At 39.7% G+C, this 72,089-nt stretch overlaps 2 protein-coding genes and 2 pseudogenes across 4 annotated transcripts in view; all 4 read left to right on the top strand.

Annotated features, from left to right (window-relative positions):
- The window catches only part of LOC117212510 (retinol dehydrogenase 12-like), a 29,563-nt gene extending 12,630 nt beyond the window's left edge, over window positions 1-16,933 (top strand). For 2 of the 3 annotated variants that reach the window (XM_033457401.1, XM_033457403.1), the window contains exons 4-7: window positions 1,624-1,743; window positions 3,931-4,144; window positions 16,345-16,538; window positions 16,610-16,933. In XM_033457401.1, the coding sequence (XP_033313292.1) occupies window positions 1,624-1,743; window positions 3,931-4,144; window positions 16,345-16,498 (488 nt within the window). In that variant the 3' untranslated portion in view covers window positions 16,499-16,538; window positions 16,610-16,933. The remainder of the gene's footprint in view (window positions 1-1,623; window positions 1,744-3,930; window positions 4,145-16,344; window positions 16,539-16,609) is intronic. The other variant, XM_033457402.1, reaches the window with a different exon arrangement.
- Window positions 16,934-36,616: 19,683 nt separating this feature from the next.
- LOC117212516 lies at window positions 36,617-37,582 on the top strand (annotated as a pseudogene).
- A 6,257-nt stretch (window positions 37,583-43,839) lies between these two features.
- Window positions 43,840-60,651, top strand: LOC117212515 (fatty acyl-CoA reductase 1-like). Its single transcript, XM_033457404.1, has 8 exons — window positions 43,840-43,979; window positions 45,196-45,474; window positions 49,872-50,188; window positions 50,799-51,046; window positions 52,440-52,623; window positions 59,811-59,996; window positions 60,053-60,313; window positions 60,370-60,651. The coding sequence occupies exons 2-8, from the start codon at window positions 45,217-45,219 to the stop codon at window positions 60,482-60,484; spliced, it is 1,569 nt and encodes a 522-aa protein (XP_033313295.1). The 5' UTR covers window positions 43,840-43,979; window positions 45,196-45,216; the 3' UTR covers window positions 60,485-60,651.
- Window positions 60,652-69,538: 8,887 nt separating this feature from the next.
- LOC117212514 lies at window positions 69,539-71,463 on the top strand (annotated as a pseudogene).
- Window positions 71,464-72,089: the final 626 nt, after the last annotated feature.

Raw genomic sequence — 72,089 nt, 5'->3', positions numbered from 1 at the left:
ATTAAACCAAGTGCTGGCACGTATTCACGAGTCATAGTTAAATAAATTAAATAAAACATTTATTTGCCATCAATTAGTTTAATATGTTACGTTTATTCAGTCATTTAAAGTGGGTTCGTCGTTAGTGATTTTAGCCACGTGTCTCAAGCATGAAGTTCAGGTTCAGGTATTTACCCATTGCTGTTAGCTCGGTACGTAGTTGTATATCACTGATTAAACAGTGCTGATAATATCTCTAATTGATTCATGGTAAGTCATCACTTGTAAATTTGTTGAAATTACTAAGATTTCTCTTCGATTTCCTCGTCAGTATCGTGAAAATAATAGACTTATTGTTACATGTTGGCAACCTAAACTAACCGAGTGGACTTCTTCTGTATCAAACTTCGTCGGTCTGCGCATGCTTTTGGAGTTTATATAAACATTTCCTAAAGTAAAGTTGTGCTTGATAATAAAATTGTTAAAATGAATCGTTTGTAGCATCATCTAGATCGATTCGTCATGTGAGGATATTCTGTCACGTGTTTGTCAGAGGTTATTGGTGGAGATGATTCAAACGTCTGACCATCACATGCTGGCTCTGTAGCCAGCCGATGGTGTAGATAATAATTATCTCTATGCAATTGTGATTATATCACGTGTCTCTTTTAGCGTTCGTATGATAATAAGTATCATAGTCCATGCCGCATGTATTACACATGGTTATCTATTCGATAGTCTCCTATAACATAATTAAATGGTACGGAACTCACTGTGTACGGAACACTCTTTTCGCAATAATGTTAATAGTTGGATATATTGTTGCATGTTGGGATGATGCTAGGATCTCATTGGTTGATCCAAGTAACGTTTCAAATTCAGGAAGACCGATTAAAGCATCATTTTTTCGATTGTTAAAGTCAGGAAATAGGATAAAGCACCGATTCTCAGAAAAATTGAAAAGCAAAGAATTAGCTGTTTTTTAGTTGTTTTATGCTATGGCTGTCAATTCCTGCGTTATCATTTAGGGGTTGACTCTATTACCTGTGCTTCGACATAGATAGGAGTTGATTTAGCAGCTTTAGTTGTTGCTGGGATTTGTGGTTCCATAGTCATTTCTTCTGAGAGCGAACTAATGGAATTGTTGAAATGAGTTTTGTATCGCAAAGAAGCGTATGAAATTTCGAAATGCGAAAATAATATAAAAACGCAGGTATAATATAATATTATCGAATTTTTATGCAGGAAAACCATTTATTATTTAATATAATTCACTCGACTTAACTCCATCATTCAAACTAATTCAATAAATTAATATAAAATATGTAAATTATTTATTTATTGCTGTATACCATTATATTAAAAGTAAATTCATTGTGGTTCTTCCCATATTTTATATTTTTATTACGATTGATGAAATATTTGCAATTGTATGTTCATATGATATTTTCGTTTCATTTTTAGCTATAAAACACATAGAAAAGGTTTGTACAAAGACTTGCACAGTTATCTATATTGAAGGAGTGAGGTATTATATTAAAGTCTGTCTTGTTGTTACTTCTAATAGTATTTAACTTAAAATATGAAACTTATTAATTTATATAAGTTATTCCTATACATACTACATCATATATCATGTTACAGGTGGTAATATACATTTTGAGGATTTAAATTTGGAACGTTCTTACTCACCTGTTAGAGCTTATTGTCAAAGTAAGCTGGCCAATATCTTATTTACTAAAGAATTGAATAAACAGTTAATCAGTAAGTAGCAGAATTATACTTTCAAAAAATTATACGGTGTAGTAATTTTAATTATTTCCGCTCTAAACGAACTGGTTCAATTGTTTTTAAAATAAATATTTCATGTGTAATTGAGAAGCGAAGAAGGAGAACATTTGTATATACGTTACTATGTTTGTAAAGGCATAGAGATAATAATAATTAGTAAAGGTATATGTAGAATGTACAGAATGTAAAATGTTACATATTTGTTATGCTTTTGGCAGATGATTCAACACCTTCGGATCGGTGGAAAGTTACAAAGTAAAGTGTAGCCGCAAAATTGACCTAGACCTTCAATTCCAAGGTCAACATTTTTTCATTGTAATTACGATAGTGGTCACACCTCAAATTAATTTAAATGTTCGACTTTCGCTAAATTATGTACTTGCATTCCCGATTCTTTCCCTGCCAAGTTTGCCCTATTATCATTTTACAGCCACATCGCTCGCGGTTGCGTTGCGTTACGTGAGTGACACAGCGTAGGTTGTAGGTCGCAGTTTGAAGATTAATCATAGTCTGTAACTCAGTCATACGTATGCTCGAATGTATTTCAGTGGTAAGATTTGCACGACACTTTCTTTTAACGAAATAAATAATAAATCATTTGATATAAATTAAATTCTTTCAACAAAATTATTTAAAAAATTAATAAAATGAATTTGAATAAAAGCACAAAACTATTAGTTAGGAGAGATATCTGTTCATATAATTATTGTGTGTATTGTAAATAATTTGATTTATTCATAAGCTATTAATGTAGGTAATTGCACAAATATTTTAAACGTTCCTAAAATTTTATAGATGTAAAATATAGAATGCAAATAAAAAAATACAGAATACGAAAAAGATACAAAATGCGAATGAAATGTAGAATATTGATAAAGTATAGAAAATGAATAAAATGCAAAATACAAATAAAATATAAAGGCACTTTAACAGTCGATATTATCACTATCATCCGTTTCTTGGAGTTTAAGGATATGAACGAGTTCCTATGGGTTTCTTTCTTTTTTGTACATACTATTCTTGAAAAGTTGTAGCATTTCGTTAGTTTTTGAGTTAGTTGTAATAACAACGTGCTTTGAGATTTCTAAAATCTAATCGAATTCTGTTTAATGCAATAACCATTCTTGGCTTCAATTCGTTCTGACCTCTCGTTTGTATTTCTTTCACTGAAAAAGAAAAAGATCTTCCTATATTTGCACCAGAGTCGGGCAAAGACAAACACAAAATTGCAAATTTGGAAAAGGTTTCGTATTTGTATTTCCGACTGGAACCTTTTAGTTTGTTAATTTTATTTCAAAATTGTGAAACATTAAGTTTCAGATCATTTTGTTCTTCAGTTTGTGAAAATTGGAACGCTTAAACAGTACCACTCATGCAAACACTCTTGTTTATTATCTTTTGTTCGCAATTTATTAAAAATGTAGTTTAATTGAGTTTTATGTCGTGAAATGTCCAAACTAATAGATGGCCTTAAAAATTATGAAGAATTTAAAAAATTGTATTGACATTTTTTTAATTTCGAATGACAATCTTTTAATGATACCGTGGAAGATGCTTTGGTAGAGTGGATACGATTTGTAAATTAAAAATGTGAAATAAAAAAATTCAATTTTAGCCAGATTTTTTTGAATGTGAACCGTTATGCGATTGGTGGGGTTTGGTATAAGGTGGTGGTACAAGATGCCGTGCGCGAATTAAGCTTTTTTGCGGCTCTTCAAATCCTTTTAGATACGACTAACGCACTTATACGCAAAATGTGCAAGTGTTGTACCACATTTGATAAATTTCAGGCCTTCTATACTGTAACCTTTTGACGCTCCGTAACGCTCGCAAAAATTCTCTTTTGGAATGCTCACTCCATTCGCATGATACACAAAGGATTATTGTGTGCGAGTGTTGAACTGCCGGACGAAATAATTTTAGTTATCGAAACCTAGCTGACTCCTGATGTCCAGTGTCCTATTTCTACTTCTCTCTCCATCCGACAGAATCTTTTCGCACCTAGTGAGATTGTCGCTATCTTTGTTCGGAGTCGTTTAAGCTTTAGTGTTATTCCTAAACATCTGAGCATTCCATTTGATGCATGCTTTGTTGAGTTTTGAATGTCCGCATATAATTACTGTGTTGTGTTTATATCTGTATCTTTTTACGCATTTTCAGCAGCTGAAATTCAAGGCATACACGTATATTCTTTACATCCTGGAGTAGTGAAAACAGAATTGTGTCGATACATGGATGCATCGTTTTTCCGAGGTATGACATCAATTGTAAGGTTGATCCAGCCTTTCATGAAAACTGCTGAGCAGGGTGCTCAAACGACTTTATATTGTGCTGTAGACGAAAATGCAGGGAAAGAAAGTGGTCTATATTATGAGTAAGTTAATTAGATATATGGAGGACATTTGCCCTTATAATGTGGTTTCGTATATCTTCACACTCATATTGTCACATATACATATTTTATTTTTTTCATTATTTATTCAATCCTTGCTTTTCGGCTGTAAATGGCTTTCAGCTATTAGCCCAACAATCCTACATAATCTTTACCCAATACGACAATAATATTTTTCTTTAACGCTTTACTACTTACTTCTCTAGTTCTCATTATAACTAACTTAACCTATTTTATCTTACTGTTTTCTTTGGCGCTGTTCCCTGCTCTTACCAGGTGGTAAGAAGAAGGTTCTTCTTTCTTCCCTTTCTCTCAAAATCCTCTTGATTTCCCCCCGCCCGCTGCCGCTTTATCCACAAAGTCTCCTCTACGTACCACCTCACATTTCTGCCTCCGCAGCTCTCCGCCAGATATTCTATCGCCTCTTTCTACTTCCATGCATATTCCACATTCTTATTCTCATTTCCACATCTGAATCTTGCTGTCACGAATAATGAATCTGTCCTTCCTCTTTGTCCTCTCTCTCTCAGATAATGCGACGTGCTTTCTGTCCTTATCTTCTTATATATGGAGTTATACCTTCACCCCTCTGTCTTTTCCTCTTTTTCCATCTCACCCCTTCCCCTCATCTTCTCCCCATTCTGTCCAATTCCCAAAAACATTTCTCCACTAGATCTGATACCTGATATCTGACTGCCCTCTTTAGTACCTTGTCCATGATCTTCTCAATCTTGGTCTCCTCCACTAGGATGTAGTTTGGCGTTCCTCTATCCCAGCATACCCTTAATATATCTTTCCTTTATCCTTCCAATCCCGTTTTTTCGTACTGTATCCAAATTGCGAATCCGCACACTAGCACACTCTCCATTAGATGATTCGAACATCCTCAATCCCCTATCGAATGATTCTTTAAATAGCCTGTCTCTCCAGTATTACGTCTTTTTTATTGCTATCGTCGCCCTGTTATCTCTGTCCGTTTGTGTCTTTACATCTTGCAACTCCTCTTCAATATGACTCTCAAATTCTTACTTCTTTAGCCTCCTTCAACCTTTCTCCTGTTCAGTTTCATTCCTTCTCATATTTTTCCTTTTCCTTCCTCTTCTCTCGAACAACATAGCATCATCTTCGTTTTCCTTGTGCTCATTGCGAGTCCTTTCTTCTCCAGGTACTTTCTCAGTCTTCTGAACACACTTGTCACTCCTTCTAGCCATCGTCGGTATATCATTCACGTAGGTTAATGGCCACATCTTTTCCCTTCTTATATGTACCCCTTTCTCCCCTTTCTTTCTCAAAGCCTCCTCCATGTTCAACAGATATACATTGAATAGCATGGGACTCTACCGCACGCCCCTTGTTGTCTCAAATTTCGGCATTTTTCCCTTTCCTGTCTTCATCATATCGTCGTTTCCTGGTAGATTGCCGTTACTTTTCGCCTCAAATTCCTTTGCACCTTTGCATCCCAACGTCCCCTCCAATCTGCTTCTACCAATCCAATTAAAAGCCACCCTCAAATCTATAAAGTATGCATACAGCCCCCTTCTCGTCCTGCTCTCTTCTCTGTTAATTACACGATGTATCACGTATATCGCGTCCATCGTCTTCGGACGATGTTCCCTCTCCTCTAAGCTTTCTCTCTATCTCTCTCTTCAGCTTTTCATTAAGGATGTTTGCGTATATTTCGTACGCTGTATGAAACATGTACGAGTGTATGTACGCTACTCTGCTTCTTCCGTTCTTTCCTTTTTGTATGAGGGGTAAATTATGTTGGTCCATTCCTTCGGTAACCCTCCCCCTTTCCAGATCCTGTTCAACTTTCTGCAGAATTCTTCTCAAATCTCTCTCGGCATGAGTCTTCAGGCTTCGTTCTCAATTTTGTCTATGGAGTTCGCTGTTGAGTGCCGTAGCGTGCAGACGTGTGTCTAGTGCTCCGTGAAGTTCATAAAACAACACGTGTCGCCCATCCGTCGAAAGTGAACACAGCCAAGTGTTTCCTATCTTTTAGAGAAAAATTCCTACGCTCCTAACCTCTACCCGAATCCTAGCCTCATAGCCTCTCGACTAGTTATTCAACTTGAATTAACTAGCTCGATGATGGCCCAGGAATCACGACCAGCCTCTCCTGAGCAAATCCACAATTGCTCCGCGCTACCTCCTCCGTGGCAAAAGTGTAACAGATCCCCCCGTACTAATGACGCCAAAAACTCTAAAAAGCGAAAAATAGAAGCATCAAAAATAAACACAAACGTCACCCAGAACGAACAGTCAACAAACCAAGTAACCACATACAACAGATACGCCATATTGGAGTCCACAAACGACTCCATGGAAATTGCAGACCCACCAGCAAACCAACACACCCAAAGAAATTCCCCTCCCCCACCAATATTTGTTGATGATGTCATCGACATACAAACGATGATTCAGTCCACAGAGAGAGATATCTCCAAAGAGGATTACAACCTAAAAACCAACAATAACAAAGTAAAAATCCTGCCGACAAACCCTGATGCATGTAGAAGACTCACCAAACTACTTAAGACCTTGAACGCCAACTTTCATACATACCAGCTCAAACACGAAAGACCTTTTCGAGTGGTTCTACGCAACATCCACCACTCAGCAGACATTGACGAGCTAAAATTCGAACTCTTAAAACACGGCCACGAAGTTATCAACGTTAGTAACATAAGGCATAGAGTCTCGAAAGACCCGTTATCCTTATTTTTTATCGACATAAAACAAAAGCCTAACAATAAGGAAATATACAACATCAGTCGTCTAATGAACTCAATAGTAAAATTCGAACCACCGCTTGTTAAAAAAGAGATAGTGCAATGTAAAAGATGCCAAAGGTACGGTCACACGCAGAAATACTGCAACCATACCTTCCGCTGCCTTAAATGTGCAGGTACACACTCCGCCGACCAGTGCACTAAGTCACTGGAAATCCCAGCGAAGTGCATCCACTATCAAGGTGACCATCCTGCCAACTATAAAGGCTGCTCAGCCTACAAAACCCTGTACACAAACAGGTACCCTAAACTCAGAGCAAAAGAGGTAACCAATCAAACACCCAGCCCGCCGAAATTCACGACTACCCCAATCCCCTCAACCAACCAAACACCCAGTCCTACTAAATTCATCACTACCTCTACCTCCTATGCCCAAGCAGTACAAGGCATCCAAAATAACCCGAATAGCCAAAGGGATCTTTCCCAAAATAGTGTCCCCAATTCACCTAACACAGACAATGTCTCTAGGCTTGAAAAACTAATAGAGAAACAATCGGAGCAAATAAATAATTTGCTATCGCTACTAACACTCATCATGGATAAATTAGTACGCCCCGACGCAAAATAAAACCAAGACGCATAGCTCTTTTGAACGCCAACGGTCTAGCGCAACACAAATTTGAACTAGAACTCTTCCTAAAACACCAGCAAATGGACGTAATGCTTGTATCGGAAACCCACTTCATCGACAAAAACTATTTGGAAATAAATGGTTACAAATTCTACCATACCCAACATCCCAGCGGAAGGACCCACGGTGGAACCGGAATCATAATCAAAATAAGTATTAAGCACAACGAACGTCCATAATTCCAGAAAGACTATCTCCAAGCAACAAACGTAGCAATAGAAGACTGCCATGGTACAATCACAACTTCAGCAGTATACTGCCCTCCCAGACACTCCTCCGCCGAAGAAGACTTCGCTAACTTCCTGAACACCCTGGGCAATAGATTCATAGCTGGAGGAGACTATAACGCCAAACATACCCAATGGGGCAGCAGACTGGTCACAGTAAGAGGCAAGAATCTCTTAAACAGCATAATAACCAACAATTTCAACTACTTCGCCACATACGAACCTACACTGGCCCACTGACACTAACAAAATACCTGACCTACTTGACTTTTTCATAACTAAAAATATTTCGCCAAGATACGTCCAAATCAACTCTTCGGCTGATCTCTCTTCTGATCATTCCCCCTTGATAGCAACAGTCAGTTCAACAATTATCGAGAACACACCTAATGGCTTTATTCATAACCAACTCATCAACTGGCAGCTCTTTAGAGAAGTCTTTAATCACTCAACTTCAGCCTTAACTTCACTACAAACTAATGAAGATATCGAAGCAGACACGGAATACTTAAATATGAGCATAATAAACGCTATCCGCTCCTCCACACCTACTAAGACTTCTATCAGCAAACGTGAATATCCCCATTACATATTAAAAAAATAGCAGAAAAACGTAGACTAACAAGAGTATGGCAGACCCATAGAACACCGGATGACAAACGCAAACTAAACAACGCAACTAGAAAGCTATCCAAAACCATAAAAAATTACAAAAATGACTGTTTTCATAAATATCTCGCCAGTTTATCCCCCACAGCTGACACCAACTACTCACTATGGAAGGCCTCCGGGAAACTCACGCCCCCCCAACCTAACCCTACAAATAATCCCTCAAATCCGCCATCCGCAAGGTGGATGGGCGCGTAGCTCTATAGAAAAAGCCAACTTATTTGCTAAATACTTGTCTAAAGTATTCAAACCCCATTCCTCCAAAGCTGCCGCGGACGTTACTGAATACCTGCACTCTCCCTTCCAAATGTCTCCTCCTATTGAACCCTTCACTTCTGCAGAGATTATAGAATCAATCAGTCGCCTAAATTCCAAGAAAGCAACAGTGCACGACCTAATAGGCAATAAAGCAATCAAGGAACTTCCCGTAAAAGGGATTGCACTCATCACATCGATTTTTAACGCTATTCTTCGCCTTGAATACTTTCCCAAGGCCTGGTAAATCTCACTGATTACCCTCATCCCTAAACCCGGAAAACCGATATATGAAACTAGCTCCTATCGCCCAATCAGTCTTTTACCTACCCTGTCGAGAAGATACTCACGAATCGACTCCTTCCACTCCTAGAGGACCTGAAAACACTCCCAGATCACCAATTCGGCTTCCGAAAACAACATTCAACAGTAGAGCAAATCCATCGCATAACCCATACGATCAGCCAAACCCTCGAATTGAAAAAATTTTGCTCAGCGGTTTTCCTAGACATCCAACAGGTATTTGACAAAGTATGGCATGAAGGATTACCTTACAAGCTTAAAAAGATCGAACCACACACCTACTACTCCATCCTAAGGTCCTACCTAACCAATAGACAATTCATGGTTAAATGCCTAGACGCCACTTCCACAACATCCCCAATAGAATCTGGCATACCCCAAGTTAGTGTCCTCGGACCACTGCTGTCCTCCATCTACACTGCCGATTTACCTATATCAACAGAGGTAACAATAGCGACATTTGCAGACGACACAGCGCTATTAGCTACTCATGCAGATCGGGTAATAGCCTCATCCACTCTACAGCGAAGTCTCGACTCCATGGAAAAGTGGTTTCATAAATGTGGCTTCAAAATTAGTGAAAAAAATCCTCATATGTAACCTTCGCGCTCCGAAGACAAACTTGCCCCCAGGTCACCATCAACAATACAACAATTCCTTGCATGGACTCAGTCAGATACCTGGGCATAACCCTGGACAGGAGACTAACTTGGAAAAAACGCATCTTAGATAAAACGAAGCAACTAAAGGACAAACTATAAAAATTCTATTGGCTATAAACACACAGAATAAAATTACCCTCTATAAGATCGTAATAAAACCTGTCTGGACCTACGGAATCCAACTATGGGGAACAGCAAGTAATTCCAACATTGAAATACTTCAACGCTTCCAATCGAAAACGCTAAGATCCATTATAAATGCACCCTGGTATGTCTCCAACGAACTAATACATCGCAACCTCAAGATACCAACAGTCAAAGAGGAAATAGCAAAATATAGCAGCAGATATTGCAAAAGAGTCAACAAACACCGAAACCCCCTAATTACTGGACTACTTGATACGTCGGACCAGATCCGCAGGCTGAAGAGGCACTACCTGCTAGACCTAAACGCTAGATTCAATTAGTTATTTAAATTAAGGAATATTTTCTTATTTATAACACTTACTTATAAATTATACTTATCTATAATAAGTATTAACTTATTATAAATAATTAGCCATGTCACTGCACCACACCAGAAAAAATTACTGAAAATTCTCAATGCGAGAATTGATTGTAAATTTTAATAAACAAATAAATAAATAAAATAAATTTTGTCTATGCCTCTGCTCTCTTGGACTCTCCGAGTGTCCTGATCACTTCTTTCGTTATACTTTTCATTTCCTACTTTGTCCTCTCCCATACTCCCAGCAGCGAAATATGCCTTTGACTCTTTCAGCCTTCTGTTCTTGTCCGCTAACTCCCTTCTTTTTTCTTTCCACTTTCCTATATTTCCAGTTTCTATATTCGTTTCTCTTGCTTGTAAACTCTTCTGTTAATCTTTCCGCTTCGAAACTTTCCCAGTTCCTTTCTTAACTCTCTCTTTCTTTACTTCCATGTTGCTTTCCTTATTGACTCCCTGATTCTGTCTCTTTTCTCTTCCCTCTGTGGTAAAACTCTACCCCTTCCTCCGACTAGTCACTCCTTTTGATTTCCCTCCTTTATCTCTCCAGCTCCTCTGTTCCTTTTATTGCTCCCCCTAACTGTACGTGATTCGAGTCCATCCGTACTCCTTTGTTCGCTTGCTTTCTCATCTGCTATCACGTAGTCTACTATTCAGGCTTTTTGTTGAGACTTGTCCTTTGCTTTTCTTTCATCCTATTTGCATTTCTTTCTTTCCCACTCTCGCATTGAAGTCTCTTCCTATTAGCAGCGATTCTTCCTCTTTCTCCTCTATGCCTTCCTCCATCGTTTTCATTGTTTCTTCCGTTTTCCGGCTGTACACCGTCACCACTCTTCAGATTTTCTTGCTGAACCTTCATATTCCTAAATATTCCATATTTTCTGTTTCTTTCAAGTGCTATCGCGTCGTCAGGACTATGTCCTTCCCTCCTGTTCTCCCTTACAGTCGAAATACACTACTTGGATCTTGCTGGTAGTTTATTATTTATGTTGGCCAGTCTTGCTCCTCTACTTGTGTCTCCATGAGCCGTACCAGTTCGAAATCCTTCATCTCCGTCTCCATACTTCTTCTCATTTACTCTCTTGGCCCGCCATATTCCATATCACATCATCATTCTTCTCTTTCTTCTCTATCCGCCCCCGCTTCCCTCGCCACATGCCTCTTCTATCATGCCTTTGTTATTAAATATAGGTTTGAGGTTGATATTTAATAGATTCACACGGACTGAGTTTTACTTTCTATATTTCACCACCTCGTACAAAACGCCTGAACACACCGGATACATTTAGATAATTCACACGTGGTCGACTCCTAAGACAATAGAGCGTCGTTAGAAGTCGTAACAACTTAGCTTGTAGGAATTAACTATCATACCAACTTAACGTTTCTCAATAGTCTTTCAGTTTGTCTTCCCTTTCATTCCAAATTATTCGTCGGAAATACCGAGTTTATTACACGTCCTTGAGTTGAGGTTGAGTGCGGAACAAATTAAAATTCCAAATTCTAATTTGTATATTACCTTCTTAATGATTTAATATTCCAACTCAGAAATATCTTTCTTCACGATCGTCGTATTACCGACAAAGAGTCCACGTAGTTCTTTCCAGTTCTGCCTGAGCAGTCGAGCTATGCGGACGTAAAACATAGTTCCTCCGACATTGTGCGACAAGAGTAGAGCAACAGAACCAATCAAGGATGGAAAAAGTACCATCAATAAGAATACTAAACAAAGGAGAAACATACATTATAAACAGGGCAGTAGACCAACAGAGCCCAATTAAAACAACAAGAGAAGTACAGGACTGCTCAAATACAAACGAAATAGAGATTGAAATCATACAAAAGGACGACGAAAAGAGCAACACCAACAAGGATCTACCACAACATAACGAAAGCTGGAAGACTGTAACTCCCAGCAAAAAAAGAAAAATAAACACAAACACAAATGATAGGAGGCCCACAGAAACAGAAAGACAACAATGGCTACAGGAAATTCCCACACAAAACTCCTTCAGCTCACTGATAGAAGAGATGGACACAGACCCTACAGAAAAACCAAGAGCGCACACTCCCAAGCCACCACCAATCTACATAGACGCAAAATAATAGACCCCCTCATTGATCTGCTAAACAGCACGGCAGGAAAAGAAAACTACACTATCAAACAGCTCAAACTGGACCAGGTAAAAGTACAAACTAATACCCCAGAAACCTACAGAAAAGTAACTAAAGCGCCAAAGGAAAAAACGCTGGGTATCACACTTACCAACCCAAATCCGACAAGAGCTACAAAGCAGTAATCAGAGGTCTACACCCTAAAACAAATACAAAGAAAATATGCGAGGAACTGGCCAAGATCGGACACCAGGTAAGAACGATCAACAATATAACCAGATTTGACACTAAGCAACCACTACCGCTACTCCTAATAGAGCTAGAACCGAAAAGCAACAGCAAAGAAATATTTGAAATTAAAAAAATCTCAAACACAATAATCGCAGTCGAGCCACCCAGACATAAAAAAGACATACCACAATGCATGCGGTGTCAACAATACGGACACACAAAAAACTACTGCAACAGAAACCCGGCGTGTGTCAAATGCGCAGGAAAGCACCTAACAGTGAACTGCCCACACACGGGAAAAATAAATGACGTAAAATGTCACAATTGCGGTGGAAATCACCCAGCCAGCTACAAAGGCTGCGTAGCCAGAAAACAACTACAAAGAAAACTTTTCCCGCCGATTCGAAACAGGACACACAACAATTTCCACACGCAACAGGACAACACAGAATCTATGTCAACACCAAATACACAGCATGTAATAAACAATAACCACACTAACACCAACACCATTAGAAACCGAAGCTACGCGCAAGTAGTCAACCGGTCGTCACCCTTAGATAATCAAGAACAGGACAACCACAGCAACGACGCTACAGAAATCAAAGAGTTAATAAAACATCCCATAAAAAACACCGAAATGCTCACAAAAATGATAAGCGAACAAAACGAACTCCTCAGACAGCAAACACAGCAGATAACAGTCATGTTACAATTACTTACTAACATGATGAGCAAAAAATAAAAATAGACACGCTTAAAATAGCAGCCTGGAACTCTAACGGCCTACGACAAAGGGCCCTAGAAACTAAAACATTCCTGTATAGCAATAACATCGATATACTACTCGTTTCAGAAACACACCTCACAATAAAAAGCTATATAAAAATACCGCACTACACCATATACGACAGGAAGCATCCCTCAGGGAAAGCACACGGAGAGACGGCAGTAGTAATAAAAAACGACATTAAACATCACCTACACAGCCAGGTCAGTAAGGAACATATACAAGCAACCACCGTTACCGTACAGACTAACAGCAACCAACTGCAGTTGTCAGCAGTATACGTACCGCCGCGACACAAAATCACAACGCAAATGTGGGAAGACTACTTCCGACACTTAGGTGACAAGTATATTGCAGCGGGAGACTATAACTCAAAGCACACACTATGGGGATCAAGAATCACCACATCTCGAGGCAGAACCTTGGAGAAATACATTAGAAATAATAACCTCAATATATTATCCACAGGAAGACCGACATACTGGCCGACAGACCTGAGCAAAATACCTGACCTGCTAGACTTTGCAGTTACAAAGGGACTAAACGCAAATAAACTAAACACAGCACCCAGCCTCGAGCTTACCTCCGACCATACGCCTATAATAATTACATACAGAAACAAACCAATACTTTACAGCAGCACAGAGAAGCTGTGGAATAAAACCACCAAATGGCAAATATTCAAAGAAATAATAGAGAGCAAAATCAGCTGCAACATGCCACTGAAAACACCTGAACACATCGATCAAGCAGTAACAACATTCACAGAAACTATCCAAGAAGCAGCAAGGGCAACCACTATACCGGAAACAACCAACAGACAAACAAAAACAGTTCCACTAGACATCCTCGAAAAAATTAGAGAAAAAAGAAAAGCGAAAGCAAAATGGCAAAAACACAGAACAAAAGAAAACAAAAAACTCGCCAAAAAACACCTAAACAAACTCGCAAAAGGAATAAAAAACAAAATAAAAGAACACAACAACAACGAGTTCACAAAGTTCATCGAGTCACTATCTGCTCACGAGAACTACAATTACTCCCTATGGAAAGCTACAAAAAAAAAAAAAAAAAAAAGAAAAAAAAATAAAGAAGACAATAAAAATGGTACCAGCAATCAGAAGAGCAGATAACACATGGGCAAGAAGCAACGAAGAGCAAGCTGAACAATTTTCCAACGATCTATGCAACACATTCACCCCACATAACATCAACAACAGCAACCACAATAGTCATACGGACGAGGATGCGCTAACTACTAGTACACCAACTGACAATCACTACACCATACCTAAAGCAACAGCACAAGAAATCAGAAACATAATTGAGAGAACAAAAAATAATAAAGCACCAGGAATCGACCTAATTAACGGCAAAATCTTGAAAAACCTTCCGCCAAAAGCGATAGGACAAATCACAATAATAGTTAACGCAATACTAAGAATACAATACTTTCCAAAAACTTGAAAACTGGCACAAATCATAATGATACCCAAACCAGGCAAGGACCCAAACGAAACCAAATCCTACCGACCAATCTCACTACTTCCGGTGTTCTTTAAGATACTAGAGAAAATAATTTACGATTGGATGAAACCCATAATAGAGAAGAATCAACTAATACCGGATCACCAATTCAGATTCAGAAACAAACACTCCACAATAGAACAAACGCACAGACTCGTCAACGAAATCTTACAGGCGCTGGAAACAAAACAATACTGCACGGCACTCTTTATGGACATTGAAAAAGCATTCGATAAAATAAACCACACTAGCCTACTTCAGTCAATCAGGAAACAGTTCCCGGGGCAGATATACCAATTAATCAAATCATACTTAAGCAGCAGAAGCTTCATAGTAAAAATCAAAGACACATACTTTGAAGTTAAAGAAATCAAGGCAGGAGTTCCGCAATGAAGCGTCCTAGGACCAATTTTATACACATTATACACGGCCAACATACCAACAACTAACAATAGCAAAATACTGACATTCGCGGATGACACAGCTGTTCTAGTCAGGCATACTAACCCTGCAACAGCAGTTACATTACTACAAGAACATATCACAAAAATAGAAAAGTGGCTTCAAGCAAAACAAATTAAAGCAAACCCCGATAAATGCAAACACATTACATTCACACTGCGAAAACAGAAACCACCAAACATTGTACTAAACGGCACACGCATAATACAAACAAGGCAAGTCAAATACCTAGGACTCCACTTAGATTCACGACTCACATGGAAACAGCATATTAAAGCAACAATAGACAAAATACAGATGGCAAGGAGACAAATGTACTGGCTAACAAGCCGAAAATCCAAACTAAGCATAGAAAACAAACTAAAAATATATAAAATGGTCATAAAACCAATCTGGACCTACGGAATAGCACTATGGGGAACAGCAGTAATGAGTCATATAACCAAAATAGAGGCAACGCAATCGAAAATACTCAGAACAATAGTAAACGCGCCATGGTACGTCAGGAACGAGGACATTCGTTAAGACCTGGGAATACCAACGGTCAAAGAGGAGATTAACAAAAGTGCAAGAAGGCACGGAGAAAGAATAGCAACGCACCCAAACCGACTGGCAGCGGAAACGGTCGACACATCAAGCATAAAAAGAAGATTAAAAAGGAAATACCCAACAGATCTCACAAGGACATAACCTAACAAACACGATGATGGTACCCCACTGGGGGTAGCCACCCACATGTTATATTAGCACACCGCTATAATATTTTACCAAATGTCCTACTGGACAAATTGTAAAATTTAAATAAATAAGTAATAAAAAAAACGTAGTTCTTTTATGTGTTCCAGACGGAACCCATGCCAAAATTGTATAATAGCGTAAAAATAGGCTTATAAGAAGTTTCTAATTACAGAATTCTTATTTAGTTCTCTATTATGGTAATTTGAATCTCTGAGAGGACATTGCCTTCCTTTGAAAATTTTGATTTAATTCTACAATATATGTTTATCTTTTAGCAACTGCAGAACAGCAAGACCCTCGTCAAAGGCTTGTAACGCTGAATTAGCAACCCGATTGTGGAAACGTAGTTGTGAATTGCTCGGTTTGCCATCGGAAGTAGGGTTTCAAGAACTAGTAAAAACAATCAGTGGTGAAGAAGTTGAACAATAAGAATATGTTTATATAAAGAACATTCATACAAAAAACGAAGGTAATTTACAGAAATTATTTAACTATTTCATGAACATTAACATTGATTCGATTTATGTAAAATAATTTCAGATATTTGAAGACCAGATTCTGAAGATCAAGTCGGAATATCAATAGTATCATATGATTGGAATGTTTTCGATTACAACATTCATATCGTGAGGTCGCTTAATTCATGGCTGAAATGTGTTACATGTAGTGTAAAAGACAAGAAGTAAGGAACGAAGTACGTTTATAAATATGTTTCAAGTTATAATTGACATTACGATTTACTCTTTCTTTTGAGTATTTTAATCGCACGTCTATCGTTAGTTACGGGTATACATTGACTGTTACGAATGGTGTAAGATGTTACATTTTATGTTTCTTAAAATAACAATTATATTGACACTAAAATAGTTTCGCTTTAATTACTAATTTTCTTTAGTACGCATTGAGATATGTTATTTTCTCACCTCTAATAAGTTTGTACAAAATTCAAGAACAAGGACTAATATTCAAAATTGATTAAATGCAATAATTTTTTAAATTTAAGTATATCTTATTCTCTCCTTTTCTGAAGGTCATATTCTCTGATATTTTACTCACAGTAACGTTTTTTTTTTAACGGAATGACCTTTTTTTGTTTATCATTAAAAAGGTGAAATTAAAACGCATCCAAACATGTCCCATAACATGATCATAAAATGATCTTTGGGATAGATACTGTTGCGTCGGGCAACACTCTACCTAAACCAGGCCACACATCGCGGGCAAGATGGCAGCCAGATGTCTTCGGATCCTTACCGCGTACCCTCAATAGTCTCAAGTACCCTCCATAAATCTCAGGAATTTCCTAGTCGGGGTCCTTCAAACCAAACAGATATTCTTTCGCTGAATTGTTTCCTAAAGTTTATTGTCCACCACGGGTTGACACGGGAAAGTTGCCTTTTCTCACGTATAAAGCCTCCCACTAGCAACTTTATCTCGAGGGCGGTTAGCATCCTTCTCCAACCACGACCATAGCAAATAACAAATTAACAACGAAGCCTATTTCCCTCACTCTCTTAGCCAAAATTGTCACCAACAAATCCGATGGTCCCGTGCGCTAGACACACCCATCCTTAGCTTTCCTCCGCCATAGCATCGTCACCGAACTTCACTGATTTTCCATCTTTCAAACAGTCAACATCTTTTAACAGGGTTTACACCCGTAGATCAATCACTCACTTATCTTATACATACGCACCAGCGTAACTATCTTCTTTACAAAGTTGTTGGAATAAACTGTGATTTATAACTTGTTATATCAGTGTCATATTCAATTAAACCACCTCTATTATCCTAAATGAAATAGGGGATCGATCATTTCGTGGCGTCGATTATCTAATTGTAACGGGAATTTACGACTCCCGTTGGCGTGCTTCCTCGCGATCGTGTCTCTCCGCGAATGGTCGAAACAGATACGTTTATGATGAATAGATCATGAGAACCACTGACAAAGATACAATTTATATGACTGAAAGAAGCAAACGTGCATCATGAATGGTGGTGACATTCTTCAGATCTTTTTTGTTGCCTTTTTCCGTGGCCACTCGGAATACAGAAATCTGTTCCTTCTTTTGAATGTTGCGAAGAGAGAAGGTACCCCGATTAAATAAATAAGTAGTAAATATCAATCAATTTATATCTATTATACAGTAAATATACGTCGGGTTTACATTAGACTTAGGGTTAGGGGCGTGAAACGAATCTTCGTTTGGGTTACACGTTGTCGTTATGCAATAGAGAAGATATTGACTAGTGCAAATACGATTATTATAGAACCGGACAAGTAACCGTGGTAGTTAGGTACTCGAGAAACTAATGACAATGATCCTAGGTTCAATAACGAATCCGCGGTCGACGGGATGATAGATGAACGTACTCACAAAATCTAAGTCGGACGCGTAATATTCACTGGTCGTAAAGGGTTACTCCTTTCATCAATGAGATCGCGAGCGAGAATGTCTTTCCCGTCCCGATGATGCCACGGAGGAAAACTATAATGGGGTGTGTCTAAGGACACGAGATCATCGGATTCCTCGGGGATAGTCTTCGTTCGGAAAGTAAGGGAAATTGACATTGCTGCTAATTGGTCAATCTCCATATCGGTGGTTAGAAAAAGATGCTAGCCGCCCTCGAGGGAAAGTTGCTAGTGGGAGACGCCGCTCATTGAAAAATAGGTCTCCCCTATCTTCCCGTAGTTGGGACAAAGACCGTTTGTCTGTTTGAAGGACTTTAGTTGACTAAATCTTAAGATCTATAACGGGCCCTCGAGCTAGCTGAACATGTACTGCGGAGACGCATCGACATCTGGCAATCATCTTACTCGAAGAATAGGGTCTGCGTGTGGCGAGCCACGGGACAGAAACCGTTGGAATGTTTACTGTCGCGTGTTGCCACGAATATTTCTTTTAAGGAGAGCTATAGAATTACTCCATACCTTTGTTAGACAAAGCGTTCATCCCGTGACCGCGGCTACGTTCGGCGACTGACTGTCGCCTCGAGCCCAAGTTCATTATCACAACTCTCGAACAATTACAATCGGATTGAATAACTACAATTGTTCAATTACAGCTATAGTAGACTCTAGGTTACAATGTTGCGGGATTATCCAAAATTCCAAAGCCTCCGATGTTCTTTCATCTCCGACATATAAATAAAGTAAATATAATAGTACTTGGGCGCTTGATATTTTCCAGCTCACTCGAGTATTAGGCTCCTCAATAACGGTTCGCTACAATCCTATTCAATAAAATTATTAATAATTCTCCGAGCACAAAATGCTAGATACTTTGCACTGCATTCTTCTCCTGAAATCGCACACATTATGTCTTAAACATTTTACGTAACGCAAGAGGAAACATTAATTCTCTCTACTCGGAAATTTCATAGGGCGGTTTTTGATGTGCTTTTATAGATTTCCATGAGTAAGAAGGTTTATTGCTCAACCTACCATTTCTTTTGCAAAATGTCGCGCGGGCTTGTTTACGTGTCTGAATACTATGGTCTTCTTCACGAGCTAAGCTTTTTTCTTTTAAACGTGGAGAAATTCTCATAGATATCCCGCCGCTTCTCAGAAGAGTAGCGGGGTAATATCAGACTTACCGATTAAAACTCCACGGTGGCCTATCTAACGCTTAACAGGAGTGCCCCGGGACCTCTTCCCAATTGCTGCCGGAGCACTCCCACGTTTTCTCCCATTCTGAGAGAGCCATTCTTCTGGTCTAGTTTGAACATTGAGAGGGACCACACCTCTCAACGCTATCCGCTGGGCCGTCGTGCAAGTGAGAGGAGATTCCATAACCTCCTCGGCGTGACGAACGCCATGACCATTTAGGGCGACGCAACGCCCTTCGGAACACTGTAAGAGCGAGAAGTTCTCACCTTCTCCTACTTTTCCCGCTCCTTTGCGAGCATTACTTCCTCGCAATAGGAACTCCTGTTACCCGCCCAAAATCGCTTCCACGGCTGACGAGGAGTTCAAACTCTCGCCAATCGCTAGTCGCAGGACACTGCCGGGAGCCTCCCACGCCGGACAAAGGTCCTCTCCGTAATGGTGACAAGTGTTCGTCTCCTTTTTTCCAATTTTCTGCAGGTACTCACCGAATATTCCTAGCTTCCCCTGAACGTCTCGGACCGCCTGCCAGGCGGGGGAGGAGACACCGCCCGAGTCCAAGCCCCTAAGATTTCCCCCCTTCCCCTTCCCTTCCCTTTTCCGCCCCTGATGATCCTGATGGCGGTCGTCCTACGCAGCATCCTCAGCAAAAGCAGACTGTGACGACGCGTTATCAGATGTCCTGTTCACACCAGAGCCCCGTACAGGATTCGGCAACGGACGACCCCCTCATATAGTCAGCACACTCTGACACCAGTCCCACCGATATTAGGCAGCAAGTCACATAATATGTTGGCTACTGCCGTCACTTTGGGGATCAAGAGTCTGAAGTGCAGCCTGAACGTCCATCAACTGTCGATGATGAAGCCAAAATATTTCATCTGAAGCCCCACCTCGACATTCTACCCGTTTATATCCAAACACAGGCCGAGCGAAAGAGCCACCGTACGCCGCCGGTCGTAAAACCAAGTAGGCTCCGACTTGGCTGGCGACACCCTCAGGCCCAGCCTGCGTATGGCACGCACCGCGCAAGCAAGAGCGAGCTCGCCGAGACGCAGTGTCTCGTACCATCAATGTCCTCCGGACAGGACCAACGTGTCGTAGGCGAAACATATCATCCGCGTGTCCGGGGGAATATCAAACAAGCTGCAACTCATGTATCGTATGGATTGAGCATTACTGTGCGACCCGCTGCTTAGGATGACACTCATTTGTTCGTGTAAGGAGGTTTGCTCGTGTGCAGGGATATATTGGGCGATTTTTTATTGTCAGTAACTAAAAAACATAATCGAAAAGGCAATTTTTCTATTCTTGAATCTCGTTTTATTTCGGCGAAAAGAATTACCCCTTAAATAACATCAAAACTTATTTGTACAAAATAGTTACCATTCAATTTTCCATAGTTACCATTCAAAAATCAGAAGAAATACTAAAATTATTAAAACTAACATCTAACAAAGACAACTTTTTCCAATTAACAAAAATATGTCTAGGCCCGTATGACGAAACCGTATGGTTACAGAAAATATCAAACATACTTAAAACAAATAGATAGATAGGAATAGGAGACAACAACGCACAAAACAAAGCACACATAAAAGACTTCTTTTATTTTTCAATGACCAACGCGACGACATAGAGTTTGCTTACGAACCAATACAGAGTTTAAGTGAAGAAGAGATAGAACAAATACTAAAAGAAAATCATGACTTGATAGGACATCCCGGAATACAAAAGACGTACGACAGAATCAGAGACAAATATAAAATTCCACAGTTAGTGGACAGAATAAAAACTAGAATAGAAACTTGCGCGACATGTCAAACATCAAAGACTACTCGGATAAGAGGGAAGGAAGAACCACAAATAACTGACACTCCATTAGAATCTAATAACAAAATCGCTATGGATTTGATAGGTCCGTTGAAAAAGACCAAGATAGGAAATCAATACATTCTCTCTATACACGATGAACCAACCAAATATTTAATACTTGTACCCTTAAAAACACAACAGACCCAATCAATCTGGAATGCTTTACTGAATCATTACATTTATATGTCGGAGCCTTTGGAATTGTGGATAATCCCGCAACATTGTAATCTAGAGTCTACTATAGCTGTAATTAAACAATTGTAGTTATTCAATCCGATTGTAATTGTTCGCGAGTTGTGATAATGAGCTTGGGCTCGAGGCGACAGCCAGTCGCCGAACGTAGCCGCGGTCACGGGATGAACGCTTTGTCTAGCAAAGGTATGGAGTAATTCTATAGCTCTCCTTAAAAGAAATATTCGTGGCGGCACGCGACAGTAAACATTCCAACGGTTTCTGTCCCGTGGCTCGCCACGCGCAGACCCTATTCTTCGAGCAAGATGATTGCCAGATGTCGATGCGTCTCCGCAGTACATGTTCAGCTAGCTCGAGGACCCGTTATAGATCTTAAGATTTAGTCAACTAAAGCCCTTCAAACAGACAAACGGTCTTTGTCCCAACTACGGGAAGGTAGGGGAGACCTATTTTTCAACGAGCGGCGTCTTCCACTAGCAACTTTCCCTCAAGGGCGGCTAGCATCTTTTTCTAACCACCGATATGGAGATTGACCAATTAGCAGCAATGCCAATTTCCCTTACTTTCCAAACGAAGGCTTTTCTCGACAAATCCCATGATCTCGCGTCCTTAGACACACCCCGTGATAGTTTCCCTCTGCGGCATCATCGGAACGGGAAAGGCATTCTCTCTCGCGATCTCATCGACGAAAAGAGTAACCCCTTACGACCCGTGAATATTGCGCATCCGACTTAGATTTTGTGAGCACGTTCATCTATCATCCCGTCGACCGCGGATTCGTTATTGAACCTAAGATCATTGTCATTAGTTCCTCGAGTATCTAATTGCCACGGTTACTTGTCCGGTTCTATGATAATCGTATTTGCACTAATCAATGTCTTCTCTATTGCATAGAAACACGTGTAATCCATAACGAAGATTCGTTTCACGCCCCTAACCCTGATTCTAATGTAAACCCGACATCAGAAGTGGGATAAAGTGCCGGTTATAACAGTGCTAGCTAACTGCTAACTGCTAATTCAGTCGCTAGTGCAAAAATCAAGTGTGGAACCTAACAATTTTCGCCACCGCGTTTCAACCCTGAAACCGCAGGCTTCGACTCCGCTGCGTGGTGAGCAGCTACCAATCTGATTATGGAGGAAAATCCTTTACAAAGCAGTGCCCTGAATATAATTTCAATACCGAGTGTCGAATCGACTTCTACGTAATGGAGGCGCCAACTGGTAGATCAAGCCATCCGGGTGAGTCGTTTCCATTTTACCCCGATTTCGGAGCCGAGTGTTCGCTAATTAAAGAATCCGTAGTCTTGAGAATTTCTGGCAAAAGAACGATTGATATAGTAGTAATGCGAGGAATAAGAAATATTGGTACTAAACGTATCGCTCAAATCTTGTCTGTTGCAGGTGTCGGTGGTTAGAGATAAACTTTTCATGTTCTCGCTGATAGTTATTTAACAATACGATATCGCGATTGCTCGTTAAATTTTAAGCCAAGATTTTGACGTAATATTACACAAAATAGCCTCGCTATGTGTAAAACAAAAATAATTAATGCCTGTAATAAAGCAGCTGAAAACGAGATCGATGTTAATGAAGTTGACAATGAGGAACGTGGTAGTGATAAAAGTCGATTAATCTTTCTTTCCGAAAATTCAGAGATTCATCCGTTACGGGTTCCCTAAGTACTCGTACAAAAAAATACAGGCCAGTTAGAAGTACAATTAATTGATCCTAACATCGCCGTACAAGGAGTCCTAATAGACTTCGCGAGCGCAGAATAGTACGTGAGAGAACAAGCGACTTGATTACAGCCAAAAATCATAAAGCCTAGTAATTCACCGTTCGCGAGCCCTGTGTTACTCGTGAAGACGAACAATGGTTCGGATAGATGATAGGTAGATTTTCGAGAACTAAATCAATATACGGTCGCGGATCGGTATCATTTGCCCCTCATTGCGGATCAAGTCGCGAGATTGCAAAAGCGAGATATTTTATTATTCTGGACATGGCCGGTGGGTTTCTCAAAATCCGTATTCATCCTAATTCTAGGAAGTATACAGCATTCATTACACTCGATGAACAATTTGGATAATAAGTTGTTGTTTTCTTCGAATTCCTTTGTGCCTTTGTTCGATCCATTCGATGTCGTTTATTTGCATTACATGCGTGCGCGTTTAATGTTTCTTCCGGAAGTTATTTTCCGGACGGCGATACTATGCCGACTCCGTCGAAAATAGGGATTCTTACATTTTCGGACAACCCTAATAATTTTGCAACTAATACTTGTCTAAATATTCTAATATTTATGTTCTTCCTTGCTGCAATTTTGTAAACCATCAAAGCGTTTACTACGGAAATCCTCAGAAGTAGTCGCATGCCAAGCCTTCTGTACCATATGACCCTTTTTAATTGTGGTGACATAAGAAACCATTTGGTCGGAGTGATTTGTACTACACTTTCCTTCAATGTATTCAGCAGCGGCTGGTGATTTTGATGCTGCGAACAAACGAAACGAGAGATCATTCTTGACATTCCTTTGAAAACACGTATAGCAGCCAACGTGCCATTCGTACGTCGTTGTCTATTTGGATGATGTCCTAATTATTGCCGACTCGATAGATCAAGCTCTAAAAGGATTGCACACCGTACTAGATACCCTCGTAAAAGCCGGATGCTCCTTTAACTGTCCCAAAATGTTCTTTTCTAAAGACCTCGGTACTCTATTTGGGATATGTAATTCGTAATGGAGAAGTTCGTCCCAGTCCCAGTAAAATACACGCCTTGAGTTCTTTACCTGCGTCAACGACCGTCACACAGCTCAGGCAGTTCATAGGTTTAGCCTTTTATTTCCGAAAATTCGTTCCTAAATTCTCACGGGTAATGAATTTTTTTTTTTATTTATTTGTTGAAATTACAATCAATTCTCGCGTTGAGAATTTTCAGTAATTTTTCTGGCGTGGCGCAGGAACTTGGCTGTTTATTTACAATAAGTTAATACTTATTACAGATAAGTATAATTTATGAGTATTATAAGTAAGTGCATATGCTTAATTTGGATAACTAAATGAATCTAGCGTTTAGGTCTAGCGGGTAGTGCCTCTTCAGCCTGCGAATCTGGTCCGTCGTATCAAGTAGTCCAGTGATTAGGGGGTTTCAGTGTTTGTTGACTCTTTTGCTATATCTGTCGCTATATTTTGCTATTTCCTCTTTGACTGTGGGTATCTTGAGGTCGCGATGGATGGTTTCGTTGGTAACATACCAAGGTGCGTCTATTAAGGATCTTACCGTTTTCGACTGGAAGCGTTGTAGTATTTCAATGTTGGAGTTACTTGCTGTTCCCCATAGTTGGATTCCGTAGGTCTAGACAGGTTTTATTATGGTCTTGTAGAGGGTAATGTTATTCTGTATGTTTAGTTTGGAGCGTCGGCCCGTGAGCCAATAGAATTTTTCTAGTTTGTCCTTTAGTTGCTTCGTTTTATCTGAGATGAGTTTCTTCCACGTTAGTCTCCTGTCCAGGGCCATGCCCAGGTATCGGACTGAGTCCCTGCTAGGAACTGTTGCATTGTTGATGGTGACCTGGGGGCAGGTTTGTTTTCGGAGCGTGAAGGTTACATGTGGGGATTTCTTTTCGTCAATTTTGAAGCCTCATTATTTATGAAACCACTTTTCCATGGAGTCGAGACTTCGCTGGAGAGTGGATGAGGCTATTACCGGGTCTGCGTGGGTAGCTAATAGCGCTGTGTCGTCTGCAAATGTCGCTATTGTCATCTCGTTTGATATAGGTAAGTCGGCAGTGTAGATGGAGTACAGTAGGGGTCCGAGGACACTACCTTGGAGTATGCCGAATTCTATTGGGAATGTTGCGGAAGTGGCGTCTAGGCATTTAACCATGAATTGTCTATTGGTTAGGTAGGATTTTAGGATGGAGTAGTAGGGGTGAGGTAGGATCTTTTTAATCTTGTATAGTAGCTCTTCATGACATACTTTGTCGAATGCCTGTTGGGTGTCTAGGAAAACCGCTGAGCAAAATTTTTTCTTTTCGAGTGTTTGGCTGATCGTATGGGTTATGCGATGGATTTGCTCTACTGTTGAATGTTGTTTTCGGAAGCCGAATTGGTGATCTGGGAGTGTTTCCAAGTTCTCTAGGAGTGGAAGGAGTCGGTTCGTGAGCATCTTCTCGAATAGTTTAGACAGGGTAGGTAAAAGGCTGATTGGGCGATAGGAGCTGGTTTCTTACATCGGTTTACCGGGTTTAGGGATGAAGGTAATCAGTGAGATTTTCTAAGCCTTAGGATAGTGTTCAAGGCGAAGGATAGCATTAAAAATCGATGTGATGAGTGCGATCCCTTTTATGGGAAGTTCCTTAATTGTTTTATTGCCTATGAGGTCGTGCCCTGCTGCTTTCTTGGAATTTAGGCGACTGATTGTTTCTATAGTCTCTGCAGAAGAGGAGGTTTCGATAGGAGGGGACATTTGGAAGGAAGTGTGCAAGTATTCAGTAACGTCCGTGGCAGCTTTGGGGGAATGGGGTTTGAATACTTTAGACAAGTATTTAGCAAACAGGTCGGCTTTTTCTATAGGGCTTCGCGCCCATCCACCTTGCGGACGGCGGATTGGTGAGATTATTTGTGGGGGGCGTGTGAGTTTCCTGGACGAGTTCCATAGCGAGTAGTTGGAGTCGGCTGTGGGGGATAAACTGGCGAGATATTTTTGGGAACAGTCGTTTTTGTAATTTTTTATGGTTTTGGATAGCTTTCTAGATGCGTTGTTTAGTTTGCGTTTGTCATCCGGTGTTCTATGGGTTTGCCATACTCTTCTTAGTCTACATTTTTCTGCTATTTTTTTTGGTATGTATTGGGAATATTCTTGTTTGCTGATAGACGTCTTTGTCGGTGTGGAGAGGCGGATGGCGTTTATTATGCTCGTGTTTAAGTATTCCGTGGCTGCTTCGATTTCTGCCTTAATTTTTAGTGAAGTTAAGGCTGAAGTTGAGTGTGTAAAGACTTCTCTAAAGAGCTGCCAGTTGGTGTGTTGGTTGTGAATGGAGACATTAGGTGTATTCTCGATAATTGTTGAACTGACTGTTGCTATCACGGGGGAATGATCGGAGGAGAGATCAGCCGAGGAGTTGATTTGGACGTATCTTGGTGAGATACTTTTAGTTACGAAGAAGTCCAGGAGGTCGGGTATTTTGTTAGTGTCGGTGGGCCAGTATGTGGGTTCGTATGTGGTGAGGTAGTTGAGGTTGTTGGTTATTATGCTGTTTAAGAGGTTTTTGCCTCTTACTGTAACCAGTCTGCTGTCCCATTGGGTGTGCTTGGCGTTATAGTCTCCTCCAGCTATGAATCTATTGCCCAGGGTGTCCAGGAAGTTATCAAAGTCTTCTTTGGCGATGGAGTGTCTGGGAGGGCAGTATACTGCTGAAGTGGCGATTGTACCATGACAGTCTTCTCTTGCTACATTTGTTGCTTGGAGGTAGTCTTTCTGGAATGGTGGGAGTTCGTAGTGCTTAATACTTGTTTTGATTATGATTCCGGTGAAACCGTGGGCCTTTCCGCTGGGGTGTTGAGTATGGTAGAATTTGTAACCATTTATTTTCAGATAATTTTTGTCGGTGAAGTGGGTTTCCGATACGAACGTTACGTCGATTTGCTACTGTTTTGGGAAGAGTTCTAGTTCAAATTTGTGTTGTGCTAGACCGTTGGCATTCCAAGGAGCTATGCGTCTTGGTTTTACTTTGCGTCGGGGCGTACTAATTTATCCATGATGAGTGTTAGTAGCGATAGCAACACTTAGCTGTGTTCACTTTCGACGGTTGGGCGACACGTGTTGTTTTCGGATTTCACTGGGCACTAGAGACACGTCTGCACGCTTCGGTACTCAACAGCGAACTGTATTGCATTGATGGTTGGAAAATTTTTCAGCTTGCTCTTCGTTGCTGCTTGCCCATGTGTTATCTGCTCTTCTGATTGCTGGTACCATTTTTATTATCTTCTTTATTTATCTTGTGGCTTTCCATAGGGAGTAGTTGTAGTTCTCGTGTGCAGATAGTGACTCGATGAACTTTGTGAACTCGTTGTTGTTGTGCTCTTTTATTTTGTTTTTTATTCCTTTTGCGAGTTTGTTTAGGTGTTTTTTGTTTTATTTTGTTCTGTGTTTTTGCCATTTTGCTTTCGCTTTTCTTTTTTCTCTAATTTTTTCGAGGATGTCTAGTGGAACTGTTTTTGTTTTTCTGTTGGTTGTTTCAGGTATAGTGGTTGCCCTTGCTGCTTCTTGGATAGTTTCTGTGAATGTTGTTACTGCTTGATCGATGTGTTCCGGTGTTTTCAGTGGTACGTTGCAGCTGATTTTGCTCTCAATTATTTCTTTGAATATTTGCCATTTGGTGGTTTTATTGCATAGCTTCTCTGTACTACTGTAAAGTATTGGTTTGTTTCTGTATGTAATTATCATGGGCGTATGGTCGGAGGTAAGCTCGAGGCTGGGTGCTGTGTTTAGTTTATTTGCGTTTAGTCCCTTTGTAACTGCAAAGTCTAGCAGGTCAGGTATTTTGCTCAGGTCTGTCGGCCAGTATGTCGGTCTTCCTGTGGATAATATATTGAGGTTATTATTTCTAATGTATTTTTCCAAGGTTCTGCCTTGAGGTGTGGTGATTCTTGATCCCCATAGTGTGTGCTTTGAGTTATAGTCTCCCGCTGCAATATACTTGTCACCTAAGTGTCGAAAGTACTCTTCCCACAATTGCGTTGCAATTTTGTGTCGCGGCGGTACGTATACTGTTGACAACTGCAGTTGGTTGCTGTTAGTCTGTACGGTAACGGTGGTTGCTTGTATATGTTCCTTACTGGCCTGGCTGTGTAGGTGATGTTTAATGTCGTTTTTTATTACTACTGCCGTCCCTCCGTGTGCTTTCCCTGAGGGATGCTTCGTGTCGTATGTGGTGTAGTGCGGTATTTTTATATAGCTTTTTATTGTGAGGTGTGTTTCTGAAACGAGTAGTATATCGATGTTATTGCTATATAGGAATGTTTTAGTTTCTAGGGCCCTTTCTCGTAGGCCGTTAGAGTTCCAGGCTACTATTTTAAGCGTGTCTATTTTTATTTTTTGCTCATTATGTTAGTAAGTAATTGTAACCTGACTGTTATCTGCTGTGTTTGCTGTCTGAGGAGTTCGTTTTGTTCGCTTATCATTTTTGTGAGTATTTCGGTGTTTTTTATGGGATGTTTTATTAACTCTTTGATTTCTGTAGCGTCGTTGCTGTGGTTGTTCTGTTCTTGTTTGTCTAAGGGTGACGACCTGTTGACTACTTGCGCGTAGCTTCGGTTTCTAACGGTGTTGGTGTTAGTGTGGTTATTGTTCATTACATGCTGTGTATTTGGTGTTGACATAGATTCTGTGTTGCCCTGTTGCGTGTGGGAATTGTTGTGTGCCCTGTTTCGAATCGGCGGGAAATGTTTGCTTTGTAGTTGTTTTCTGACTACGCAGCCTTTGTAGCTGGTTGGGTGATTTCCACCGCAATTGTAACATTGTACGTCATTTATTTTTCCCGTGTGTGGGCAGTTCACTGTTAGGTGCTTTCCTGCGCATTTGACACATGCCGGGTTTCTGTTGCAGTAGTTTTTTGTGTGTCCATATTGTTGACACCGTATGCATTGTGGTATGTCTTTTTTATGTCTGGGTGGCTCGACTGTGATTATTGTGTTTGAGATTTTTTTAATTTCAAATATTTCGTTGTTGTTACTTTTCGGTTCTAGCTCTATTAGGAATAGCGGTAGTGGTTGCTTAGTGTCAAATCTGGTTATATTGTTGATCGTTCTTACCTGGTGTCCGATCTTGGCCAATTGCTCGCATATTTTGTTTGTATTTGTTTTAGAGTGTAAACCTCTGATTACTGCTTTGTAGCTTTTACCAGATTTGGGTTGGTAAGTATGATGCCCAGCGTTTTGTTCCTTTAGCGCTTTTGTCACTTTCCTATAGATTTCCGGGGTATTAGTTTGTACTTTTACCTGATCCAGTTTGAGCTGTTTAATGGTGTAATTTTCTTTTCCTGCCGTGCTGTTTAGCAGTTCAATGAGGGGGTCTATTATTTTGCGTCTATGTAGATTGGTGATGGCTTGGGGGTGTGTGTTCTTGGTTTTTCTGTAGGGTCTGTGTCCATCTCTTCTGTCAATGAGTTGAAGGAGTTTTGTGTAGGAATTTCTTGTAGCCATTGTTGTTGTTACGCCGGACGACTCTCTGCCTGGCCCAGGTCACACACCGCGGGCCAGACGGACACCAGATGTCCGCTCTTCTGTACGGCGTACCCTCAATAGCCTTAGGCACCCGTCATAAACCCGAGTCACTTGCCTGCTAAGGTCCTTCAGACCCAACAAATGTCTTTTCTAAATCAGTTTCCAAAGACTATTGTTTACTACGGCTTGACACGGGAAAGTTAGTTTTTCTCACGTATGATGCTTCCTACTCGCAACTTTCTATCGAGGGCGGTTAAGACCCTTCCTAGTCCACCAACCTTCGTTTGTCCAATCCGAGGCAATGTATACTGCCCTCACTTCCTGACCTAAAATGGCATGAACAAATCCGATGATCCCGTGCGCTAGACACACCCATCACTAGCTTTCCTCCGACACAGCATCGTCACTCAACTTCACTTCTTCTACATCGTTGGAAAAGTCAACTACTAAGTCTAATGCTAATGCCTATCGGGGCAGTCTAAGCATAACGCGAGAGTCGGTCTCGGTATTGTCGAGCACACATTTCCTCTCCTAAATATCTTTTAGTGCTACGTCCACTAGTACATTAAATCCAATTATATGAGTCCTGCTCTAACGTACATATCTATCTTATCTTCGTGCGATAAGTGATTATCTATCTATCTATGCTCATCAGTGTAATCTAAATGTTGGAAATATATAATTTATAATTCTGTGAATCACAGTGTTATACAATCTCAATCACCCCTATTATCTCAACGGAAATCAGGGGATTGATCAAGTCGTGGTGTCGATTGTTATAATCGTAACGGGAATTTACGACTCCCGTTGACGTCTCTCCTAGCGACTACGTCTCCCCGCGATTGGTCGAACAAACAGTTGTTTTTCTGTTTCTGTAGTCCTCCTATCATTTGTGTTTGTATTTATTTTTCTTTTTTTTTTTGCTGGGAGTTACAGTCTTCCAGCTTTCGTTATGTTGTGGTAGATCCTTGTTGATGTTGTTCTTTTCGTCGTCCTTTTGTATGATTTCAATTTCTATTTCGTTTGTATTTGAGCAGTCCTGTACTTCACCTGTTGGTTTATTTGGGCTCTGTTGGTCTACTGCCCTGTTTATAGCGTATGTTTCTCCTTTGTTTAGTATTCTTATTGTTGATATCTTTTGGGTGTTTTCCATCGTCGATTGGTTCGGCCCCTTTTCTTTCACTCTTGTCGCGCTTACGAGGGCACTAGTTTTCACGTCCGCATAGCTCGACTGCTCGGGCAGAACTGATGTCCAGGTGACAGCCGTCCGTATCTTCGGTCCAGTCCGGAGCGTCCAGGACTCTGTATGGCTCGGCCACCACCGCTAGGGCGACCGTGCTCTCCATGATGGTTTGGAAGAGCAGGACTTATGCCCTTCTTGACCGTCCCAGATTGGTCTGGAGGATGCGCATCTTCTTAATCACCTATGTTTATGGCTTCAATCGCCGCTTCCTCCGCTCCAACCTTCTTGCTTGTGGGTGTAGGAGCCGGAGATTTCCTGCGGTGAGCCTTCCTTGTTACTGTTTTCTGCCACGGATCCATCGGTCGCGGGTCTGGTACTGTACAAAGAGAAACTTAGAAACGAATTAATCGTCGTGCATAATGTCTGTTATGATCGATGTCATGATGGATGTGAAACTTTCCAAAGTGTCTAATTAGTCGTCAATTGAAGTTGATTTTGAGTTGATAGGGCGAGCCAATAATTCAATGTTTCCCCTTGACAAAAGAGATTGTATGTTGATGTCACTAGCGGGTCCAGCCGTTGATACATGTTAATCAACGTTATGATCGAACCGACCGCGGGCCATCGTTCGATAGATCTGTAGCGGCACTCGACAACAAATACCGCCACTCGACACTAACTAATACCGGACAACGGTAGCGCAGTGGTTAGCGCCTTAGGTTACGAACGTTCGAGACCCGGATTCGAATCCCGACGCCCGTAGTCCGATGTTTCTTCCACGCATGTAAATTAGAAAAAAAATGGCAGTACCCCAGCAGTGACATCTACAGCGAGCATCTACAATCATCACGGACAACACATACACCTCAATTGCAAGTTATGGAAATAAAATTTATACTATTGTTAACTAGATACAGTGCCTTAATATATTATATGTGCCCAGACATGGTTTTTTCTGTTATAAACAAAATTACAGTGGAATAAACTTAAAATTTTGTGGTATCAAGCAGGATCCCTGTGGCGGGTCTGCCCCGTGCTGACGTCCACGTCTCCGATCCAGTTAGCGGTGTCTAGTAGACGATAGAGTCGGCTACCACTGCCAGGGCAACCCTGCTCTCCCTTATTGTCTGGAAGAGCAGGTCTTGTGCCCGTTCCGATCGCCCCAAATTGGTCTGGAGGAGCCGCATGAATCTACTTTACCAAGTCCATATCCATGGCCTCTCCCCGGTCATCTGCCACACTCGTGATCCCTTCCTCTTCTTACGGTAGATCTCTCGCGTTGCCGCCCTGCCTCCTGTCCCTAGCAGGCTCCCGAATCCCGCTCATCTCTTTAGTTTTCGGCGGAACGTATGCCGCCCCTCCCATTCCGTGGGTGGCGCGCGCACCGAGCGACTCACAGAGCTGGCACCTGGGCACGGAGGCAGGGCAGCTCTTGTCCTGATGCCCGGCGCCTTCGCACCTGTAGCATAGCCGCTCCCGGTCTACCGTAGATCCGCAGGTCGCTCTCACGTGTCCCAGTTCTTAGCACATATAACATCTTAGGGGCCTCTTCGGGATGGCTTCGACCCTCGCCATTGACCAGCCCACAAGAGCTCTTCCCGCTTAACTTAGTTTCCGCGCTGTTGCTGTCGGACACCTTATCCAGGCTAACCCGAGACCACCTCTGGAGGTCCTGATGTCTCCTACTCGAACTTCCAGTGTCTTGCATCCTCCAGCCCTCGCCAGTGTGTCCTCCTTGCTCCTCCTTGTCGACCGAGATGTCGATCCTAGTTACCCTCAGCTCCGCCGTTCTTGTTGGGGCCGCAACTCTCACCGTGGTCGGATCCAGGGCTTATGCCAACCGTGTTGCAGGCGCGAGTGCCTTCTCACCCTCTTTTTGTCCCCGGGAACTTCTAGAATGATGCCCCCAGTCATCGCCATCTTGATTTTGATTCGTTCAATGCCGACTTCGGCTAGAGGGACTTTCTGTCTAGCCACGTGATCTCGGGTAGTTTCCGACGTAACCCGTGCGACGGCCTTGCTGTCGCGCGTAGCAAGATGTCTGTGCCTGCCCACACGTGCTCCGAGGCGTACTTGTGGGGCGTTTCTGCCGGCGATCGTCCTAACCTGTCTTCTTTACTGCTTGGTCGACAGGGCTGAATTTTTTTTCTTGCTTTCCTGTCCCATCCAGTTCTTTCCTCACCAATTTTCTTGCGCACTTTGTACACACGCACTGAAACAACACTCTGGTCCACTTTTTCTTGTCGCCTTTCCTTATTTTTACTATAACTTAGGCTGCAGAGTACGGAGCGACGTAAACGCGTCCTCTCTGCATGCTGACATCTTTCTTTCTTTCTGTCTTTCATAAAGTTGCAACATTCGGCAAAAATTTTGTATATTCCATAGTATTTTTAAATTTTTGTTATAAACTTGGTAGACATTAAATAATGCGCAGTTTGTAAGATGTAAAACTGTTTTGTTTGTCAATTGTTTTTCATGACAATACGCTTCTCGTGTATTGCATAACAGAACTGATATTGATCAGCGAGATCAACACCATTCATAAATTTATTGTACTCTGGTATACAATTTGGTTTTATACTCTTTCCTTTTTTGTTTCTTTTATTTATACATTCAACCATATTTTTCGAATGTATTGTAGGTGTCATGATTATCAATTTTTTTTATTAAATTAGATGTTTGTACCAGAATGCTTTTTTACGAGATTCTATAGACTTCTTTTTTGAAGTATTAGTTTCAGTATTAGTTAGAACATTGTGGTATTCCTCTGTTTTTTCTTATTTTACTTTTGTGACAATGCTCATTATTATTAAAATCCTAATACTCTCATAATTGTTGGGATCTGTTTTTTGTAATTATGTTCCCGGAAATAGATGTATATAATAATGGATGATTAGACCAATAGTCGAATCTTTCTAATTCTTTTACTGTTCTGGCAAGAAATCCTAAAAATATTTTCATTTCTTCAATGTTAATATCAATCCAAACTTTATTCTTCTTTGGCTCATTTTTATTATTATTATTTTGTTGATAATAATGTAAGTTCGTTTCTGTTACAACTAAATTAAACAAACTAACACTAAGAATCATTTCACATCATACATTATGTCAATCATTTCACAGTTGACATTATGTCTAAATTTGTGGATGGTATTTGTAATCCTGTTTGTTTCAGGTAGGTGTGGAAGTCAGGATCGAAATCAACTTGTGATCATTTACATTCCAAAAAACTACCCTTATCACTTTCAGAGTTACTAATTATCGGTCATTTTTTGAATCGTCTCCCTACGATATCACTTTCACTATTGGTATTATTTACTATTCACGTCTAATGATATATTATATTTCTGCATCATTGAAGAACATTTCTAAGGCTATTTTATAACTTTAACAGTAATAGATATAAATTTTCGAGATACGAAGGCAGCGAAAGACATTGAAATTAACGGAAAAAACATCCGCTTAAAATATTTTTACAAGAAACTGTCTGATAAATTAGGAAGCGCGAACAATGCAAGCAATTGTTTCTGTAAAAATAGTATCAGCGTATCCAGTATACATTGGTATATAAACATTGGAATGGCGGGAAGAAACCATTTCTCTACGCCTTATAAAAATAGCGAAACAAAGTCCGACGTACATGATAGCGGCCGATAAGCGATGACTCACAAAATCACGCGTAGTGCGGCCGTCAATGTATTTATTCAGTTAGGAGTGAATATCATCTATGTTATCGGTTTGGATTCGCTTTAGAATTAGGTTAGGGCAACGGTTTTGATTAAGTCTCTGCGAGGCGACCGGTAACGCTTCCGTGAAATAACAAGGAATTAATTATAAAAATATTAGAAGAATGTAATTAAATGATTGAAAGATGAATTAAATATACATAATTGATATTATTTTGCGAAATAGATTAATTGTTATCATTTACGCAAGAGTTACTGACCGCCTCGTGGCGGTTGGATTGAAAAAAGTGACCGAAGTCCAAATCCAATACACTGATGATATTAACTTTTAATTGAGTTACAAGTTATAACAACCTAATATACGTACGTTATACCACTATATAAAGCCCACTGGTTTTAAGCTCGTCCGACTTTCCGTTCATAAACCGGCAACCGGCAATCAATACTGAAGCGTACTTGTCAATGGTCGCCTACTTCATTCACAAAGAACCGTGTATCAGGGAACATGAAAATAAGGTGTGACACCACAGTAATGATAATCGAAGAGAGGAAATGAGAGTACTCATATCGTGTTTCTTGTTGTTTCACAGTACAGGTGCTGCACCATGCGGCAAAGTACTGAATTTAACTAACATTAGTATATCATACAGGAACCTATAAAATTAGAGATCTATCCTGTTTGGTCCAAATTTAGCATATAGAAGAACCTATGTATCTAAGTTTAAAGTTTGGAATCTGCTCTGTTTGTTTGCACATTACCATAGACAAGAAAATATTGAGTTTCATACTACAAGTATTCTATTTAATTGCACGGTTCTACGAAAAAATCTACTCTTCTATTCGAGATAAACAAGTATAAGAACGACAAAATCATGCAATAATGAAACTAATTGTAAGTTGCCTAAGAAAGGGGAATTAATTGTTTACTATATTTTTGAACGGTAACACATATAAAGCAGGGTTAGAAATAGTAGAAAATGTCAGAACATAATAATTTATTAACAAAGAACAAAGAAAATAAATAAATTTATGCCGTCGAGAAAATGCCAACTGCTCATCACTCTTCTTTTTGACTCTTGAAATCTGCCTCCTACTTTCTTGACGTCTTCTCGGACGCGGATCTTCCTCGGCTTTAACAGGAAGCTCTTCTACGGATGCTCCTAGAATCATTGAAGGAACTGATTCTTCAGAAAGTGTGGTATTCGGAGCACGATTGTTTTGTAAGTTGGCTTCATAGTAATCCTTTTGCCTCGCGAATAAGAGAGTTTTCGCGGTCATCGGAAAACTGAACCCTCGCTTTCTGGGACGAAGCGTCCTGTTCTCGGGCGAAGATGTCGGGATTCAGCCTCTTTTTCTTAATTCGTCTTTCTCTTTTCGTACGAGTATATTAGGTCGTTCGAAAAGTTTCTTTCGTTTTATTAGGAAATAATGGATGCACAACATTTTCCACATTATATTAGTTTATCGAATTACGTATAATCCATTTTATTTTATCAAAATAAAGATCTGAACGTACGACAGATTAGGTTTCATGTTTGTATAAAGATGCATCGTTGTAAAAGGCGTGTCTGTAAAAAAACACACTTTTCGGACAATCTGATAGACAACTGCATCTAAAAGAAATAAAACTGGAAGAGTAAGACATTGTATTATTTTCAAAAGTATTCACTAATATTTATCTTTGCAGTAACAGAACACGATTATACATACAGTGAGTAACTTTAATATTCGGATCGAGCAAGGCAAGGAGTATGCCGCGATCGAGTGGGCTGGGATGGTGGTGGTGGACGTATATGTCTCCATGAACAGTGGCTTGGTCGCGTTTGAGGAGTTCCTGGCCGGGGTTGGCGATTGCGTGAGACGATACCTTTCACGTCAGGTCCTCGTCCTGGGAGACTTTAATGCTCACTCCTCGCAATGGGGGAACACAAGGACAGATGCTCGTGGCCGGGTGCTGTCAGACTGGCCTGCGGGCCTCGGGCTTTTCCTACTTAGCAGAGGCTCGACCAGCACATGCGTGGAGAGGATGATCCGTCGTCGATATTACATGGAGCCCGTGGGGCAGCCGTACAGGACGATGATGAAGAAACTGCGTCCGAGGGCCCCACCGCTGACGGCAGATATGGATCCGGTATTCCTGGAGGAGGTCACATCGCACGCTGTTCCCGCCACAGGAGGACAGCCCAAGGCAGCCGCGCACTACCTCGACTTGGACAGCGGAGTGGAGGGAGGAACTAAGGGATGCGGAGGAGGAGATGCTGTATGCGGCGAAGAAGATGGCCTCCCGCAACGTTGCGCCGCGACCGGACGGTGTCCCGGGACGGATATGGGCGGAGACGATGGCGGTCATGGCCCCCAGACTACGTCACCTATTTACAGAGTGTCTGAGGGAGGGAGTTTACCCTCGGACATGTCGCATGGCGAGGCTGGTCCTGCTGTAGAAGGAGGTACGACCGACAAACTCGCCATCCGCATATCGTCCGGTGTGTCTACTGGATGAAGTGGGCAAGCTCTTCGAAGGAGTCATTGTCGCCCGTCTGAAGGCCCACATGTCAAGGCCTGGTTGGCACGAAAGCCTGTACGGCTTGCGGCGGGGCCGCTCAACGATGGATGCGGTGAACCGGGTACGAGAGATGTCACGGGCGATGGTTTCCTGGGGTGGGGTAGCGCTGGCAGTCTCTTTAGACACAGTCAATGCATTCAACACCATACTCCGGGACGGGATATTGGAGGCTGTTGAATTTTTCGACATGCCTCCCTATATCATTCTTGTCATACGGGCCTACCTGAGCGACAGATGGGTCGGCGACACCGGTAAGAATGGAGAAGGGCGGTGGCCCGTTGAGCGCGGGGTTCCGCAGGGTTCGGTTTTAGGTCCGATTCTGTGTATCATCGTATACGATTCGTTGTCCCTTGCCTTCCCAGACTCAGGCATAGTGTGTTACGCGGACGACACGTTGGTCTTGGTCGGAGGACGCTGGTGGCACGAGACGCTGCGCTCGACGGGAGTACGAAGACTAGAGGAGCCGAAGATCAAGCGAGAACTCTCCCGCCGCCGAGCAGGCGGCCCGAGACGTTCTGGGGGAAGTTAGACGTGTGGTGTGGGAGCGGTGGCTTTCCGACCTATTCACCGAAGACCAGATCCGGTGCCACCGAGCCGTTAGATCGGTGCTACCAGACTGGAAGGCTTGGGGAGACCGCGGAGGGCTTCCACTGTCCTTCCGGATGATTTGTCATCACTGCGGTGAGGCCCTACGCCGTCCTAGGTGACCATAGAGGCCGACACGCCGAGGAGGATCTGGACCTCCTCAGACTTGCACGACGGCCCAGGGGATAGCGTTGAGATGGATGGTCTCTCCCAATGCCCGAACTGATCAAGGAACGACTCCCTCAGACGGGAGAAGACGTAGGAGCGCTCCGGCAGTAATCCGAAATTTTTCTGGGTCCCGGGCATTCCAGCTGAGTGTCAGGCGGTCCACCGTGGGATTTTAGTCGGTATAATCCGACACTACCCCGCCGCTTCCAAGCGGGGGGTGCCCATGAGGATTTTCCTACGTATAAAAACAAAAAAAAAAAAGAAAGGAAAAAGAAATTATACTTGAAAATGAAATTGAAACAAAAATCATTGAATTCTTAAATTTAACGGATATTTATTTCTTATAAAATAGTGATCATTCTTACAGTTCATTATCATAAACTAAAACAAATAAATTACACGCTTTATTTTCCAACCCTCAGCACGGAATTATAACTTCATTCATTAAATTATGCTTTACTTAATTGAGAAAGCTTGTAAGTCTATTACAATTAAATTCAAAATTAATTAATCGACTGTTTGCGAGCTGCTGTTATTTTCCGAACAAGATGTATAAGTGGGACCGCTATTAATTGCGCCCGTATTTTCCAAATCGCCATAAATATCATTAGATTTCAATTATTTTATACTTCTTTTTTCGCTTAATCGCTTTCAACACTTTTGTAGCAATTCCACGTATATTCTGAAAAATGAAATTGGAAAGCTTTTTCTAAGTTACTAAATCTTTAGTGGTTTAGAATACCAGTCGGAGATGATCGGCAAAGAAAACAAGAGAATAATATTATCCTCATGCGTATACAGATAATACTTGTTATAAAGAATACTACAATAGAATGTCGTTGTTGTCAAGACTCTAATGCTACTTTTTTCGTTTAGGTCACTATTTCCTATGGAGGTCACATTCTCATGGAGGTCAACTCAATCAGCAAAAATCCGGGCTCGTCAACTCCTATGGAGACGCAAGCCGATAGGATTGTGCACCTGGACGGAGTGTCTTTTGACAAAACCGTGATTTTCATGAATCGCTACACTCTTAACACTTTGACTGCCACGCCGCAAGCACATGTTACGCTCAGGACGCCACGGGAGTATTTTTATTATTCAAAGCATATAATGGTAAAATAATAATAAATTCATGATGTAAGACAACATTCTTCGCCAATCGACCGTTTATATTATTGGTGGTCACAGGTGACCACTGTGGCGCCCTGGTAACAACTGACAAAATGTTTGCAACATAATATTCATAATGATAAACAATTGTTACCTATATATACTATATAATATGCCTAAAATTACAGAATTACATATACTTGAGAGAATGTAAGTTTATGGAAGAGGAATGGGAGGAAAAAGTTTGCAACAAATGGTAACGGAGTGTGGCATATCCGAAGAAGGACTACCAAGCTATCAGAAGATACCAGCTAAAATCTTGAAAATTCGATACGAATTCGATAAAATTGTAGGAAAAAGAAGACATCCGTTCGTCAAGGTCGATGAGTTATCAGAGAAGTTAAGAAAAATCCCTTCATTGGTATAAGACAAATAAAGCTTTCATTTTATATGGCCTGTTTTTAGAACAGCTGTTAGAACATTCAATTTAAACGAATGTTAATTATGCAGACCGAGATATATCTCGTCTGATAATTTATTTAAAATGTTTCATTATCTCTAGTTAAAGACTTCATGTTTTGCGATATTACTATGTAATAATTTCGTTAAATGATACATTTTTACCTAAGACCTGCACCAACTTTATTCTTCATTGAATGGACTCTCGACATTTATAAATATATGTTCCACAGATGCAGAAATTTCCTTTCCATAAAACATTGATCATCGAAACAACTAACAAAGTGTGGAGCTTCTTTATACATATAATGTTACGACAACAATGTTAACGTAACTGCTGTACGTAATCATCATGATCAAAGACATCTTAGTACATGGCATTTAACGATACAAGAAATGAATGGATACCTTAGTGCCACTGAAACAAATATTTGACGACGTTTGCAGGAAGTATGTTTATGCTTTTCGGAGATGAAAGGACATCGAAGCCTCCCCCTGGAACTTGGGGTAATCCCCTAACATTATAATCTAGAGTCTACTATAGCTGTAATTAAACAATCGTAGTTATTCAATCCGATTGTAATTGTTCGAGACTAGTGACAGTGAGTTTTGGCTCGAGGCGACAGTCTGTCGCCCAACGTAGCCGCGGTCAAGGGATGAACGCTTCGTCTAACAAAGGCATACAATAATTTTATAGCTCTCCTACAAACAGACAAACAGTCCTTGTCCCAACTACGAGACAATAGAGGAGACCTATTTTTCAACGAACGACGTCTCCCACTAGCAACTTTCCCTCGAGGGCGGCTAGCATCTGTTTCTAACCATCGATAGGGAGATTGACCAATTAGCAGCAACGCCAATTTCCCTTACTTTCGGAACGAAGGCTATCCTCGACGAATCCGATGGTCTCGTGTCCTTAGACACACCCCATCATAGTTTTCCTCTGTGGCATCATCGGGACGGAACTACTATATAGAGAGTGGGATTCAAAATCTTTTAAGGGACCATAGGTCACTACGTACAGTCAATCTGAGAGTAACTGGCCAACTGTCAACAATCCATAAATTCTTTACCTGCACACTTTGTTAATTATACCATATCACTCATTTATATTTTAAATACATTTGGTTCTGTAATTCTGTTTAATAAATATCACCTAATATTATTTCAACATAAACATTGTGTCTTCCATAGATTATTTATCGTAATTTTAAGATTAAATTCTAACAACGTCATTAATCAAAAAAATCTTTTAACGTGCATCATAAATATACATTTGTTCTCAATTCATACATATACATAAATGTACCATGTAGGTAAATGAAGTTGAGCAAAGTGCAACATTTATTATGTTACAGCTAATAAGCTGTTCCGTATACTTCCTTACAGTATCCATTGTAGAGATTTGAAAACCAATGCCGGCACATACGCTGGCACAGGCTTTCGGCGGAGTTCACTATAGTAGGGAAGATTGTTCTTCACGAATATCTCGGCTATTAAGCGAGTCTACCCCTTATATGTATAGAAAAAAGATATTCGAAATGCTGAGCTTTCCAACATATCTAAAAGTCATCAAAAGCGGTGTCTAGTCAGCTTTTTACAATTTAACAAAAAGATTAAAAAATGCTTTTATCCGGTAAATAACTTTCGTACTCTGGTTTATCATTTACAGACTGTATAGTATTAGGTCATCCCATAAGTTCGTGCCGACTTTTGTGTATACATTTCATATGTCGATTTATAAACATATGGCGATAAGGGACGAATGCACTTGAGCTTAGCTGATCAAGAACAGGCTAGAGCAGATTTTCGTGGGTATAAGATCGTAATATAGTGAACACAGTGACTTCTAACAGTAAAAAATCATGAGTGAAATGCGTATCCATTTTCTCATGTTATATGAATTTCGGAAAGGAAGTTCTGTAACAATTGCCACGAAAAACATATGTGCTGTTTACGGAGAAAATGCGCTTTCATTTCGCACCTGTAGGAAGTGGTTCCAACGTTTTAGAGCTGGGAATTTCTGTTTAGAAGACGAGGAACGCTCCGGGCGTCCTCCTCAGACAGACGAAGATAAAATTCGGGATCTTGTTGAAAAATCACGAAGTTTGACAGTTCAAGAGATGTCAAATGTTCTGAAAATACCTAAGACAACGATTCATAGGTGTTTAAAAAAAATGGGGATGGTGTCAAAGTTGGACGTTTAGGTGCCCCACGAACTTACGGAACGGAACCGTCTTGAACGAACGACAGCGTGCATGTCATTACTTGCGCGTAATAAACATGAGCCATTCCTTAAACGCCTGGTAACTGGCGATGAAAAGTGGATACTTTACGAAAACCCTGAACGGAAACGTAGCTGATCCCAACGAAATCAGCCACGTCAACGCTGTGCAAAACCAGGGTTACATCCACGTAAAGTTCTTTTGTGTGTATGGTGGGATTATAAAGGAATACTGTATTTTGATCTTTTATCTAGTGGTGATACCATTAATTCAGACAAATATTGCACTCAGTTAGAAAAATTAAGGGAAGCACTAGCTGAAAAACGACCAGGTTTAGTGAATAGGAACAACGTTATCTTCTATCACGACAACGCTAGACCGCATGTCGCGAAAAGCGTTACAAAAAATTGTCTGTATTTAATTGGGAAATTTTACCACATCCCCCATATTCCCCAGACATTGCCCCATTTGATTACCACCTGTTCAGAGCATTACAACACTTTTTAGTAGGTAAAAAATTTGAAAATATTGACATTCTCAAAAATAGCTTAGAAAATTATTTTAAAGAAAAACAAGAGAACTTTTATCGAGACGGAATAATGGCCCTACCAGAAAAATGGGAAGAAGTTGTACAACGAGAGGGGGATTTTTTCATGAAACTGAAAGGTATATAAACAATCTTAACATATATAACCGCTCGAAAAACGGCACGAACTTATGGGATGACCTAATAATTATGTTACAAAATTATAAATGCTTATGCCAACTTATACTTGCAAATATGGCATAAATTATTCTCCTTTGTAGATCATTCTACGTTCTTCTTCCTGCATTAACGTCAGATAATGTATATTACTTATGACTTAGAAGTTTAATATGGTGTATATTTTGTAGAATTATGAGAGCTGTCGTAAGCAAATTTTTCCACACTAGAATTGGATTCTAATTTTATTAAATGATATATATGAGGTGTAGATCGTGACAGTGATAGGAAAAAACAATTAAGTATGTTTAACAATATATGTATTTATTATGATATACTCAATATGTACACTTTGGATAGAACTTGCGGATACTAAACGATTCGTGATTCGCAATTACAAGTTTGGCCAAGATGCTGGCAAGAGGGCCGATTTAAGGCGTAATGGCTCGCCCCGAATGGTCTTCGGCGGGTGAACAGCGTCCCACCTGCTCCGGAACCGTCCTGGAGAGACGGAAGGTCTTAGAATGTGCCCCGTTCGACCTGAGACCAGCGACAGCCCCTGCAGGCTTAGCTAATCGAGGTAGCAAGGCACTGGGTGCCTTGCGCGATGGTTGGGCGTAATCTCACCCGAAAGCACCCGTTAACGAGGACTGACAATATTTGTAGCTCGCCACCTTCCAGCTTTCATCCTATTGAGTTGTTTTTTTATTGATTTCCATATCAACTTCGATTGTAACTGAGCAGTCCTATTCTTGGTTTATTGGTTGACTTGTTTTTGATGTGTTTGTTGTTTTATTTATGTAGTACTGCTCGTCTTTGTTGATAATTTATCGGTGAGATTTGTTTTTTCATGTTAGGTTTGCTTATAGTCTTCTTAGTAGAAGACACGGGTTTCCACCATTTAGCTATGGGCGTAGCCATTCGTAACTTTCTCTTCCCCACTTGCCGCACTTTTCTGAAGCACTGTTTTTACTCTGCTCGGGCAGAACTCGACCTGACGTTGAGTGTATCAATGTTATATAAGTTTGAAAGCTGTGTAATTCCAACTTACATTCCTTACAAAAAGAGTCTGGAAATTTGCAATGTAAATAATTATCAATCGTTCAATTATTGCAGTTCGCGAGATACAAATATTCTTGCGATTTATTGTATTTGGATATTCTTCGTGCAATCATCAACGTGGACGGACGTCAAAGTGAAACCACGCGAGTTCGGCATTTCCATATATACAGAACATACTGTCAACGCGAGTATCTTGAACTAGTTCGATTATTTGCTTACGCTGCTGGAATAAGAAGCACGGAAGGATTTTTTTCGCGCGGTAAGTGCCACTTGTTAAACATTGCCACTTGGAACCGATACGAACAGACATGAAACGGGCTGTGCCAGGAGAAGTATTCTTACATTATTATAAAGAAATACATATAGTAATTTAATAAAATATCTCACACACCATGGTCCTGGTCATTAATGTGAGTGATTGTATATTGTTGGGTTTTAAATGGTTACGATTCTGAAATGTCAGAAAGAACATTTAAGTGCCGGCCGGTTCAGTTAGCAGGGCCGGTCCGCAGTTGACATGTGGTAAAAATTCATTTGGTAGAAGTCGGAAGTTGTTGATTTTTTCAATACTGTACCTTCACACTTTTTAACGTGAGATGTTCCGAAGAATCCATATACTTGTGTAAAAGAAATACTGTGCATAGTTTCATTTAAAAAACCAAGGTACTATTTCAAACATTTCTCAATACTCAATACTTTTGTGGATAGTATGATTTCTTGCTGTCCAGAGCAGACGTGTAATTCTTTGCGGATGTCATTGTTTCTGACGTAGCAGGGTGAATCTATGATCTCAGGTAGTATTTTAGTTCGTTCACCTTCCATCTTTTGCACGTGCGATTTGGCTGCCATTTCCCAGAGTTATATTTTCCGAAAACATACGGTTACAAATTTTTGATTTACAATTTCCACGATTCGTAATTAGAATCTTGAAATCTATGAATGCTCTTCGATTTCTTGATATCCAAATACAGTCATCTTTCCTTTCCATTAACTTCCTTTATTCTTTCCACGAAACGACTTGGAAGTTATATTACAATATTCGTTTAAAGCATTCCAAGCTATTTGGACGATAATAGAGATGAAATATTTTTTATACAAGAATTTTTGTACTCTTTTCCTCCATTTAAATAGCGTTTTGTATGCATTAGCATTTGAAAAATATTTTAAATGAAGTATTTTTATGTTAATAGGAACATTGTTATAGTATCGATATTTAATAAAAGCAGAAGTCAAATGTTAATGATTACACATATAATGGCGTAGTTAGCAAATGAACTACATTGTGACAAAATTACACACTTGCTCAGTTCGCGAAGTAGACCATCACCGTTGAATCATTTTTCCTTTAGTACGGATTATCCTGAGATTTTTTGTTTTTTCTTAACATAACACATATATAGAAATTTAAGATATCAAATTGTACGATATTCTTTATTTATTAATTTTCCGATTTATTTTTTCATATTCATTTGCAGATATTTGGGTTGAAAGAGGGGATGCCCTGTGATTTTGGTACAATGAATACAAAGCTTAATGAAAACGAGATAAATGAAAAGTTACGTAATGTGAATTCCATCGAGGGATTCTATTCCGGAACTGGAATTCTTATGACAGGGGCGACAGGATTCGTGGGCAAAGGCCTCCTCGAAAAACTGCTACGCACGTGTTCACGCATCGCTGCTATTTTTATATTGATCCGGCCGAAACGTAACCAAACGATAGAACAACGATTTAAGAAGTTAATAAATGATCCGGTTCGTAAGTAATATTCTACTCGCTTTTTGGAATTTCATTATATAAGTCTCAAATTAATGAACAATTGCCAAGAAACAAATAAATTACTTTCGTAAGTTCATATGAGCCGATTAATGTAAATATGATGTAATTCAATTCTTGCCTACTTGGTTCAACACCGCGACTTGGAACAGTAACTTCTATTCTGTTTTGAGCGCGAATGGTGTCAGGATATACTCGTTAATTTTTCAGTGGATAACAGAGAAGCTAAGAATGGCCCACTCGATTCCCTACAAAATTTTTATTTTATCATTCATTAACTGATAATCAACTTCTTGACTGCGAACATTTTTGCACTAAATGGCTCATTTTCTGCAAGAAGATGACATAAATAAATAGTGAACTTTTAGGTGAATATCGAACACATCAACAAACGCGGTTGACATCACCACTTTTGCGTACTTACCCATTTATGAAATCGATCAGTGCAGCTTTTCAACTCATTCATTTATCTATTTTTATTTGTTATTTCATTTCTGATTCCTTACGGATGAAGACGTTTACAAGGCAGCAGTTTAAGATTTCGAACGTTATCTATTATCTAATTTTGTATCATTAATATTACGTTTTTATTTACGCTTTTCCCTTCTCATAATTTAGAATTACTATCATAAAACACGTAATACTGTCGCAATACTAAAAGACTGGAAGCCGTATATATATTAAAGATGTTGAAACATTATTTATACAGAAGAGTTCATATGTACTTTTCTGTCCGAGATAGGTAAGTATGAGAATAACAAAATCGTACAATAATTAGGCTATTTGCAGGTTGCCCACGAAAGAGAAATTGATTACAACTATATTTACTATGTATATATTTTCTATATTTTTCCTCGAGGAAATAGGAGAATATTCCCTTGTTGAGAAACGTTAAGTTGGTATGATCGCTAGTTCCTACAAGCTAAGTTGGTACGACTTCTAACGATGCTTTTTTGTCTTAGGAGTCGACCACGTGTTAATTATCTAAGTGTATCCGGTGTGTTCAGACGTTTTGTACGAAGAGGTGAAATATAGAAAGCAAAAGTTGAATCTGTGTGAATCAATTATATCTCAACCCCAAACCTATATTTAATAACAGGTTATGGGCCCTGGGACAGTAAACTGCGACAGTAAAGACATTTATTTGTTGAGATTTTGTGTTTTTCTGAAATTATCCGAGAAGAGACCACGCCATGGTCGACCAGGAGAAAATGGGTGATGTGGACAAGGATATGAATCCGACCCTGAGTAAGGGCAATTATGAATACTGGAAGATGATGACGGAAGCTTCGTTGGTTTTCCTGGTCTGCTGAGATGCAGTAGAGTCAGGATTAACGGCAGTAGAAAGGTTGAGACCAGACTGTATAAAAATGGATAACAAAGCACGTGCGTACATTTTCCGGCATGTTCGCCCCGAGTATCTCGGGGATATCAGAGCCCTGAAAACAGTGAGTGAGTTCTGGAAAGATGGAAGATGTCCGTGGGAGATCTACGTCGATGGACATTGTTTTATGCATGCGGAACCTGGGCACGATCGAGAAGACCCCTTGCATGCATATCTCCGCGTACTGCGGAAGGATCCAAGACCTGTGTGATAAGTTATCCAATACCGGTGCGGTAGTTGGTAGTCGCTGCCGGGTGAAAAGAAAATTCGCGTTTCGTCCCGGGACTATCGGTGGACTCATCAGTCAAGTAAGGCTATACCCGGTAGTCCCTGCCTTAGACGTAGAGGGAGTTTCGCTAGGTGCGGTATTTGTATCGTGACACCGTATATTCGACCGCTAGCCAGACAGACAGACTTGTTGTCGTCGTAGTAGCCCTCTGGTGTTAACGGTTGGTACCCGCGGATCGCCCGGGAGGAGTTACGACCGTGTCATATCGATTCGGGTTTAATTTCACGTTCCGCACGTAAGGTGAGAGATTCGTATTTCAATTATGATCGTCATTACAAAATTTATTAGAAACTGACAGAGTAACGATACAGAATGTTATAACAGAACAGAATAGAATGTCGAGTACTGACTTGGGAGGTATTTTTATATCAAGGGTTTGGTTCCTGTGGAGGGGTTATCGCTGGATGCCGGTCACATAGGGATTCCGTTACTGCTTAGTTACTGTTTCGGTGGCTAAGGTATGTGAGATATAATTATCCTTTCGCTGCATTCCCACGGCCACTGTGACAACCGCGTTGATGCCTCGATCTGTCGGCGTCCTGTTGGTACCGATCCGCCACATTTTCAATACACGATAGCGTCTTAGATTTAAAATTAGATTGAATTTCGTCGCGATAATGTTTTTGTTGTAGTAAAACCTAAGTATCAATTTTTTAATAATGAATCGTTGCATACAGTATAATATTTCCGATGAAATGTATGATATCTCTGATATCTATCTTACATGCGTGTTCATTTACAGAAACGATGAAAACAGAAGAACTAATTGATTGTAGGCAAAATGGAAAGAGATGAAAATGTAATGACTAATTTGTGTAACGATGTAATTAAATAAAGTAATTGACCACACTTTCATCTATCTTATTGATGGGATTAATTAATCGAGTGTAAAATAAGCAGAATATATGTATTTGGCAAATCGAAATAATTATAATTATGTACAATAGCCGAAGTAGCTGCACGTTATTCACATACTTTCTCATAGTCCACCCTCGTTTCGGATTACACATGACTTATATGAGGTTGATCAGTTTAACTTCAGCTTACTTTCGTTACTAACGAAAATTTTTGGTCCTATGGAGTTTGATCTTTGTTAAAATTAGGAGGATTATATTAAGATGAACATTTATATTGAGAACAAACGATACGTCTCATTTGACATCCAGCGAAAGAATGGCGAAGGAACGGAAAAAAGATTGTGAAAAATGAAACGAGGATACGAAATCTTTCAGCGAAAGTTTAAGAAATAACCAATTAACAAAAAAATATATGTCGAAGATGAAAGGACATTGGAGCCTTCCCTCTGAAACTTCGGTAAAATCCCTTAACAGCGTAATTTAGATTCTACCTTTGTCGCCATTGAAACCGATTGTATTTTTTCGAGATTTATGATAGTGGGCTTGGGCTGGAGGCAACAACCAGTCGTTGAACGTAGCCGCTGTCAAGGGATGAACGTTTTGTCTAACAAAGGTGTGGAGTAATAGTATAGCTCTTCTTAAAAAGAAACAGTTGTAGCGGCACTTGGCAGTAAACATTCCAACAGTTTCTGTCCCGTGGCTCGCCACACGCAGACCCTATTCTTCGGGTATGATGGTTACCAGATGCCGACGCATCTCCACAGTACATGTTCAGCCAGCCTGAGGGCCGTTATTAATATTAAGATTTAGTCATCTGAAGTCTCTCAAACGGACAAACAGTCTTTGTCCCAACTACGGGAAAATAGGGAAGATCTATTTTTTCTACGAACGACGCTTCCCGCTAGCAACATTCCCTCAAGGACGGCTAGCATCCTTCTCTAACCACCAACTTGAAATTGATCAATTAGCAGTAACGTCAATTTCCCTCACTTTCCGTAGACGCGCCCCATCATAGTTTTCCTCTGCAGCATCATCGCGACAAAAAGTTATTCTCTCGTGAGGTCAAATTAGCGAGTTACATAGCGTCTTTAGCGATTTCTTCTCTAAAACAAACATTGTAAACAATTACTTTCTCTTTCTTGGGCATTTCAGAATTAGTCTAATTATTGTACGATTTTGTTATTCTCATACTTACCTATCTCGGACAGACAAATACATATGAGCTCTTTCGTATAACCGTATAATTAAATAGGTTCTTGCAGCATAAAGCTAAGTAGATACTGGTTTACGCTAATAAGGAATCAAATAGGGCAGGTCCCTAACTATATAGATTCTTCTATATGCTAGCGTGTCTCATCTTCCAGTATTGTCAGCGTGGTTCAACATTAGTCCGGGAATAATCAGGAACATAAACGCGAGTACTCTCATTTCCTCTCTGATATAAATTATTGTCACATAGAGATATGATAGTTTGAATATAATAATGCATGCTTATACTGACTTACGAAAATATGTAGGCACTGCAAAATTGTATGCATATACTACGCGGGCAAGATACATTTCTTGAAACTTCGGTAGCTCTATAATGAGATGCGAGTATCGCAATTATACTGAACAAGTTTTAAACCAGTCTAGAAACGTATAAAAAGAATTACAAGGCATTTTTGCGGACATACACTTTTAACACACTGTTGACCAGCTACATTAAACAGAAACTAACAACTTAACTTTCTGCGTAAAAAAAAAAGAATTTATTTCTGATCGGTCAGAAATGTATTAAGAGAAAATTAGTATGCTTAATAATATTCTATATTGGGAATCGAGCTTATATATTATATTCTTTAGGTTTTCGATGGTGTCAGAGCACAAAACCCAACAATTTTCGATAAAATTCATCTCGTGGAGGGCGACCTGACTCTGCCAGATTTAGATCTTTTGCAAAAAGACAGAGATATGTTGATAGAGAATGTAAACATAGTATTCCACGTTGCGGCCACTATAAATTTCCATCTACCATTGGATATGGTCGTCAATGCAAATGTGAAAGGTACCGCTAATATTATCAAACTGTGCAAGGAACTCAAGCATGTAATTAGCGTTGTCTATGTGAGCACAGCTTACAGTAATCCGAATCTATCAGACATCGAGGAAAAGATCTACACGTAAGAATCAGTTATAATTCGTCATTCCTTAAACAACTTTTTCAATATCGTGCATAACCTACTTCTAAATATAAATAAACGATGAAAGTAATGTATAACTTAGTATAATTTGTTTACTTGTCTATCTGATTAACACTTGCCAGTCTCCATTGAAATGATAAATACTTGTCAAAACAGGTATAAATTTAAGAAAACTTACACAAGAAATAATCAATGATACAAGATCTGTCAATGATAAAAATTACGTATTGAAAATTATTTTACCTTTTACTAATTTCTTCTTTTTATTGAATTCAATGATGAACTTGTTTTGATACACGTACATGATAACAACTAGACACGGATATCATTATAAATTCATATTTTAAGATGAATAAACATGATTTGAGGAACAGAATCTAAGCAGAACTTTGTTCGTTTACTAAAAATTACAGCAAGTACTTCATCTTCGATTCTTTCTATATTATTGTGTATTATTTCATTATATTCTGTTATATTATTAGACATTCTATACGTTTTTGCATTTTAAATCTTTAAATGCGTCAAATTTGCAATTTATTAATGACTTTAGCATGACAAACATGTTATCTTATGCTTGATAATTTTGCAGCACGAATCCAGATCCCTCTCTCGTGATAGATATATGTGACCGACAAGACAAAGAATTGATTAATCTGCTCGAAGAAAGAATTTTAAAAACGTATCCAAATACATACACGTTCACCAAGAATCTTGCAGAGCAGACAATATCCAACAATAGCAAAGGACTGGCTGTTGCGATCGTACGACCAAGTATAATTTGTTGCTCGCTAAAAGAACCGTGCCCTGGTTGGTTGGTATCTTTTGCTGGACAATCAGGTATTTTTATAAATATTTACAATGATAATTCCTCGTCATTTCATATCTCACTCATATCGCAAATAAGAGCGTTTCATTACATCCAAGTAATTCCGAATAATACAAGTCACTCGTATCACAAGACCTTAGCTCTCCATAATTTTCATAACAATGAAAGAAATCAGCAATAGAATAAAACTGTGACAATTTTTAACTCTCACATTCTGAAGGTTACGTATATGGAAATATACTTTTTGCTTATTGCGCTATAAAAATGATACCGTTATTACTTTTTTTATTAACTTAATTACGGGAATATGAACTTTTAACATACAATCCAATTACAAGCAGTTAGTTTCAGCCTAAAATGTGTAGTGTAGTATAGTATTATGGAATTAAATGGAACTAAATTAAGCATAAGACGTGCGATGCGCCCCTCGAGACAGTAGGATATGCTTTGTTACGATGTACATGATGTATTCAACGTGAAACAACATAAAATTTTAGAGCACACGGTAATATCATTAAACGTTTTATCTGGCAACAATGAGCGAAATATAATATATTTCTGTTTAAGAGACAATAATTTTAAATAATTATATAATATATGCGATGGATATGTATTAGCATTGGACTACTTATTCAACGAGTGGCCAAACGCAGAAGTTGACGCTGTATGCTTTCGAACATATCATAAAGAAATTGCTGATATGAAAGAAGGTTGGTTATTGTTATAAGACTGTAGACTCTGATGTGGCCTGTGTGTTAGCTCAGATTCCGGTCAATCGTTTAACAGTAAAAGGGAGATTACTCGTCGAGAACATCGAATAGCCGTTCAGAGTACAGAACGTTAAGCGGCGCAAAGCGAAATCGTGTTTGTCACCTACGGCGCACAGAGGGAGGCAATGACGCAAACAATGTTTGGAATTACTCAGTCTTCTTGTACGATATGAATATTCATTTAACTCCCTTATATAATCTTGAAATTAAAAACAGATGTAGCCAGTTATCATAATCGTTTTGATTATGAGAAACGATTTGCACAGAAGCGATTACGCTGATCAACTCCACGAATTACGATAAAAAGGAGAAACAATTGTGATATTACAAACGTTATTCCTTAGAATTCAAGTTAAGATTATACGACTTCTTCTTTCAACAGATAAACTCATCGCTATGAGTTATTTGCGAAGCTGAACAACATAAGCATTTTTAGGCAATGAAGTTAAAAAATTCAGAAAAATATAGTTGTAATTAATTTCTGAGAAGCTAGTTGACTCTAATTTTTACCAGATCGCCATTATTTAATCTGTGTATTTACTGTCAGTTACAGCTACTCTTCCCATATCCGTGTCGCTACATTTCGAGACAGTTGAGAATCATTAATAACTTTTGAACCAATTTGACGTTGCAGGTATCTTCATGAATATCGGCAATGGTATTGCAAAAGTACTATTGGGTAAGGCAGATGTAATATCAGATGTAGTGCCTATTGATTATGTAGTCGACGTGATAATGTGTGCCGCGTGGCATGTCACGCTACATATTGATAATAGGGTCAAAGTTTACAACTGTACGAGCAGCGCACGTCCCATCAAGTACGGAATCGATATTTATTACAGAATTTGTTTAACTAACGTAACTCAATTGTTAGAGTATCCTAAAAGCTTCAGATTCATTTAAGCAATGCGATCAATAGAAATGCCAATGGATAAATTGCATTCCAGTGTGATTAATGTACAAAAGATAATGATAAACTTAGAAAAAGATATTGAGAACACAAATGGATAAGAGCCAGCCAGATTTTTTTCTGTGAATATCTATACATAGGATTCATTTGTTCTAATGAAGGTGGATGTGTCATAGAAACGTCTTTACGCTTTTAATACTTCTTCGGAAATAAGAAAGGTATCTCAATTCGGTGAGTAGTAACTTTTTCTTTTTTGTTTACCGGTTTCTTCGCAACGGCTTAACGAACCGGAATTTGCATCTCGTAGGACATGTTCTAAAATATCCCGTTATAATATTTTTCTGTATTATTCTTTCTTTTTTCTTTTTGCGATAACTCAGTCTATACGTATATTCATCGATTGAGTTGAGCTATCTGAAAGAAATCTTTTTTGCAGGTATTTCCTCGAATGGTTTGATCCCGGATTCATTTGATTTTGCAAATGAAGTTCTCGTTACCTTTGCATTTCGGCAAGTGCTCTTTCGTCATGTAGTTTATTGCTCAATGTCTCCATCGTACTTCGTTTCTTTTCTTTCTTTTTTTTTCTTATTATTTATTTATTAAAATTACAATCAATTCTCGCGTTGAGAATTTTCAGTAATTTTTCTGGCGTGGCGCAGTGACATGGCTGATTATTTATAATAAGTTAGTACTTATTATAGATAAGTATAATTTATAAGTAAGTGTTATAAATAAGTGAATATTACTTAATTCAGATAACTAATTGAATCTAGCGTTTAGGTCTAGCGGGTAGTGCCTCTTCAGCTTGCGAATCTGGTCCGTCGTATCAAGTAGTCCAGTGATTAGGGGGTTTCGGTGTTCGTTGATTCTTTTGCTATATCTGTCGCTATATTTTCCTATTTCCTCCTTGACGGTGGGTATCTTGAGGTCGTGGTGTATTGTTTCATTGGTTACGTACCAATGTGCGTCAATTAGGGATCTTAGCGTTTTCGATTGGAAGCGTTGGAGTATTTCAATGTTGGATTTACTTGCTGTTCCCCATAGTTGGATTCCGTAGGTCCAGACAGGTTTTATTACGGTCTTGTAGAGGGTAATTTTATTCTGTATGTTTACTTTGGAGCGTCGGCCCGTGAGCCAATAGAATTTTTTTAGTTTGTCCTTTAGTTGCTTCGTATTATCTGAGATGTGTTTTTTCCATGTTAGTCTTTTGTCCAGGGTCATGCCCAGGTATCTGACTGAGTCCCTGCTAGGAACTGTTGCATTGTTGATGGTGACCTGGGGGCAGGTTTGTTTTCGGAGCGTGAAGGTTACATGTGAGGATTTCTTTTCGTTAATTTTGAAGCCCCATTTATGAAACCACTTTTCCATGGAGTCGAGACTTCGCTGGAGAGTGAATGAGGCTATCACCGGGTCTGCGTGGGTAGCTAATAGCGCTGTGTCGTCTGCAAATGTTGCTATTGTTATCTCGTTTGATATAGGTAAGTCGGCAGTGTAGATGGAGTACAGTAGGAGTTCGAGGACACTACCTTGGGGTATGCCGGATTCTATTCGGAATGTTGCGGATGTGGCGTCTAGGCATTTAACCATGAATTGTCTGTTGGTTAGGTAGGAATTTAGGATGGAATAGTAGGGGTGGGGTAAGATCTTTTTAAGCTTGTAAAGTAGCCCTTCATGCCATACTTTGTCGAATGCCTGTTGGATGTCTAGGAAAACCGCTGAGCAATATTTTTTCTTTTCGAGTGATTTGCTCTACTGTTGAATGATGTTTTCGGAAGCCGAATTGGTGATCTGGGAGTGTTCAAGTTCTCTAGGATTGGAAGGGGACGGTTCGTGAGCATGTTCTCGAATAGTTTAGACAGGGTAGGTAAAAGGCTGATTGGGCGATAGGAGCTGGTTTCGTATATCGGTTTACCGGGTTTAGGGATGAGGGTAATCAGTGAGATTTTCTAGGCCTTAGGATAGTGTTCAAGGCGAAGGATAGCATTAAAAATCGATGTGACGAGTGCGATCCCTTTTATGGGAAGTTCCTTAATTGCTTTATTGCTTATTAGGTCGTGCCCTGCTGCTTTCTTCGGATTTAGGCGACTGATTGTTTCTATAGTCTCTGCAGAGGTGAAGCGTTCGATAGGAGGGGACATTTGGAAGGGGGTGTGCAGGTATTTAGTAACGTCCGCGGCAGCTTTGGAGGGATGGGGTTTGAATACTTTTGACAAGTGTTTAGCAAACAGGTCGGCTTTTTCTATAGGGCTTCGCGCCCATCCACCTTGCGGACGGCGGATAGGTGGGATTATTTGTGGGGGGCGTGTGAGTTTCCTGGAGGCCATCTATAGTGAGTAGTTGGAGTCGGCTGTGGGGGATAAGCTGGCGTGGTATTTATGGAAACAGTCGTTTTTGTAATTTTTTATGGTTTTGGATAGCTTTCCAGTTGCGTTGTTTAGTTTGCGTTTGTCATCCGGTGTTCTATGGGTCTGCCATACTCTTCTTAGTCTACGTTTCTCTGGTATTTTTTTTAGTATGTATTGGGGATATTCTTGTTTGCTGATGGACGTCTTTGTCGGTGTGGAGAGGCGGATGGCGTTTATTATGCTCGTGTTTAAGTATTCCGTGGCTGCTTCAATTTCTTCCTTAGTTTTTAGTGAAGTTAGAGCTGAAGTTGAGTGAGTAAAGACTTCTCTAAAGAGCTGCCAGTTGGTGTGTTGGTTCTCGATGATTGTTGAACTGACTGTTGCTATCACGGGGGAATGATCAGAGGAGGGATCAGCCGAGGAGTTGATTTGGACATGTCTTGATGAGATATTTTTAGTTACGAAGAAGTCCAGAAGATCGGATATTTTGTTAGTGTCGGTGGGCCAGTATGTGGGTTCGTATGTGGTGAGGTAGTTGAGGTTGTTTGTTATTATGCTGTTTAAGAGGTTTTTGCCTCTTACTGTAACCAGTCTGCTGCCCCATTGGGTGTGCTTGGCGTTATAGTCTCCTCCAGCTATGAATCTATTGCCCAGGGTGTCCAGGAAGTTATCAAAGCCTTCTTTGGCGATGGAGTGTCTGGGAGGGCAGTATACTGCTGAAGTTGTGATTGTACCATGGCAGTCTTCTATTTCTACGTTTGTTGCTTAGAGGTAGTCTTTCTGGAATGATGGACGTTCGTTGTGCTTAATACTTATTTTGATTATGATTCCGGTTCCACCGTGGGTCCTTCCGCTGGGGTGTTGGGTATGGTAGAATTTGTAACCATTTATTTCCAAATAGTTTTTGTCGGTGAAGTGGGTTTCCGATACAAGCATTACGTCCATTTGCTGGTGTTTTAGGAAGAGTTCTAGTTCAAATTTGTGTTGCGCTAGACCGTTGGCGTTCCAAAGAGCTATGCGTCTTGGTTTTATTTTGCGTCGGGGCGTACTAATTTATCCATGATGAGTGTTAGTAGCGATAGCAAATTATTTATTTGCTCCGATTGTTTCTCTATTAGTTTTTCAAGCCTAGAGACATTGTCTGTGTTAGGTGAATTGGGGACACTATTTTGGGAAAGATCCCTTTGGCTATTCGGGTTATTTTGGATGCCTTGTACTGCTTGGGCATAGGAGGTAGAGGTAGTGATGAATTTAGTAGGACTGGGTGTTTGGTTGGTTGAAGGGATTGGGGTAGTCGTGAATTTCGGCGGGCTGGGTGTTTGATTGGTTACCTCTTTTGCTCTGAGTTTAGGGTACCTGTTTGTGTACAGGGTTTTGTAGGCTGAGCAGCCTTTATAGTTGGCAGGATGGTCACCTTGATAGTGGATGCACTTCGCTGGGATTTCCAGTGACTTAGTGCACTGGTCGGCGGAGTGTGTACCTGCACATTTAAGGCAGCGGAAGGTATGGTTGCAGTATTTCTGCATGTGACCGTACCTTTGGCACCTTTTGCATTGCACTATCTCTTTTTTAACAAGCGGTGGTTTGAATTTTACTATTGCGTTAATTAGGCGACTGATATTGTAGATTTCCTTATTGTTAGGCTTCTGTTTTATATCTATGAAAAGTAAGGATAACGGGTCTTTCGAGACTCTATGCCTTATATTACTTACGTTGATGACTTCGTGGCCGAGTTTTGAGAGTTCGTATTTGAGTTCGTCTATGTCTGCTGAGTGGTGGATGTTGCGTAGGACCACTCGGAAAGGTCTTTCTTGTTTGAGTTGGTACGTGTGAAAGTTGGCGTTCAATGTCTTAAGCAGTTTGGTGATTTTTCTGTATGCGCCGGGGGTTGTCGGCAGAATTTTTACTTTGTTGTTGTTAATCTTCAGGTTGTAGTCGTCCTTGGAGATATCTCTCTCTAAGGACTTGATCATTGTATGTCGATGACATCATCCACAAATATTGGTGGGGCAGGGGGGATTCTCTGTGCTTGTTGGTTTGGCGGCGGGTCTGTGATATCCATGGCGTCGTTAGTGGATTGCAATACGGCGAACCTGTTGTGGGTGTTTATTTGTATCGTTGATTGTTCGTTCCGAGTGTCGATCGTGTCTGGTTTTGATGTTTCTATTTTCCGTTTCTTTGTAATATTAGCGTTGTTGGTGCGGAGGGTTCTGCTGCACTTCTGCCACGGAGGAGGTAACGTGGGGTAGTTGCGGGTTTGCTCAGGAGAGCCTGGTCGCGATTGCTGGGCCATCATCGAGCTAGTGAATTCAAAGTGAATAGCTAGTCGTGAGGCTATGAGACTAGTATTCGGGTTGGGGTTAATTGCGTGAGATTTTCTTCTCCCTAAAGGGTAGGAAACACTTGGCTGTGTTCACTTTTGACGGTTGGGCGACACGTGTTGTTTTCGGACTTCACTGGACACTAGAGACACGTCTGCACGCTTCGGCACTCAACAGCGAACTGCATCGTACTTCGTGGCTTGAAATGTTACTACTGCTGGAGATATCGGATGTAGCCATCGGTATCTTTGAATCTGCTTCTAATGGATTCGTTGTTGAATTTTAAGAGTATCGAATCCGGCAATTCCCTCTCTTCCAGCTGATCTGTTTAAAGTGCTGGCCGTGAAGATGTCTTTAAAATTCCCATTGCATCCATTAAGCTATCAAAAATTGCTGTTTCGTCACAATAGTCACAGACTGAGAAACAGTAATAGGATAGACAAAACATCCTGAATGCCACAGCCATCGAAATAATAACCAGATAGTAACAGGATAGCCGCGTATGATATACCCCGGACGATACCCCCCAGGGGTAATAAACCTTAGTATTAGAACCTTCTTAAATCAGCACTCAACACCTTTTTTGTTATAACACTCTGAATCGTTACTCTGTTGGATTCGTACAATAAATTTTACTATTACGTCTAAAATCCAAATTTTTACCTTACTTGTGAAACGTTCGAACTACGACACGAGGAGATCACCGGTGATCTGTCAATTTCGTGAATTCTTGTGTCTCCTTCGTGACACAATATAACTCATGATCCCTCATCTAACGTTATTGAATAGACTCCTTCATAATTACTCTTTCGTACAGTGCATTCAAAATAACAGCCTGAGCGAGCGTTGCTTCAATAATTTGCTCTGCATCAGCAAATTGTTAAACGCTTGCGTTCCCCAATGTAGACTTCAGCTGATGTTTGCTTTTATTGGTGGGAGTCCGCAGGAGTCTATTTTCATTGCGAAATGACATGTGACACACTTAATCACTCTATCATATTTATTAAATTATAGAAATATCCTTCTCTGTCACTGTTCAAAACATAATATCGGTGCCGCAGTACAGTTAGTTTTCTCATTCGTTAATAAGAATTAAGAACTGAAATGAATAGTAAATAGATAGAAATAAATTATCGTCTTCTTAACGACAATAAAGATCATTTTACGTTGATTGTGTAATATTGATCGCTGTATTAAAAAATGTGAAATGATAAAGTTTTCCAAGAAAATACTAGCAGCTCCGAAATGTATTAAAATGTATGAAATAATTTCAATATCAATGTAACAATGGTTCAGATCACTCAATCACTTATTGAATAGCAACTTAAATCATATATTGTAACATTTTCCAAGACTTTCCAATTAAATAATTATTTAATAATATTTCGTAATTAAATTGTTACGAAAATCGACTTTCCGTTATAATTCCAATAGTTAGCTTATTGAAATTCAAAATATTTATGCTACTTTTGAAACTAGCAATAAGAACCAGAATGTTAGTAACTTCATTTGGATTTACATTGAGATTACTAGTAATGAAAAGCTAGATTTACTGCAAAAAAGAAGCGACAAATGAAATTTATACTTGCATCAGGCATCACAGTTTCACTTATAGTCTTCTAGTCCATTAACATTTTTTGTTCAAGAACAGATTGAAAGTAGGAATGTTTTTGGATAATCTGATTCGGAACAATATTTGGAACAATATGACCGACTTTGAGACAAATTTCCTCCGCCGAGATATAAATAAAATATCGATTGTACGTAAGAAATTTTTAGTCGGAAGCTGCAAATGAAGTTTTACAATAGTTTGCAGCAAGTTGCTAATAAAATTGCTTTTAAGCCGAGCCTTATTGCGTTACGATAACCTAACCCCAATTGTTAGGTTGCAAATGGATAAAAACTGCTTGTCAATGCGCAACAGGCTATCCACATTTGAATTATGGCATCTGGAAATACCTAGACTACGAGAATAGATCTTTCTTATGTGATATTAAAGGCTAAAAAGTTATTTATAATTTTCTTGAACCATGTTCCGTACGAATCGTATTAAAATTAAATAAGTAATGAAAATTGTAAACCTTTTAATGTTCACTACCTAATTACAAGTTGCAGTGATAGATTGATAATGAAAGATAGAAATATTACATTTGCTATATAACCCACGTCGCATTTGGAGTTACTAATAAACAAATACATACATAATGTAACGTTGATAACAAAAGAAATATTGCACTAGGAATGTTGTACTCGCGTCCATTTGTGTCCTCAATAAGTCAATTCAGAAAGCTGTAAATATAGTACAACTAAAATTACATAATTTTTCTTGAGATATTACACAATATCTTCTAACATATTCTGATAGTAATATGCGTTATCTTGAATGTAATTCAATTACCTCTACAAGTGTAAACATTTCAATTTTCAAGATTGGGTGAGATCATAGATATCTTCGTGGAATGTAGCAGACAAATACCGATGAAAAATACCTTGTGGTATCCGAGTTGCACGGTAGTAGCAAACAAATATGTTTACGATGCACTGAATATACTTCTAAGTGTTTTACCTGCATTTGCCGTGGATATCTTTTTAAGGCTTCAAGGTGGTAAACCAATGTGAGTATTCTATCATTTGTCAAGCACATCAAAATACTCAAAAAACGACATTTCAGGGCAATGAATATGAGCAAATTTTACAATAAATTGGTCACAGCGACAGGCTACTTCAACTCGAATGAATGGTCTTTCAAAAGAGATAACATTGCCGACATGATAAACAAGGTGAAAACCTTTGAAGATGGAAATCTTGTTAAACTGGACTTGCAGGATATGGATTGGAAGAAATATTTAGCAAATTACTTGGCGGGAATTAAGATATTTGTTCTGAAGGAAGATTCTCAATCTATAAATACAGCAGCGCAACGGTTATCGATGTACGTATAGAAATATTTGATAAAATGACTCGATATGATATTTTCTTTTATTTTAGATTCTACTGGATACGTCAGATAACTAAAGGATTCGGTATAATCATTTTATTTCTGATAATATCGGTAACAATATTGCTATGCACCGACTACTTCAATGTTATGTTTCCCGCTTGAATCAAGAACAACGTATATGGAACATTATGGAAAAGGGCCTTGGAATAGGAACATGTCGCTACATATAAAGGGTGTCCGGCAGAGTTATATATTATATACTATATAGTATATATGTGATATGCTCTTCGAATAAAAACTGTGGATAAATGAAGTTATTTGTCGATATTGTGAATAATATATGTATAATGCTATTGTATAATATTACAAATTATTAACATATATTAAATACACTAGATAATTCAGAACACTTTATTGCGTGCTTGCTAGCTACGACCGTGTCACGTAAAATTGATACTTCGATTTTAAGAGAAAAGAAGGCTAACCCAACTTTTAATTACCTTTTATCGAATTTTATTATAAATTTTAGCACTTACAAGAAGAACACTGAACCGGAGAAAGGTGTTGTACGAGAACAGCGGCTAGAACAAGAACTGCCCGAGCTGGCTGAAGTCTCGGTTTATATACGTTTTGATTTGAGGATGTTGTGGGGGCTCGGTGTAGGTTATGATGAGGAAAAGTGTCCGAAGGTCGGGGTCGATATCCTATCTCTGATATGGACTAAGGTGCGTCACAGCCTTGGTGTAGGCTACGATGATAAGGTGGTGATGTGTCCAAAGGAGTCCGAAGGTCGGGGGTTGATGTCTTATCTCTGATGTAGGTTGAGATGTGATTGATGTCACAACTGCATGGTGGCAAAGAAGAACGGTTAACAACTAACTAGAACAAAAGAAGAAAGTAAGGCGACCGCACTTCCGCCGAGAACATCGATACCGGTGGTCACGGCGGACCCTTTCCGCATAAGTTGAAGTACATAATCACATACATACATGTCGGGTTTACATTAGAATTAGGGTTAGGGGCGTGAAACGAATCTTCGTTTGGGTTACACGTTGTCGTTATGCAATAGAGAAGACATTGACTAGTGCAAATACGATTATTATAGAACCGGACAAGTAACCGTGGTAGTTAGGTACTCGAGAAACTAATGACAATGATCCTGGGTTCAATAACGAATCCGCGGTCGACGGGATGATAGATGAACGTACTCACAAAATCTAAGTCGGACGCGTCATATGTTATTTAATAAGGTTTTGGGTTTATAAAATAACGATTCACTTAGATTCGTTTTCTCCAATATATTTCAGTCTTATAACACGTCTTACCACACAGGAATCTCCAAGTCAATAGAACAACGTGGTCAACTTCTAAGACAAAAGAGCGTCGTTAGAAGTCGTACCAACTTAGCTTGTAGTAAGCAGCGATCATACCAACTTAACATTTCTCAACACTCCCCTTTGATCGCTAGTTTCTACAAGCCCCATAGCTTTGGTAAATTGCTGAGTCTTAATCCTATTTAAGCCTTTGGTGAGAATGTCAGCCACATTCTCAGGACTAGGTACATAAGTATAATCTAGTATCCCCCTCGATACGCAGTTCTTAACGTAAAAGTAGCGCACTTGGACGTGCTTAGAACTCTCAGCAACTATTTCGTCCTTTGACCATGAAATAGCTCCGATATTATCGCAGAATATCTTGCAGGGGCGAGGGCAATATGACAGTTGACCCAATCCCTTTAACAGTAAAGAAATCCACACTGTTTCCCTTGCTGCTTCCTGCATTGCCACGAATTCCGCTTCGCACGTCGATTGAGCTATAATCGGTTGTTTCTTGGATAGCCAGGATATCGCACCACCAGCGAGTATGAACACATACCCGCTCCTGGATTTCCTGTCTACCGTACAACCCGCAAAATCCGAGTCGCAAAACACCTTCAGAGGTTGCCCGGTCCTTTGGTATACTAACTTCAAGTCTTTGGTCTTTAGTAAATATCTGAATACCCGCTTCACTGCTTTCCAATCGGATACAGTCGGATTCGCGCATCTTTGGCTTAGTTTTCCTATTGCACACGCAACATCAGGACGACTTACAGTAGCTACATACATTATGTGTCCCACAGCTTGTTCATATAATTTACTGTCGAAAGGCTCATCACTTTCAATATCAAAACCAGCCTCACATTCCCTAGCTAGCGGTGTCGATACTCCCACCACCCCAACCTCACGAGTAGTGTCAAACAGATCCAGCATTTGACCTATCTGTACAGATTGATCGAATACTACAGTGGTGCTGTTTGGCTTACTCAGGTGGATGGACAGAAATTGAGTGTCTACACCTAGCATTCTAACATCTAATTTGTCCTTAATCCTAGTTTTGAATATCTCAATCCACTCATTCGTCCCAAACACAAGGATGTCGTCCACATACACAGCTACAATCAATTTTTTAGACGCATCCACATACACACATGGATCACTCACGCATGGGTTCAGACTCATACCGCTTAAAATACTATTGATGTGCCTAAACCACATTCTTCCAGCTTGCTTCAGTACATACAGGCTCTTTTTGAGCTTACACACAAATTTAGTTCTGTCTTTACCTGGAACTCTAAAGAGTTCTGGTTGCTCCATGTATATATCCTCATCCAGAGGGCTGTTGAGATACGCACATTCCACAGCGATGTGCTCGTAAACCCACTCATTTTCCGCACATAGAGCAAGCAGAATTCTTAGAGTTCTGCGTTTTACTATTGGACTAAAGGTTTCTGAATAATCTACTCCAGGCCTCTGCCAGAATCCCCGAGCTACTAGCCTAGCCTTATACCTATCAGGGTCTCTCCTTATCACAAGCACCCACTTACAGTCTATAACGTTTTTATTTAAGGGTCTTTGCACAATTTCCCACACATCTTTACTTTTTAGATTGTCTAGTTCCTTCCTTATTGCATCAGTCCACTTTTGAGCGTCTGGCCCCCTCAGGGCTTCATACACATTCACAGGTACACACACGTTTTGAGCTTTACAAACAGTCGCAGTGTGAGCACAACAATCACATATTCTCGGTTTGTGTAGTCTTGCCGACCTCCTCGGCACAAACGGTACACTCACAGTATCCACTGGATTGTCCTCACACGTTAAACTATCCATAAAGTAGTCGGTTTCCCCTTCGTCGTTTTCTCCGTCACTCTGTGTCTCGACGTCAGTTTGACCGGCTTCTCCCCTATGTTCAAAGGTTTCTACATCCCATATCCATTCCGAGGACTTATCTTTTATATGGTTCGTTTCCGCCTTAGCGCTCTTGTAGGGAAACGTGTTCTCCTCGAACCTGACATGACAGGATATTATCACCTTTTGGGTCTTCGGTAGGTAAATTCTATAACCTTTGACCTGTCTGTCATATCCCACAAATACCCCTCATCCGCTCTGCTCTCGAATTTTCTTCCGCTTGGACTCTTTAGATACCAGACTCTGCATCCAAACACTCTCAGTCTGTTTATCTCCCCTTGGAGGTCACATCCCTTACCCTTCCATAATTCCAGTGGGATCTTGTCTCCGATGGCAGCGGATGGGCATAGGTTCCTTATGTGGCATGCCGTGTTCACAGCCTCCCCCCACAGATAGTCAGGGATTGGATGAGTAAACATCTGGACATCTCGACCAGGGTTCTGTTCGCTCGTTCGGAGACCCCATTTTGTTCAGGGTTTCTAGGAACAGTTTTCCTGTGTAAGATGCCTTTCTCCTTCAGGTAGTTCTCAAAGTTTTCTCCTGTGTACTCACCCCCGTTATCTGATTGAAGGGCACTTATCTTGGATTGGTGTAAAGCCTCCACCTCCGCCTGGTACTCCTTGAAACACTTGAGTACTTCATTCTTCCTACTGATGATTCTGACGCGCATGAAACGAGAAAAATCATCTATGAACGTTACGAAATAATTACCTCCGCCCAGCGACTTGCATTGCGTTCTGCCACTAATATCTCTGTGAACTATTTCTAAAGGACGCTGACACATGTAGTGGGCTGTCTTCGGAAATGGTACTTTTGTCATTTTCCCTTTCACGCAGACCCCGCATGGTTCCTCATGTATCCTAGAGCCCTCCTTCACGTTCCTCACAGGGATTTTTCTCATCGCGTCCCCATGTAGATGACCTAACCTCTCATGCCATGACACGATACCTTTGTACGCCTTAGCTTCAATAACCTCGGCGTGGTCGTCATCATTTCCAGGTTCTTCTTGATCGTTCTCCATGGAAACGTTTGCTACATGCCTCTCAGGTGGTATTGTCTCTAGGTAGTACACGTTGTCTCCTACCTTTGAGTTAAATACCACATCCCCATCATCATGTGTGCCGACGGCCTCATCCTTCGTACACACTGTGGTGACGCCTTTCACTGCCAATTGCCTGATCGAGATTAGATTTACATCTAATTCAGGCACCCACAGGGCGTTCGACAAGGATAGACTCCGCCCGCCACAGGCTTTGGTCATCTTCACGACGATCGTGCCTTTTCCCTTGACTTCCAGGTACCCCTTACCAATCCGGATCTGTCCAGTCGCAGGCACGAAGTCCACGAACCGATACCTATCCGGGGTCATACGGTTTGAGGCTCTCGAGTCAAGATAGCTGATCCTGTCCCTTTCCACGTGGTTGATAGATGATAAAGCCAGTGTGGAGATAAGTCCCTTGGATCTCGGTTTATCTTCCGATCCTTACTCCACTTTGTTTTCTGGGTCTTTCTCTTCCTTGTCTTCTTTTCCCTCATGGCAGTTGTACGATATGTGGCCTCGTTTTCCACATTTATAGCATTTTTTATCCTTTGGGTCTTTGTGCTTTTTCTTAGCGCCATCTTGATTTTGTTAGGGCTTGGTCTTCGATTGTTTGCAAGCCGCCATTGCACTGTTCTTCTCGGAGGGACCCATAGCCGCTTCCATTCTCCTTTCCTCAAGTAGGAGATCGGATTTCACGACCCTCGAGGTTAGATTCTTATCGAGTCTTACCGTCCTAAGATATGTCGTGTAGTTTGGGTCCGCCACGAGGCCGGCTAAGATGAAACACGCCATCATGTGGTCTTCGATTCTTAAACCTGCGTTGGAAATTTTTTTCGCACAGATCGTATATCTTTCCGCAGTATTTTGCGACGTCCATATCGGGGGTTTTTTCTATGGTACCCAGTTCCCGTATGCATAGGACAGTGTCCATCGACGTGGACCTTCCATGGACGTCCTCTAGCGCCTTCCAACAATCCCTCGCTGTCTTCAAGGATTTAATTTCTCCGATATATTCGGGGCGAATATGTCGGAAAAGATATGCACGTGCCATGTTATCCTTCCTCATGCATTCTGGGTCCAGCCTTTGCGCTTCCGTAAATCCTGGTTCTATTGCCTCCCAGCAACCCAGGAAAATTAGCGAGGCTTCCGTCATTGTCTTCCAATACTCGTAATTCCCCTTTCTTAGGACCGGCTTCATATCGCTGTCCACATCACTTACTTTGTCGTGATCGGCCATGGCGTGGTCTCTTCTCGGATTATCTTAGAAAACACAAAAAACTCAAAAAAATTATACCGTTTTCCCCGCAGTTTACTGCTCTGGGCCCATAACCTGTTATTTAATAAGGTTTTGGGTTTATAAAATAACGATTCACTTAGATTCGTTTTCTCCAATATATTTCAGTCTTATAACACGTCTTACCACACAGGAATCTCCAAGTCAATAGAACAACGTGGTCGACTTCTAAGACAAAAGAGCGTCGTTAGAAGTCGTACCAACTTAGCTTGTAGTAAGCAGCGATCATACCAACTTAACATTTCTCAACATAATATTCACTGGTCGTAAAGGGTTACTCCTTTCATCAATGAGATCGCGAGCGTGAATGTCTTTCCCGTCCCGATGATGCCACGGAGGAAAACTATAATGGGGTGTGTCTAAGGACACGAGATCATCGGATTCGTCGGGGACATCCTACGTTCGGAAAGTAAGGGAAATTGACGTTGCTGCTAATTGGCCAATCTCCATATCGGTAGTTAGAAAAGGATGCTAGCCGCCCTCGAGGGAAAGTTGCTAGTGGGAGACGCCGCTCGTTGAAAAATAGGTCTCCCCTATCTTCCCGTAGTTGGGACAAAGACCGTTTGTCTGTTTGAAGGACTTTAGTTGACTAAATCTTAAGATCTATAACGGGCCCTCGAGCTAGCTGAACATGTACTGCGGAGACGCATCGACATCTGGCAATCATCTTACTCGAAGAATAGGGTCTGTGTGTGGCGAACTACGGGACAGAGACCGTTGGAATGTTTACTGTCGAGTGTTACAACTATTTCCTTTTTAAGGAGAGCTATAGAATTATTCCATGCCTTTGTTAGACAAAACGTTCATCCCGTGACCGCGGCTACGTTCGGCGACTGACTGTCGCCTCGAGCCCAAGCTCACTATCACAACTCTCGAACAATTACAATCGGATTGAATAATTACAATTGTTCAATTACAGCTATAGTAGACTCTAGGTTACAATGTTGCGGGATTATCCAAAATTCCAAAGGCTCCGGTGTTCTTTCATCTCCGACATATATATTCCTAGTAATGCTAGAGCAATATAACTAATAATTTATAAGACACTTAGTTCCCATTTCTTAAGACTTCTAATTCTATGTTCGTAATTAAGAGAGTTAACTTCGTTGGAAATTTGATTGAGGTGCATTCTATACGATTGTACAGGATTTCTTCTAAACTGTCATTAAGGGTAAAGCTATAGTTTTGAGTTTTGTTTTGTAAGTTATGTTGGTTTTTAATTTATTGTTTTCATCAAAAAGTTTATCTATATTTTTGTTTATTAATTCTAAATCATCGTCATCCAGAGTTACAAATAGACTTCTAGAAATGGATCCAACAAAATTCAATGACCCTCTTCGATAACGAGTGTGTGTCATAAGTTTAATATGCATTAGTAAATTGCCTAAATTTCTTTCGCGAGCGCGTGTAATCATTTCATTGAAATACGGACATTCACTTTTACAATGCTCTGTTAACATTAGTATAAATCTCTTAATTTCGCTGATTTTTGCATATATATCCTTAATATCTAATCCTATAATTATGTTTACAGATTCGCTATATAAGTATGCATGAGCTAATTTTTCTTGATATATAGAACTATCGTTAAGAGGTATAACGTTTAGCTTAGCTAACTATGAAGAAGGTGAAGATCGTCCTGGAAAGTAAGGTTTAATACAATTACCATATATTTTCCTAATCGAGTCATTTACTATTATTTCATAATAAGGGGTTTTTACTTTTTCAATGGTGTATGGCCCTAGCCATTCAGTATCTAACTTGTGTTCTTTATGATCGTTATACTAATACTAAATGTCCTTCTTTAAAAATAGATTGAGGTTTAATCATTTTTCTCCTTTGATCTCTTTGATATCTTTGTTTACTTTTCATTAGAGTTTCTCTGGCTTTAAGTAGTTTGGCATCCCATTTTCGTTTCCTGAATCTAACTTCATCAACGTATGTTCTTTGGGGACTTTAGGATATGGTAGAGGGGAGATTGGCCTTATGTCCAAATGTTAGTTCGAAAAGCGTATATCCAGTGACATCCTGAAACACAGTGTTAGACACACAAAATTTAGGTTTTGATCCCATTCTGTTTCATTGTCGTTTTGTATAGCTTTTAACATGTCGGATATTACAGCGTGTGTTCGTTCTATGCTTCCGTTGGATCGTGGATGGAATGAAGTGGTTTTTATGTGTTTGATTCTAAATGCTTCTTCGTATTGTTGCATTAGTTCGCTAATAAAACTTTGTCCTCTATCAGTTAATATACGTTTGGGTGCGGAGAATATATATGTCAGAGAAGGGTCAGGAATAAGGTTGTGGGCGTTTGATGAATCTTCATTGGAATCGGCCATCGTCGTGTTATAACGAAGGTACGGTCTGTTAATACGAGTATGGATGCTACCGACTCGACAATCAACCGCTGCGTTTGGACACTCGCGATACTAGTGATGTTGGTCTTAGGTTCAATAACGAATCCGCGGTCAACGGGATGATAGATGTACGTGCTCACAAAAATCTAAGTCGGACTCTGCGAAAACGTGGAATATGCCCAAGCTCATTATCGCAACTTGCGAACAATTACAATCGGATTGAATAACTACAATTGTTTAATTACAGTTATAGTAGACTCTAGATTACAATGTTGCGGGATTATCCAAAATTCCAAAGGGCAGGCTCCGGTTTCCTTTCATCTCTAACATATATATGTGCTCAGATTTCAGAGCTTAGTTTTAGGAGTAATATATTGTATTTCCCAGATTACTTTCATTAATATTCGTCTTAAGACATTAATAACACTCAATTTTTATTTTATTAAAGCAAAATAAATATTCTTGTTTAATTAAAACTCTACTTCTAAAAAAATAGAACTATTTTATTTATGCAAAATTGTATGCAATAAAAGTTTCAATGAATACACTTCGTTTTGTAACTGTTTTCTTCAATCAGAAAAGATAACGGCCAAACAATTATTGTTATTCCACAACTAATTGGAAATTTTGACAGTTTAATTCGATCGTTGGATCGATTACACGTACGGTGATTTTTCAAATTCGGAATCAGTTACAGACCTGACTGAAGAGTTAAGCCCTGCGATGTGTAGTTGATCCAGGGACAGTGTGGCAAATCTATTCGTTCAACGCTGATTGGTTCCGCCATTTATAAAAGCGCTTCCTGCACCAGTTATGGCAGATTGGTATAGATATAAATGTATAAAGTATACGTTTACAAAGTTGTCTGTAAACAAAGTGTAATAATATTTACCGTGTATTGGAGTGTATATAACGACGGAAATAAAGAATAATAAGAAAAAGTAAGATATTATTAAAAGTCGCTCTTATTAATAGATATAAATAATAGTTGAATAACCTTTTCATAAGATTGCTAAAGATAACCTCAAAAGAAAATACAACTTTTTTGCAAAGTTTAACAATAAATTATATTACAATTTTAAATTAACATCAAATTTTGAGCTACACACATCTTAGTAATTAAATCTGTATGGTGTTATCCGTTTTTACTTTAAGGTGATTTATACTTCGTGTTTATTACAAATTTTTGCAGTCATCATAGAGAACATACAGAATTAACATTTAAGTTTGGAACGTTAGTTCAAATGCCTGATTACTCAGCCAAGGGATGCAGAAACAAGTCAAAGAGTGGTAAGAAAATGTATTATCTTCCAAACGATCCCAAACGAAGAGAGTAATTGCGAATTAATTGCGTAACTCTTGGTGGAAAATAGAATGTAATTGAATATAAATCCAATTTTTAATATATTATGTTTAACAAAGTATTCCAGTCATACAGTATTTAAAAAAAATATATAATAAGCATAAAAAATGTATTTAAGTTTTCATTAATAAAATTAGACACTAATGACTTTACGCTGTTAATTTCCCTAGGCCATAGTTGTACACACAGGTCTGTTAACTGCTGTAAAGGAGATAAGGTTCTTAATGTCGCAAGATGTACTTTACCAATCGGTCACCATTGAACACTGCGATCGAGTAGCTAGGATTTTGTGTTTGGCGCCATTCTTCGGTGAAAGCACTAAAAGTAAAGAATATAAACTAAAGCAGTAAACTTATTCAATAACTAATACTATATTATGTATTTATTATAATTTCTCACCATTTATTTCAAGCAGATACAGATGTACAGATACAGATAAATGGAGTATTGTAGATACAATACTCCATTTATTACAGAAAGCATTGTTTAAATGAATATTAATTATGAACCATTATTAAACATGCATTATTATTACTAACAAACAAGTTTAACAAGACCACAATTTTCAAATTAAATATGTACACATATCTTTAATGCTTTTATATTTGACGCATATATTGGAAAGTAAGTTTGTTTTTAGTTTTTTCTTAATTTATTAAAAAATTGTGTAACTATTAACATTACCTATAACATACGTAAATAGTGTCACATTTAAAATATTACCCATGATTAAAAATTTTCAATGTTATTAAATTCTTTATTGAGGAAGCTAAATTATAATATAATTATAGAGTTTACAAAGGATTCTAATAATGAAAAAATATTTATTTTATATAACATTTATTAGAAATTAGTTAGGTATAAAATAAGAATAATATAATCATAATAATCATATATCTAAGATAAAAGTTGATCTCTATGATCATTAACCTGGTGTTGCTTTTTCCTCACACCCTCCTGGTACACGCTTCGAAGCAGAACATACAGCGACTACATATTACGGAATCAGATCCAACAGCAAACAATACAATAGAACTCTAATCATGAAAACACCAACACCTTTGGTAGCCGAAGTTATGCACAAGTAACTAATCAATCGCCACCTTTAACACCAACATAGCCAAATCCATCAGGAACACGCTCAAGCAACCACCGTTACAATACAAACTAACGGCAATTACTTCCAGATGTTAGCAGTATATGCACCATTGCGAACAGGCAGTACATTGACAGAGATTATAGAAGTAGCATTGGCAACTACTACTTATGAACCAAATAACAGGCAAACAAAAATAATTCCGCAAGACCTTCTTGACAAAATCAGAGAAAAAAAGGAAAGCGAAAGCAAAATGGCAAAAACATAGAGCATATGAAAGCAAAAAGCATCTAAACAAACTTGCAAAGGAAATAGAATGTAAAATAAAAGATCATAATAATAACGAATTCTCAAAATTCATAGATTCACTTTCTGCGTACGAAAATTCCAACTATTTCCTATGGAAAGCCACGTACAAAATAAAGAAGCCAATTAAACTAATCCCAGCAATCAGATTAACGGACAACACATGAGCCAGAAGCAACGAAGAGCAAGCTGAAGAATTTTCCAACCACCTTTGTTGAAGTTACCTCTTCGAGGAACGCGTGATGGATGTGTAACAGAAATATATTTAAGTATAAGTGTAACTGTAAGTATAAGTATAAATATAAGCATAAGTATAGTGTATAGTAATCTAGATCCACACTCTGGCAGCGTTACATTACAACAGAGCTTCGGAGCCATGAGTCTATGGGTATTTATATGTCGGAGATGAAAGAACACCGGAGCCTTTGGAATTTTGGATAATCCCGCAACATTGTAATCTAGAGTCTACTATAGCTGTAATTAGACAATTGTAGTTATTCAATCCGATTGTAATTGTTCGCGAGTTGTGATAATGAGTTTGGGCTCGAGGCGACAGCCAGTCGCCGAACGTAGCCGCGGTCACGGGATGAACGCTTTGTTTAACAAAGGTATGGAGTAATTCTATAGCTCTCTTTAAAAGAAATATTTGTAGCGGCACGCGACAGTAAACATTCCAACGGTTTCTGTCCTGTGGCTCGCCACACGCAGATCCTATTCTTCGGGTATGATGGTTACCAAATGCCGACGCGTCTCCACAGTACGTGATCAGCTAGTCCGAGGGCCGTTATAAACACTAAGATCTAGTTACCTAAAGTCCTTCAAACGGACAAACAGTCTTTGTCCCAACTACGGGAAGTTAGGGGAGATCTATTTTTTCAACGAACGATGTCTCCCACTAGCAACTTTCCCTCGAGGGCGGCTAGCATCTTTTTCTAACTACCGATATGGAGATTGACCAATTAGCAGCAATGTCAATTTCACTTACTTTCCGAACGAAGACTATCCCCGACGAATCCGATGATCTCGTGTCCTTAGACATACCCCACCATAGTTTTCTTCTGTGGCATCGTCGGGACGGAAAG

The sequence above is a fragment of the Bombus bifarius genome, unplaced genomic scaffold (genome assembly GCF_011952205.1).
Source record: "Bombus bifarius isolate JDL3187 unplaced genomic scaffold, Bbif_JDL3187 scf7180000008311, whole genome shotgun sequence".
In the NCBI taxonomy this organism is placed as follows: domain Eukaryota; kingdom Metazoa; phylum Arthropoda; class Insecta; order Hymenoptera; family Apidae; genus Bombus; species Bombus bifarius.
This window is presented reverse-complemented; position numbering and strand designations above follow the sequence as displayed.

What these genes read in the sequence shown, in the direction of transcription:
- LOC117212515 (XM_033457404.1), top strand. Translation starts at nt 45,217, where the DNA reads ATGCCCTGTGATTTTGGTACAATGAATACAAAGCTTAATGAAAACGAG. An exon ending in ATCTTTTGCTGGACAATCAG is followed by an intron (nt 51,047 to 52,439) that starts GTATTTTTATAA and finishes TTGACGTTGCAG; the next exon opens with GTATCTTCATGAATATCGGC. An exon ending in GCAGCGCAACGGTTATCGAT is followed by an intron (nt 60,314 to 60,369) that starts GTACGTATAGAA and finishes CTTTTATTTTAG; the next exon opens with ATTCTACTGGATACGTCAGA.